This window comes from Cnephaeus nilssonii, assembly GCF_951640355.1.
Source record: "Cnephaeus nilssonii genome assembly, chromosome: 9".
NCBI classification, from domain to species: Eukaryota; Metazoa; Chordata; class Mammalia; order Chiroptera; family Vespertilionidae; genus Cnephaeus; species Cnephaeus nilssonii.
The window spans coordinates 73,170,124-73,242,212 of NC_137080.1; the positions used below are offsets into that span (position 1 = coordinate 73,170,124).

Below are 72,089 nucleotides of genomic sequence, written 5' to 3' on the forward strand. Positions count from 1 at the left end.
TAAATGTCTGATTGGGGAATGGAATAATTCAACTGTGGCATGTACTCTAGCAACATAACACTATGGTATTTTTACCACCATTGAAAATGTTTGGCACAATTTTCTAAGAGCAGATTTCTCAAAAATGAAACATATTTATAATATTATCAGAACCATGTCAAGCTACCAAGCAAACCATGCCTGAAATAAGAAACCTACTTAAATATTAATAATTTTCTCTGGGTAGCTGGACTATGAGTTTATAAGAAAATCCTTTGAAACCCATTAACAGATTTATCAGACATGCCTGTGGTTTCCACAAAGCCAGGTTTATTTAGATTGGTGTAACAAAGGAGAACAAACCATAAGGCAAAGCTTGGGAGTCTCTCAATCCTAGGAAATTTAGAAGAGATTGGGTTGGATGATTTTAAGGCCAGACTATGAAGTAGGGTACTATTTAGAATGGGAAGCAGCAGACTTGTTTGCTGACTGGTTCAGGATTCAAAATGGAGACAACTATGGGCAAATGTTCTTTGTGTGACTGAGGAAATGTTTTTTGTGTTTTACTTGGGATGCAGATCCATCATTTTGCTTTATAAGTTAAGATCTTGAAGGGAGCCCATCAGTGGGTTTGATAACCACTCTAATTTACTTCTCTTAGATCAACATAATTTACTTCTTTAAGCAACATCATAATAGATTTCCAGATCTCTATATCAGTGGCATTATGTTGATATTCTTCCTTCAACTCATTATGCAACAAAAAAATAATAATAGCTTCAATTTTAGTTTTGTTTTTATTAGTTTTCTATTAATTTTTTTTGCTGTTCTTGTTGGATGATTATTTATAGAACCATCTGTCTGAACATTGACTGCACAGCAGCATTTAAGATTCTGGAGACCTGGTTTTGCAAATTAAATGCATTAATAAGGCTCAAACCCTCATTAAGAATCATTATCCAGTATTCATAAATCTCAAAAAAAAGGGGGAGGGTATGGCTAGTATAAGCCTGTAACTTATTTAAGAATAATTTGACTTGGGTAAAAGAGTTCATGTATACATAGCACCAAATCTTATACTTTAGTAAGAGCACAAACAATTCCAAAGCAATTCTATCATTAAGAACCATATTTGGTTTAGATTAAATGCTCTGGTTTTAAAACCTGGCAACTGAAATGATCTCTGTAACAATTTCTGATGAAGTAATAAGTAGATTTATAGGTATTTATTCCAAAACAGAATATTCTTCTGGGACGAAGGTGGCTTTTATGGACTCTGTTGTCATTGGCATTTCCTGGGAGTTATGGGATCAGAATGAAGATCCTTTGGTTCTAGCTATATATATATAAAAGGCTAAGCACCTGTCTGACTGTTTGACCTGTAGCTATGACACGCAATAACCACCAGGGGGCAGACGCTCAAAGCAGAAGCTGCCGAGCTGCGGTGACTTGGCCGTGGCGGGTGATGCACCCGGAACCAGAGAGGAGGGAGCCTGATTCCAGGGTGTGTTACCTGAGAACTGCCCTCTTGCGACCTGGGACCCCTCGGGGGATGTTGGAGAGCCAGTTTCAGCCCGATCCCTGCAGGCCAGGCCGAGGGACCCCACCTGCCGGAGGGACCCCACTCACTCCTCAGACGCCCTTCGAACCACGGCGCCGCCTCAGGTGTGTTCGGCCGGGGAGGGACCATGAGAGATTGATTCCAGGGTGTGTCCGGCCCATCTCACCCAGTCCCACCCCGCCAGCCACCTTCTAATTAACCCTTTGCACTCGCTTGCTTTTTTCTCAATTCCTTTATTCTACTCGGGATTTAATTTTTTAAATACCCCAGATTTTACAAAGCGCGGCAGTAGAATAAAAAACTGGAGTTTATTTTCATACAAACTTATTTATTTGGATTTTTTTATATTTCAAATTATTGATACATTCAATACAATTCAACATACGAGCTGCTACCGATGCTAACCGTGTCGAGTCACACTCGACATCCGAGTGCAAAAGGTTAATTTACTTTCGATGTGCACAAATCTGTGCACCAGGACACTAGTAAGAATATAAAAGACTAACACAGAGGTCTATAATGCAATTTCTTTGTTCCTCTCAGGTCTGGAATTCTGTACAAGTGTTGTGCATAAGGAAAATAAACATGTTGAAGCACAGGACAAAAGAGGATGGCTTATTTCTGTGGTTGGTTCGTAAGTATAAGCCATTTTTCTCATTACAGCAAGCTGTCTTACTTCTTTATTTAGAATATGGATATTCTCCCTTCAAGCAATAATGTATTTGCCCTTATTAGAAAACTAAAAACAGTAGTGATTGGTGCTTTTGCACATTTTGAGTAATTTGCAAAATTTCCTACCCCCTTTCTAGAAATATTTGGAAGGTCATTATTCACTGTATTTGCATTATAGTAATACTATTCCTCCATGTAAGGCTACTGAACAAGAATTCGTATCGTTTGATTTATAGTGGGCTACAAAGGGTTTTCAAAACACCATGGACAACCAAAAGTATTAGAACTGGTTTGTATTTATTAAAGAATTCGTCTGTTGCGTAGTGTTAAGGGTGGGTATAATTGTAACAATACTGCTGCCAGGTCATACGTCTTCAGATTTATTTAATCTCTTTTATGCTAATCTATGTGTTAGAATTGTAGGAAGCGGTTATAGGGTTAAGCCTCGGACTGACCTGTGGCAGGATCACAAACAAGTTCGTTTGGAGGGCAGACCCCTCCCAGCATAATTAAGCCTGATCCTGTAACTGCTCCCTAGATCTTTCCTGGGTAGCTAGTGGGCTGTGGGAGGGGCAGCAAGTGCTGCCAAAACAAGTGAAACTTACAAGAACATTGTTAATTGCCTTGTTTGTCCCTGATTATAAATAAAGCCTCAGCTTTGCAGTCTGGATCTGTTCTGTGGCCTCAGCCAGGCACAGAAAGATCCACCCAGCCCCAGCTTTCAAATCTATCTCTCCTCTCTTTATTTCTAATATTTCTCAATCCCTGGCCGCCTCCACTTAGAAGTTCATCTCTCTTTCCGCGCGGGACACGGAAAAGAGAGATCCCCGCCATGTTTGGCCCCCGCTGCATCAGACCCCCGCATTTTGGCGACCAACGTGGGGCATGAAAGAGGCAACAAGAGGTAAGAGGCAAGGGATCGCTCCCAAGAATTGCGCGCGCCACAGATTTAAGAAATGTAAGGTATTGGGGAGTGTATTGTATTGAACTGAATTGAAATAGCCGGGTGTAAAGCGTGGGTAATCCTTCTAAATGCTTTAAAAAACTATGCTCATAGCTCAAAGATGCTGTTAAGCATAGTCAGATTCTTGATTTCTTTCTTAAGTTTTGTTGATGAAACCTGGGAAAAGGTTAGAAAGCAGTTGTGTGACCAATACTCAGCAAAAGTCCAGAAAAAATTCCTATTTTAATTGGTGATGGCCTTGATTCAGCACAGGAGAGCTTAAGAATGTCTATGTGGGGTGCAGTGGAAGGGTGCAAGTCTCTAAGAATACCATCTGCGCCTCCTCTGCCTCCACGTGTAAACTACTTGTAACCAGGTAGAAAAGGATAAAAGGAACTTCTCAGCAACTGCCAATAATTCTTTTATCTTAAAAATCTTTTTCTTTCCTTAAAAAATAAAAATATATAAAAATTGAAAAAGTAAATAAAATAAAAATAGTAAATGCCAGACCATCACTGAATCTTTCCCCCAGAGCAAGCAGGATGTGGGGGAAGGGAGACAAGTGGCAATCCAATATGGATGTCACTCCCCAAGAAAGCCACTTCTTCGCCTCATCTTCGCCATCTTTATCTTTTTTTTTTTTTTTCCAGCTAATGACTTAAAGCTTTTACAAATTCATAAATGCATCCGGGATTTCTGTGCACATGTAAAGGGAAAAGGCCAGTTTAAAAACGAGTGCGCATAGTTTTGAGCTGAACTTGACTCTTTGCTGTGTACAGAATAAAAACCCGAGACTGTTTTGGCCTTAAAAATGGCGAAGATGAACCGGAGAAAGAAATACAGGCTAGTTTCCCAAGACATGTAAAGTAACTCTTGAAATTTCCCGCCAGAGGCAAATAAATAGCAGGAAGGAAATAGTCAAGTTTACATATGAATGGCTGAAAGTTTGCTTCTTGACTTCCCCAGTAGGAAAATTGTGACCATTTTGAAATTTAGAGGCTGGGCCAGGCCTATTGGCTGGAAATTTAAAAGAACTTGGAAGTTTACTAAATCAAATGATAAATTTAAATGATCTAAATGTATTGAATTGTTATAATACTGAAATGTTGATCTGAGTATTTATTGCATGAAGTCTAGAGGATAGAAGTTAATCTATTAATTAAATATGCCTTATATTTTATTTGAAATGTATCCTTAAAAATGTAAAAGTATTATTGATTTGAGAAATGCTAAGTATTTAATTTTGCTACCTAAAATTTAAAGCTCTGAAAGTTCAAGGTCTCTTTTCTTGCCATAAAGAGGTTTTAAAGCTACACCCTTTTTAAATTTGCATTTAAATGGCTAAACCTTTTGCTAGCCGACCTTCCTAGAAAAGGTCAAGTGGCTAGGTCAAAAGATTTTTCCTGCAAAAGTGGCTCCTTTAACCTACAAGTTAGCTTCTCAGTTTCCCCGGGCAGGAAAAACATGGTTTAAAGTTAATTATTAGATTTTAAAATTTATTATTAAGAATATAAAAGTGTTGTTAATCTAAGAACTGCTAATATTTGACTTGCAAGCTCTGAAAGTTTAAGGTTCAAATTGAATTGGGAGAAATTATATAAATGTGGTAATAATACCTAAAATATAAAAACGTGTTTTTGAGAAAATAAAATGTGTTTTCTCTTAAATAATTAGGAATTCAAAATATGTTACTTCTTGGTCTGATTTTAAAAAAAGGATTAATTCTATGATCCAGTTTAAATGTAATTGATATTCTTTGAGATAATTTAAGTATATAATCTTTAAATCATATATATAAATATATATATTTGATCCTTCCAAGTGTATTTCAAGGTTTTGAGAGTAGCTTTTGGACATTTCACGGGCCCCGAAATGTTTCAAAAGTCTGTTCTCTCTTAAAACAAATATATTTTTTTAATTAAACCGATTGATACCTGGAATCACATGGAAAGTTTTATCAAATAAAAATTAATTAACATATTTTACTTATTACATATATATTTAATGTTATGAAAGTTTTCACCTGTAAGAAGGGCAAAAACAATGTATTTCTTAAATATAGCCAAAATTTTCAACAGCAGTAGAATTTCAAGAAAGACAAAAGCCTCAAGCAGCCTGCATTTTTGAATCGGCTGGAGGTGGGACACTGTTTATGCTTTTAGATCAGACCAGTAATGTATCAAACCTATAAGTTTACTGAATAAGTTTCTTTGCCTTTTTTTTTTAATTAAAGATACCTACTTAAGTTACTTTATAAATTAGTTTTTTAAAATATAATCAAGGTCTCATATAAATTAAATTACATGAGAAGCCAATGTTTTTATAAGTAATTTAAATAAGTCCTCTATGAAAGTTAGTTAAGACTTCCCATGATCCCTCTGTATATGCAAATAAGCCTAAGAGGATACTTTGAAAATATAATTATAAATTTAATAAAAAGGAGAAATTGGAAAATTTTGAAATCTCTTTCACTGGTATTACATTGTAAACTGAGGATTGTTATTAAAATATTAAATCTAATCCATACTAGTGGTCACCATAACCTTAAGAGAAATTGTTTCATGTGGCAAAGATTTTTAAATGAAACTCTCTATAGCCTGAAAAATTATTTTGGAAGGAAATAAAGAGAGGTTTCCTTCAAATATCATAAGGATTGTAATTGATAACCAATGCATTAGGCCTCCAAAGGTGGAGATAAGAAAAGATTAAATGACTTTCAGAAATTATTAGGGGACATTAACTGGTTAAAACCTTGTCTATACAAAAAGAAATTGACAGCCAGTTTGAAATTGAATTGCCATGGCCTAGAGCAAAGAATATCCTTACATGATATTATTCTACAATTTCATTATAATTTGTGATATTTTACAACAGCATATTGTACAATTATCCCAAACAAACTTACAAACTAATTCTTTAAATGTTTGGCAGCAATTTAAAAGGACATGAAAGTATTTAATCCCTTCCACGGTGTGGAAGGCCCCCTGGGAAGGCACTTGAGCATTCTATATTGGTCCCTCTTGCCCTTTTTGCCAAGAGGGACCCTCTTCTCACAATCCAATTGCCCACAGCTGTTGCCTGAGTTTTCTGTTCATGCTGAGGTTGAAGCTTAATGGTGACTGGTACCATGGATCTATCTCTCCCACAATGGCGTGAGCTGGGCCCTCCCTGGAGAAGAAACCTGGGTTCCCCAAGATATGTGATCAGTGCCGGGGCCCCGCCAGCTGGCGAGGGGATCCCAAGGCAGGTGCTGGGCATGGAGGCCATAGGGGCATAGGCTACCAAGGAGACAGAACTGAACCTCACATCACCCTGCTTGGCCCCGGAGGATGGCTGGTTAGTCAAAGACGGGTAAGATTCCTCAGGGGAGGAACAACCTAAGACAGGCACAGTCGCAGAGGGGCCATCAGGAGAGAATTTGGGGGTCAACAGAGGTGGGGCACAGATCCTCACCCCCCCCAACATTGAACGCTCGCCCCTTCTGAGGAAGGTCTCCTGCCCCATGGCTGCTTCGCGCTTCCCATGCCAGCTCAGATCGGGACCCAGGTAACAGACAGAGACTTGGCCCAGATCAGATCTGGACCCAGATAACAGAAAGAGACTTGGCCCAGCTTAGATTGGGACCCAGGCAACAGAGAGTTGGCCCATGGCAGCTGCCCTATATCTAAATCCAGCCTAACACCAGGAACGCTCAGGGCTTTCTCAAGGATGCAAATAATCCTTTCCATTAACATTTACAGGGTATTGTTGTTAGAGTATTAAATTTGACAGTAAAATAGTCAAGTTTTCAGATTAATTTATATTGGCTAAATGAAATAAGTGAATATTCAAGAAAATCTAATTATACAAAAGACTGTTCCTAAAGTATTAACCAAAATTTCTATTGGTAGTTCATTTCATGGTAAAATTGTTTAACACCCAATGAATCCAAAGCAGTCATATTTTTGTTGCAAAAATTAAAAATAAAAGGTCATCAAGACTGCATTATTTTTTTTTACAAAAGCCTCATAATAACTAATCAAAAAAGGATAGTAGAATAATATCCTGTAAGTAAATTACATCAAGCCTTAATTGCTTTAAAATTTTACTTTAAAAATTATTTTTCATTTATAATGCTGATAAGGCACCCATGAAAAATCTTATGGTGTAAAAATAAGCCAAAGGAAAATCATTTGGACAAAAATCAAAAGGATCCCAAGTCTAATTTATAGAAAAGATTTCTTTATTAACCTTTGGTCGAGAATATGTTTATATTTCCAGAAAACTCCAAAGCCCATATGGATTCCTGCAACAACGGATCCCAGAGAGGACCGTTTCCAGCCACAGAATAAGTAGTGGCCCCCGAGAACAGAGGAGAAATAGTCCAGAAATAAAAATAGTGAAGATGCCTTGCCATGCTAGCAGTCAGCACCTGTGCATTACTGCAGGTTGCCCAGGACCAAGAGCAAGGAAGGTCGGTGTGCATGCGCTTCCAGACCATGTGTGCACACCCTTCTGCATAGAAGTCAAAATGTTTGATGTTTTGTGTTCTACCAGGACCCCTGACTTGAGGGTCTTGCTTTATTTCTAACACAGGGAATAGTATTAACTACCACATTAAAAGAAATGTTATACCTCAGGCATTAACCATTTTTACAGATGGATCCAGTTCTAGAAAGGCTGGATTTACTGCAGCAGGAGAGCAAAGGTCCTTCAAACCCCTTAAATTTCAGTAGAAATACAAGCTCCTATTTATGCCTTAATAGATCTTGCTATGGAGCCCATTCAACCTATAGTAATAGTGCTTATGTGGTAAGTATGGCCAAAATTATTGATACAGCTACTATAGGGCACACAATTCAGAGGAACTTTTCATTTAATTTTCAGCCTTTAAAATGTTATTAAAGAAAGACAATTTCCATGTTTTATTGGAAGCAATGTCCTCAGTCTGTTATCAACCTTTCTGTGCCAACTTTAGGGGTAAATCCCCAAGGACTTAAACCTAATCAAATCTCACAAAATGGATGTCACTCAATAGTGGAAAGAGCCAATCGTACTCTTAAAATCATTTATTAAAACAAAAAGGGAGACAGGTGTTATGTGTTACCTCAAAAGAGGCTCAGTCATGCTTTTTATACTTTAAAAATTTTGAATTATAATGCAAAGAATCATACAGCAGGTGAAGGGCATCGGGCCTCCTGTGCAATAGCTTCCACCGGGTCAGCTAGGTTGAAGGAGGCATAAACCAGACAAGAGTTTTATCAGATTCAGTGATGGTGTGGGGAGGAGGTTGTGTTTTGTATCTTTTCAGAGGGAGCAATGCAGCCAATTTGGTGCCAGAGCTTTAAGTCCGTCACCACAATGGACCCAGAGAAGCTCCTGTGTCCCTTCACTCAAAAGGACTGAGAGCTGCCCTGACGACAGCAAAGCGGAAGAAGAAGAAAAATGAAAGCTAAGCTACACAGGGGACTGAGGTGCCAACATGGAGTCATCTGAAGAAAACGACTGAAGCACAGCAGATTGTGGAAAAGCAAGAAGTTGAAGCTACTTCTTCAATCATGTTTCTGGCCATGCTAGCATTGGTTAGCTACTAGTCTTCTGCAAACTCTTTCATAGCCAAGTCTGAGGACTCTTGAGTAAATCAGCAAAGGAAACTTTCATTTAGTAGGAAAATGTTACTGTAGTTTGATTTCTTTATTGTTGTGTTGCATTGGCATTGTTTTATTAATAGCCAAGTCTGGATTTTGCATTGGCATTATTTTGTTATTGGGTTTTGCATTGGCATTGCTTTGTTAATGTTTTAAAATTTTACTTTAAAAATTATTTTTCATTTATAAGCCTCGGACTGACCTGTGGCAGGATCACAAACAAGTTCGTTTGGAGGGCAGACCCCTCCCAGCATAATTAAGCCTGATCCTGTAACTGATCTCTAGATCTTTCCTGGGTAGCTGGGAGGGGCAGCAAGTGCTGCCAAAACAAGTGAAACTTACAAGAACATTGTTAATTGCCTTGTTTGTCCCTGATTATAAATAAAGCCTCAGCTTTGCAGCCTAGATCTGTTCTGTGGCCTCAGCCAGGCACAGAAAGATCCACCCAGCCCCAGCTTTCAAATCTATCTCTCCTCTCTTTATTTCTAATATTTCTCAATCCCTGGCCACCTCCACTTAGAACGGGTTCGTTCATCTCTCTTTCCGCGCGGGACAAGGAAAAGGGAGATCCCCGCCATGTTTGGCCCCTGCTGCATCAGGCCCCCGCATAGAATAGTTGTAAATATCTGTTTACTAAAGAGTGACTGTTGCCGAAACCGGTTTGGCTCAGTGGAAAGAGCGTCGGCCTGTGGACTGAAAGGTCCTGGGTTCGATTCCAGTCAAGGGCATGTACCTTGGTTGCGGGCACATCCCCAGCAGGGGGTGTGCAGGAGGCGGCTGATCGATGTTTCTCTCCCATCGATGTTTGTAACTCTCTATCCCTCTCCCTTCCTCTCTGTAAAAAAATCAATAAAATATATATTTTTTTAAAAACGAGTGACTGTGGAGAAACTTAAGGCAGGTATAACTAATATTTGTTTCTTCCCACAAGCTGGAGAGTGAAAAATCCTAACCAGAAGACATATGCTCTGTATGATTTCACTTACAGAAAATTGCAGTAACATGTTTTATCATATTCCCTATTTATCTTATCTATACAGAGACATATGTATACATATATTTTTTTCTGACTCACTGGAGAGTAATGTGCATGTATCATGCCTCCTTATCCCTTAATATTTAGTGTGTATTTCCCAAGAATCAGGATTTTCTTTGACATAACCATAATACTTGTTTACTCTGCTTAATCTGCTATAACAATTTACCATAGACTTGGTGGCTTAAACAATTTATTTCTGAAGTTCTGGAGGCTGAGATGTCCAAGATGGAGGTGCAGCAGAATGGATACTTGATGAGGGCAGTTTTCTGAGTTTCAAACAGTCTTCTTGTATCTTCACATGGTGGACAGCAGAAAAGCAAGCTCTCTTGTGTCTTTTTTTTATAAAAACATTAATCCCATCATTAGGGCTCCATCCTCATGACCTAAATTACCTCCCAAAGCCCCCGCTCCAAACACAATCCCATTGGGGGTTGGGGTTTCAACATATAAATTAGGGAAGGAGGTTGACATACACACATGCAGTCCATAACAGTACTATTATCAAAATCTGGAAGTTTAACATTGATTTAATACTATTTTCTAGTCTACAGTCCTTATCGCATTTTATCAATTGTCCAGTCCAGGATCACATTAATGCACTGAGTTTATGTCTCCCTATTCTTTAATTTGAAGCAGTTTTTAAGCCTTTGTCTTTCATGACATTGATGCTTTTGAAGTACCAAGGCCAATTATTTTATATAATATTCATAATTTTGGTTTGTCAGAGTTTTTTCTCATTATATTCAAATTATGCATTATCAGACAAAATACTGACATTGAGTGTTTGAGATGATCATATCTAGAAGCACATGAAGGCTATCTGCCCTTCATTGAGGATATTCATTTTTTAGGATTTATTTTTCAATTATAGTTTATATTCAACATTATTTAGTATTCGCTTCAGGTGTACAGTATGGTATTTAGATAATCATATACTTTATAAAGTGTTCCCCCTGATATTTACAGTACCTACCTGGCACCATACATAGTCATTACAATATTATTGACTATATCCCCTATACTGTAATTTACATCCCCATGATTATTTTGTAACTACCAATCTGTAGTTCTCAATCCCTTCACCTTTTTCACCCAGTCCCAACACCCCTCCCCTCTGGCAACCATCACTGAGGATATTAATTGTAGTCATCTGATCAAGGTGTCATCCAGTATCATCACTATGTAGTTTTTTCCCTTAAAACTAATAAGCAATCTGTGGGAATATACTTTCACCACCATGCAAAAACATCATGCTCCTAATGAAACTTATTTCCTTATATAAAGTATATTCTAATGATTTTTTGTTGTTGTTGTTGTTAATCCTCACCTGAGGATATGTTCCCCATTGCTTTTCAGAGAGAGTGGAAGGGAGAAAGAGAGAGAGAGAGAGAGAGAGAGAGAGAGAGAGAGAGAGAGAGAGAGAGAGACATTGATATGAGAGACACACATTTGTTAGGGGAAGAAATAGAATATTGGAGACTAGCTATAATTATAAAAAATATTAATCATACTTAGTTAACCATGATTGTTCTGTTCTGATTAAAGAAACAACATTCTTTTTTAAAATGTATTTTTATTGATTTCAGAAAGGAATGGAGAGGGAGGAGATAGAAACATCAATGATGAGAAAAAGTCATCCATCGCTGCCCCACACTGGGGATCAAGCCGGCAACCTGACCAAGAATCAAACTGTGACCTCCCAGTTCCTAGATCTACACTCAACCACTGAGCCATGCCGGCTGGGCTAAAGGAAGCACATTCTAACCTGGCTGAGAGTTGTACGCCTCCCCCGACTCCTCGTACCTGGCTTGGACCTAGGAGTTAACCTTGGACTGTGGTCCATTCCCATCCCAGACCTGCCTATTATCATGAAAAGATTAACAACCTAGTTGCCCAAGCAATGGAGTCCTTCCCCAGGCGCACTGCGCGTACCCTGTAAACATTATACCCATTCTTATTCCTTTGCCTACTTCCACATATAATCTTTGTCCTATCCAATATAAGCAGTGGTTTATGGGGGATGCAGAACAGGTTTTCATGGATGACCTGCTGCTCTCCCATACGGCTGGCATTATATGCTCTAATATGATCCAACCACTGCTTAATTGGCTCAAGTAGTGGCAGCCCAGACCCATTGGTTGTCTGGTTACAATATCAGGGGTCCCAATAGCTTTTCTTGTGGGTCTACTTTATCTACCAGGAGACTTATAATACTTGTCTTAGATGTAGTTTAGCCATGCTATATATGTATGTTCTCATTGTTTTTGTTTTCTTTTGGGATAATTTTACACACACATGCAGTTGTAAAAAATAGTACAGAGGCCCTAGCTAGTTTGGCTCAGTGGATAGAGAATCGGCCTGCGGACTGAAAGGTCCCAGGTTTGATTCTGGTCAAGGGCACATGCCTGGGTTGCGGGCTCGATCCCCAGTGTGGGGCATGCAGGAGGCAGCCGATCAATGATTCTCTCTCATCATTGATGTTTCTATCTCTCTCTCTTCTCCCTTCCTCTCTGAAATCAATAAAAATATATTTTAAAAAATAGTACAGAGTACTTCTGTTATAATAGCAAGAGGACCTGCTCCTAAGTGAAACTGGTTAAAATTGCATTAAAAAAAACATTTAAAACATATAGAAGTGGTACTAAGGACAAACAGCAAATAAAATATCTACTCAAGAAAAATCAGAAAAGTCTGCAACAAAGGCAAGAGTATTTGAACCAAGACAACTTCCTATCACCCCGCTCCCAGCTCAAATCTTCGACCCTCTATTTGGAAACAAAATTAAATATACAAAGCTGGATATACAAATCTCTGGATGCAAGAACACAAAAGACTGCCCTATTTAAAATAAAATGTAAGTAAAGGCTTTTGAACTCAGCTGAACACAAGCTGATATATTAACTCAGTCAGAACTTACAATATAATTTTTTAGTCCTCAGAGTATGAACCAAACATATAACTATTTTTCCAACCTTAATTTTGTAGATTCCTTCTCTGTTTCTCAAAGCACCCAGATCATAAACACATGTGTCACTCCTAACTATAGTTACATAAAACACCACCAAGATCATAGTGTCCCATTCATTTGTCAATATAAAAGAAATTATTTTTCATCAAGACCTATAAAATCCTCTCTTTAAATTTTTTCAGTACAAAAACAGACATGTGGCTCTTCACTTTCCAAAGCTACACCATTTACTCCTCGCCACAGAGGAGGCCAAGTCAGCACACAAACCCTCATGGTACTGTAGGAATGGGGAAGAATGTCAAGGAAATGGCCTTGTAAAAAGAATTTCTAAATAATCCCTATGAGAACAACAAACAACATTAACAACACAATGTTTAGGGGGAAAAATTTTTATTTAAAGAACAAGTGATTTACGACATTACTCTGAACATAGAGTGACTAAAACACACACACACACACACACACACACACACACACACATTATACAGGCATTCATTTTTAAAAAGTATGTGCCTTTAACAACAAACCTCAACTCATCACAAAAATTAGAATGGTTTGGAGTAGAAATGATTTTAGCTACCTAAATTATCTCTTTAAACATAGACTTTGTAATGATTTAAGTTTTTGGTGAAAATCATACCAAAATGTATCATAACATCCCCATACGTTTCCGAAAGCAATTACAAAGCCCTGGTCCTGGCGTGTGTGGAAGGCAACATTTATATTTATGATAGCTTGAAAATTGAGCAGGATTCTTTAAAGGACCAATCAGAAGCCAGCAGAACACATACCTACCACTAGACAAGGAAGCTTCAGCGTAACCCACTTTGGGCCCCTTTCCTGCTGCCCCTTTCAGCAACCAACTTGGACCACCACATTTTTGGTTTCACTATGCTGTAACATCATGACCTCAAAGATTAGTGACACATTCAAGCTATCTGCCTCCATGTTATGAAGCTCAGGTTTGAGTTCTTACAACCCTTCTTGTTTTCAACATCCTTCCTCATCATTAGCTGTTCCTTCTCCTTCACCTGTATGTCATCTCTTAGAAGATACTCTTTTGTTCTTGTTATTGTTGTTAATCCTTACCTGAGGGTATTTTCCATTGATTTTCAGAAAGAGTGGAAGGGAGGGGGAGAGAAACATCGATGTGAGAGAGACATGGATTAGTTCCCTTCCGCAGGTGCCAGGACCAGGGCCAGGGATCGAGCCTGCAATGAATGATGTATGTGCCCTTGACCAGAACCATACCTGGAACCCTTTAGTCCATAGGCCCATGCTCAATCCACTGAGCCAAACCGGTTAGGGCTAGAAGATACTCTAGACCCATTTCAATACACAGTCTTAAGAGACCAGAACTTTGCTCAGCCTAAGTATAAAATGGCCCTACATGAAGGCAGAAGAGTGATTAAGGGTACAACATGTCCTTTGGCCAACAGTCTTTGGGATGGCCACTGTGGTTGCTCAATTCCCTAACCCTCTGCTCCACACTGTCTAGTACCCATCAGACATGCACACTTATTTGTTGGATGATGAATGAACAGGTGAGGTATAGTCACATAACTGCTTACCACGCAGTCTTTGACTCTACGAAACCCCGAAATGTTGCTACTTACACTCACAAACTGAATGTCATCTTCATTTTCATCCGTTGTGGACTCAGGTGCCCCAGGTCCTGCTGGAGGGACAGATTCTATTATCTACAAAAATAAGCCAACACACGTCTGACAGCGAAAACCTGCTAAGGACCCCTCCAATTCCCCCACCAGCTCAAGAAGGAGGGATGCAGGCTCCCTGCTGAGGAGCAAGCCATTGCACTGAGGAGCGGCAACAAAGCTCACTCGGGGCTGGTGCAGGAGCCAAGGGCGTCCGGGGCGGCCGAGCACCAGGCTTCAGCCAACAAAACACAGAACCCTTCGCGGTCCCCTACCCGCCTTCGGCCCTGGGTCTCCCATTTCTCAAAGAGGTGCAAAACCCAGCTCCTGCCCGCTATCCTCCGGAGCCTCCTATAGTCCTGCCCTTCCTCTCTCTCCCCGCCCGCCCCGCACCGCGCAGCACGCTGGGAATTGTAGTTCTCATCGCACCCGAGACCGCTCCACGTGTATTTGAAGACGGGAAAAGGACGCTGAGCCTTTGGCGCTTGTGTTTATTCTACTAAAAGAGATAATAGGAGGCCTTTCTCTTTCAATCTCTCTTATTTTTACAGTCAAATATTGGTCTAGATAATAGATCAGTGGTGTTCAAATGCTTTTTCTTGCTTTACTCAAACATTACTTTCTTAAAATAGTGGCCGACCTTTTTCTCTTCGTTATTCACAAACGACTGTGAACAGAGAAAATGGATGAAAACAAATGTTAACTGAGAACATTCTTTTAAAAGTTTTTCTGCTAGCCCTATCAGCCCAAGATCACTTGTAGTCTGACACATCTATAGCCCTCCCCCACTCCCCCCGCCCCCAAATCACCATAATGATTTTGACCCAGGCCTACAATGAGGGAGGTCACACAACAGAGGAAGTGTGAGGCATGTCACCATTCAAAGGAATAGTTTTATTAGAAGACTTTAATGAAGACTAAAGCTAAGAGAAATTTAAGTGAAACAGTGTTTGGTAGGTTCAAAGCCAATTAAGACTGTGTGAGTTTAAATCAGGTCTGGACCACAATGTGGACCTATGATCCTATTAACTTGGGAAGTACAAAGTGAACATAGATTCTAAATATTGTGCCCAGATACTAATCTGTAGCCCTGAACTGGGTTTGGAATTTGAGGCTGCTTCTGTGTGCCAAAATGACTAGCCAAGGGAGAGATAGTACTGTTACTGATACATTTTTTGAACAACAAAGAGTCTGATATTTTATGTTTTCAGAGAACAAAGTTTCTTATCGAGTATGAAAGCAGTAGTCGCCAAAGTCACTTTGACTCTACAAGTGCAGAATTTCTTTGGGAGAAACATCTCTTAATTTTTCAGCTGACTTCATCCATATCTAATATGTGAGCCCAGCAGATATTTACCTTTTCAGAGGCCTGTTTTTGCTGGTCTAAATGAAAACATGACATGTGATTACTTATGTTTGTAGCTAGTACTATCTGAATCTGTTATATTTTTGTACATTTCCACAAAGCACACTAAAACTACAGTTGCACTTATATCAACTAAATTGGGGACTTTTCCTTATTGCTTGGAAAACAAGCAGTAAATATGTGGCTAGAGCCCAAATACACTCACTCCATTCAATTCAGTAATCACTGCAAGGACAGTCGTTTTCATTTTAGATGTCCTAATATGTGTATTAGTGATACCACATTGTAATTTTAATTTGCATTAGCCTAATTACTAATGTTGACCTCTTTTTATGTGTTTATTTACCATCCATAATATCTTCATTGGTTGTGTCTGTTAATATCTTATGCCCATTATTTTAAGTGGGTTATTTATTTTCTTATTATTGAATTTTGAGATTTATTTATTCTGGATACAAGTCGTTAACATGATGTGTGATTTGTGAATATTTTCTCCTGGGCTATGGCTTGTCTTTTCATTTCTTAAAATGGTTTTTCAAAGAGAAGTTCTTACATTTGATGAAGTCTAATTTATCAGTTTTTACTTTATTGGATCATACTTTTGGTGGTACATCTAAGAAGTCTTTGCCTAAGCAAAGACTTTGTTTTCTACTAGAAATTTTAGAGTTAGGTTTTAATTTTAGATCCATTTTTAAATTCATTTTTGTATATAGTATGAGGTATGGATTGAAGTTCATCCTTTTTCATACGGATATAGAATTGTTCCAGCATCAGTTGTTGAAAAGACCATCTTCTCTCCCCTTTATAACCTTTACATCTTTCTCAAATACCAGTTGTCCATATATGTATGGGCCTATTTCTGAAATTCCTATTATGTTCAATTGATGAATTTATCTATCTTCACACCACTACCACACTGTCTTGATTGCTGTAGCTATGCAATAAGTCTCAAAATCAGGTAGTGTTAGAATAGTACACCTGAAGCCTGAATAATTCTGTTAACCTGTGTCACCCCAATAAATTCAATTAAAAGTAAAAATAAAATTTGTACCTTTGGACCAACATCTTTCCATTTCCCTCACCCACAGCCCCTGTTAAGAAGCATTCTACTCTCTGTTGCTACAAGTTCAATTTTTTTAGATTCCACACCTGAGATCATGCAGTATTTGTTTTTCTGTGTCTGGCTTATTTCACTTAGCATAATGTCCCCCAGGTTCATCCACGTTGCTGTAAATGGCAGGATTTCATTCTTTTTTTTAAGGTATAATAATATTCCAACACATTGTCTTGATCCAGTCATCTGTCGACAAACACTTAGGTTGTTTCCGTGTCTTGGTTATTGTGAATAATGATGCAGTGAACATAGGAATATAAATGTTTTTTAAGAAAGCGATTCATTTCCTTCACATATATACCCAGAAGTGGGATTGCTGTATCATGTGGTAGTTCTATTTTTAATTTTTTGAGGAACTTCCCATACTGTTTTCTATAATGGCTGTACCAATTTACATTCCCATGTGCAGTGCAGAGGGTTCCCTTTTCTCCACATCCTGGTCAACACTGGTCATCTTTTGAATTTTTGATAATAGTCATCAGGTGTGAGGTGATAGCTCATTGTGGTTTTGATTTGCAGATCCCTGATGATTAATGATGTTGAGCAACTTTTCATATAACTGTTGGCCATTTGTATGTCTTTAGCAAAATGTCTACTCAGGTGTTTTGCTTATTTTTTAAAAATATGTCTTTATTGACGAGAGAGAGAGAGAGAGAGAGAGAGAGAGAGAGAGAGAGAGAGAGAGAGAGAGAAAGACATTGATGTGAGAGAGAAACACCAATCGGTTGCCTCTGTAGGTGCCCAGCCAGGGATCTAACCTGCAACCTCGGTATGTGCCTTGACCGGGAATTAAACATGCCACCTTTTGGTGTACAGGACGATGCTCCAACCAGTTAAGCCACCCAGCCAGGCCTGTATTTTTGCATCTTAGTCCCATTTTTACTTTTTATTAATCTGGAACTCTTTATGAAATATGGTTTGAAGTAGAAATATAACTTAATTTTCATTCACTAATTGTCTGTGCCATTTATTGAATAAACCTCCCTTTCCCTACATTTTGAAGGTTCTACTTTAATCATATCCTAAATTCTTATATATGTGAATACATATTATGTACCTTACACATATATGAATATCAATTGCTTTCTGGTCACTCTATTCAGTTTCATTAGTTTTCTTAATTTTAACTAATTTAAAACCAATATATGAAGCTGAATTAAAAACCATGCATATCTTCTATTATCCACAAAAATATCAACATATCTCAGATTCCTTTAAAGAAGGACCATTGACATTTCAGTTGAATAATATAGTTGTGTTTTGCAAAGGAAATTTTATTTACACTTAGTAGGCAAAACTTATGTTAAAAAGTATTTTTTAAGGAAATAACATAGATAAGGACATTGTGTAAATATCCTACACAGAATGAATATTTACTATGGATATTATCTGTTTAATCTGCATAGCAGGCTCTTTATTTTTTATTTTATTTTTAAATATATATATTTTTAAATTTCAGAGATGAAGGAAGAGAGAGAGAGAGAGAGAGAGAGAGAGAGAGAGAAACATCAGTGATGAGAGAGAATCACTGACCAGCTGCCTCCTGCACATCCCACACTGGGGATCGAGCCTGCAACCTAGCCATGTGCCCTGACCAGGAATCAAACTGTGACCTCCTGATTCATAGGTTAACACTTAACCACTGAGCCACATGGGCCAGGCATCGGGGCTCTTTAGAGGACAAACCCGCTGGAGCCACACAGCCCAGCTGTCATGGTAGTGCCTCAATGTGTGCGTAAAGAAGCCATCAGCCTAGAAAGGGATTCCCCTCCCGCCTGGATTTTATACATTAATAAGAAACAAGCAAATACTTTTTATGTTTTAAATGGGATTTATTTATTTTTAAGTAAAAGTAGCAAACGTTAACATAAGTTATTTCCTTAGGAATATTCATTTTGTACAACTACATCGTTATCGAGCAGCGTTTATGGAATGGTCCCTGGGTCTTCAGTACTGAACTGTCTATTATATGCACCGTTCTTCACAAGTTTATGCATAACTTGTGCACTGAAGAAGCACGGCGTAGCGATGCGGAGCTGTCACCTGACAACCTGACATCACAGGAGAAGCCTCTTGAGGAAGAATGTTTTATCTTTCAATCATTTACAAAATGGTATTTTTCTTTTTGTGTGGTTATCAACCTGTATGATTTTGTTTACTTTTCCTCCTGATGTTATGAAAACAAACCAGTTAAAACTAAGCAATGTACTACTATAGCCAAATACATAGGATATTGTATGTTACATAGGCTGTTTTAGATGACATTGGTGTTTTTTATTGCATATCTGTATTTATAGTTCCGGGCAATAAAAAGTTAGAGGCATGTAAACAAACATAAAAGATTTTTCTGAAAGTTGATGCATTGTTTAACAATTACAAATTTTTGGGTTTATTTCCTTTTTAGGAGTACAACGAAACAGTTTCATATTAAAATAAAAGATCTTGCTGCTCTCGTTTTTAAAAATTTCTATTCTATATATTTTAAGTAACAGAATTATCTTGTAATTTTATTGCTCAAACACCATGACTCGGTTCGATAGGCTTATCAGATTTTAGGCTGACTTTGCTGCTCTCCTATTTGTGAACACGGATTATTTCCCTGTACTTTTCCACACATGTGCTCATGCTAAAGATCCCGAAAACTAACATGGAGAGTGACTGGTAATAATAATGTACAGCGATTGATGAGGGCAATGACAAATTTTAAGGGTTGACGTTTTTTGTTATGATAAGAGCTCTGACTATCCTGTTAAGTTAGCTGTACAGAGAAGCATTTTCGGACAGAAAAATGCAAGAAACCATAATGCATGCTTATTTAACTGCTAGAAATTCTCTAGTTTGATGCATCGTGGATATTTAGGGTGGAATCTACATGCAGCTTCTTCAGCAAGCTCGTTGCTCCATCAGAGAGTCCATCGATGTTACAGATGTCTCACATCCTGTCCCTGATTGGCTGTCACTCTTTGCTCACCAGGGAGGTTGCAGATTGTCCAACAAAATCCAGCGTTATATTTAAAACTGGAGGTGCTTTATTTCAGATACCTATAGTACCTATAAAGGGCACATTTCAAAAAACAGAGCAAATCTATTTTAGAATTCTGACAGTATTTTAACAGTGGTATGAGTTTTTTTAAATTTTTGTGTCTATTACAAATTTTGACTTAAATTTTTGATAAATATATATTTTTAAATCTTTATTGTTGAATATAAATAATCTTATTGTTGATAGTATTGCAGATATCTCCATTAAGTTATTTTTTAAAATATATTTTTAATGATTTCAGAGAAGAAGGGAGAGGGAGAGAGAGACAGAAACATCAATGATGAGAGAGAATCACTGATCGGCTGCCTCCTGCTTGCCCCCTACCGGGGATTGAGTCCGAAACCCGGGCATGTGCCCTGATAGGGGGAACTGAACCATAACCTCCTGATTCATAGGTCGATGCTCAAACACTGAGCCATGTTGGCTGGGCTAAAGTAAAAATTTTTAATTAGAACTATTACTATTGAGGTGACTTAGAAATTCTTTTATGATCTAATCAGAGGAATTCCAGCATAGATAACAGTTGAAATATTTAACATATATTTTAATTTCAAATGGCTTTTAAGAAACTTTTTATTAGGTAAAATTCCAAACACACAAAATAAAATGAACCATCCCCACATATCCATCAAACATCTTTAAAAAAAGTATCAACAATTCTGTTTGTCATTCTTCACTAACATTTATTATTTTATAATTGCTAAAATATCACTTAGTTGTAAAAAAAACAACTGTTTAGTAACATTTATTGATTATTTAAATATCAGGCAGTTTCCCAAATCTGCTTTATCTCTTTCAAAACTCAAGAAAACCAAATGAGCTAGGTCAGAGGTAGAATTACTATGAAGCTAATAATGCTTACTTGCACGGGTATCTTCCCAAAAAGGGGCCCTAGTTATAGCCTCACGTTTATATGTTTTTGATAAATTTGCCAAAATTAGATATTTCAACCATAATTAGTTAAGACCACGGTCTCCCTTCATTCCAACTGTCCCTCATTCATATTTTGTCCTGTAAATGAAACCATGGAGTGTCAGTGGGCATTTCTGAGATTTTGTTAAGGATTGACTGGAGAATATATTTTTGCTTTGCAGTTTCTTCCATGTATAGTTATGTATCTTTTTCTTCCCATGTATCTTTTGGGAAGATACCCGTTATGGCTGATCATTCCTGTTTGCATTGTCTTCTTGGAATGCTCTGAATGTGATCAATTCAAAGAATATTCAAGAGCACTCCATAGAAAACTAGAAGTGCCCTGAAATTTTATAGCTCAGATATCAAAGAAACTTGAAACATTGATTGGCTGCCTCCACTGGGGATTGAGCCCACAACCTGGGCATGTGCCCTGACTGGGAATCGAACCACCGATCTCTTGGTGCGTGGGACGATGCTCAACCAACTGAGCTACACCAGCCAGATGAGATATTTAATTTGTAACCACTATGTAGTTTTCATGATTTATTTATTTGAAATTAATATATGCAGTTATAACTGATTGTGCATTCATAATTTTTGTGTCCAGAGTCTCTAAGATTCCACAAATTCTGGATCCATCCTTGAGGTAGGTAAGTTCAGAGACATCTAGTGGCTTTCCAAGGGCTGTACATTTATTAAGAGGTGGAGCAGGCTTCAATCCCAGACTTTCTGGCCCAAACACACTTAATTTAATTTCTTGGCTAGGCTGTGGCACAGTTGTTTGGTCAAATACCAGTCTAGATTTTACTGTGAAGGTATTTTTTAAAGATGAGATTAACATTTAAATCAGTAAATTTTCAGTAAAGCAGAATACCCTTCATAATGTGCATGGGTCTCACCAAATTAGTTGAAGGCTTTAAGAAAAAAAACCTAAGGTCCTCTAAGGAAGGAGCAATTCTGTCTCCAGACTACCTTTGGACTCAATACCACAACATCAACTCTAATCTGGGTTTCCAGACTGCCCTGCAGATTCCAGACTTCCCAGTTCCCATAACTGTGCATGCCAATTCCTTAAAATAAATGTATCTTTATCAACAACCTATTGGGTTCTGTTTCTCTGGGGATGCTCTGAATCTGGTCAGTTCGAAGAATTGCATGACGAATGCCTAAGAAATGCAAAGAACTACCTTTAGCAAAGTATGGAGAGTCTGCTGCAAGAGTGCAGTGGCTGGTGCAAAAGCAGCGTGTCCACTGGAAGCACATCTGCTCCTGCACTGCCTGGGAGCTGCTAGAGACCTGGCAGCTGTACCAGGAACAGCTGGGGCTTGTGGCCACCTACTTCACAGGGATTCTGAGAGCCAAGGGCATCTGTGGCCACTGGAACGCCAGGCCCCGTTTGGGCCTCGGGAGCTCATTTATGTGCCAACCAAGAGCTGCTTCCCTGCCTGGAAGAGGGCCACGGGGACAGGGGCTGGAGGGTTTCTGCCCCCACGTGGTGCTCTACACCCAGTATGCTGCCAATGCAGAGGGGTCTTGGACCACCTTGCAGGAGCAACTAAGGAAAAGCAAGCATTTCTGAAGTCCGTGTGGCTTCAGGAAGGCCGCCCTGGGTTTGGAAGCCTTCAGCTCCGGGACCTGCTCCTTCTGGCTCTCGGAGGCTCCAGCAGTATGAGAATCTTGCTGTTGCTTTGGCAGAAAACCAAGTACCAACAGCCCTGAGCACCAACATCACACACATGCTGCTGGGCCAAAAAGCGAGACCACCCAGCGAGTGCACACCATTGGGCAGAACAGAGGAATGACAAGCTCTCCTCCGGCGTGTCCAGGCTCTGCTCAGCGGACGCCAGGCAAAGGGCCTTACCTCACCTTGCTGGTTCCTAAGCCAGGACTGACTGTGGGTGGTGCCTCCCCAGGGAGAGCCGCTCCCGAATGTTCTTCCTCTTCTCTGACTTGCTCCTCATGGCCAAGCCTCGACCCACATTGCATCTGCTGCAGGGTGGCACCTTCACCTGCCAGGCCCTCTACCCATGGCCCAGTGCCCACTCCAGAGGCCCTTTGGCCGCTCATGAGGGCCTTGTGGTGGGCTGCTCAGCCAGTCCTCTCCCAGTGAGAGAGCTGCTGCTTCTATCCACACACCAGGAGGAGCCATTGCGCTGCTACCACAGTCTGACTTTGGCCGTCAGCAGCCAGAAGAACGAGAAGAATCTTACAAATTCCAGAACCCAGGATACTTCAGGGATAGGTCAGGGTCAGGAGGACAAAGCAACCTTCTTCAGTACTAAATAAAACACAGAACCCTTCATGGTTTGAGAAGGGCCACTTTGTGCTTGCCTGGGACTGAGCCACACCGGTTATCCGGCCAGCTCTTAGGGGTCAGGAAACCAGGTCTGACCCAATTGAACCTCCACTGAACCGGTCCCTCCAGCGCAGATGAGAGCCTTTGGGACTGATAAGCTCCATGCTGTGTCTATGGCCAGTCGTTTATCAAGGTTGCAGCTTTGCAAACATGGCCATTTTTATGTTGTATGTGGTTTCTATGATTTATTTGCCCCCTGGATTTTAGTAAAGTGTTGTGTATGTTTTTAAAAGTCTCTCCCCACCCCTACCCCCACCCCCCAAAAAAAAGAAATACAAGAAATTTTATGCTAGTGTTGGCTCTCTAATAGCTACTAATTGTATGACCTTGTCAATTCACTTAACCTTTTTAGGCTTTAGTTTCATTATCTCTAAAATAAGGAAAATATTTTAGACCAGGATTTTTCAACCTTGGCACAGTTGGTATTTTGGGCTGGGTAATTCTTTGATGTCCATTGTAGGTTGTTTAGCAGCATCCCTGGCTTCTGTCCACTAGATGTCAGTAGTATCACCCAGTGAGTCAACCAAAAATATCTCCAGACATTTTCAAATATCCCCAAGTTGAGGGACAGGGGACAAAATCCCTTCAATCCCATTTCAGCACTGCTGTGTTAGGTCATCTTTAACTTATAATATACTAGAGGCCCGGTGCACAAAAATTTGTGCACTGCGGGGGATGGGGTGGGGAGTCCCTCAGCCCGGCCTGTCCCCTCTCACAGTCCAGGAGCCCTCAGGGGATGTCCTACTGATGGCTTAGGCCCGCTCCCTAGCCGCAGTCTAGCCTCCCTCTGTGGGAGGCGACCGGGCTGATCAGGGGAAGGCGCCGCCCCCATCACCCTGTTGCTGCTGCCACTGCTGGCTGCAGCAGCTTCGAGGCCTGAGCCCCAGGCCTCGCAGTCGCCAGGGCTCACAGCTGCCTGAGCCCCAGGCCTCGCAGCTGCTGTGGCTTCGTCTGGATGGACGTCCAGAAAACATCTGCCCTAATTAGCATATTACCCTTTTATTAGTATAGATGATATGTAATATTATGGTACAGTTATATATACTTAGGCAGCTTTGGAAGTTTCTGGAGAAGGCTGTTTGACTACTTAGAGGAATGTTATAGAGCTGGTGGTATGCTAATATTCTTTTATTCTTATAAATAACATTTTCTTCAGCTCCTACAAGAGAGAGGGGACACATGGAGAAAGGCCAGAAAGATTGGCAACATCAAGCTCTTGGCACAGTGTGAGCTTCAGGAAACTCGAGGGCAGTGAAAAATAATATAAATGGAGCCACTCTTAAATGGAGTAGGAACTGCCATCCCAGAGGAACTTCATGTCCTATTTCTCAGCCCCTTGGAATGTTAAAACTGGGCAAAATAACCCAAAGCGTCATTGTATCCCAGACAATTGTTTGCAAAGATAATAAGAAAGCAGGTATTATGACAACCAGACTGAAAATTGAAAACATTTTTTAGAATTAGCATCACTGTGTTAGCTTCTTTGCACAATAGAAATCCTTCCTTCTATTAATGTAATCGTTCCCCCTTCCCTTTCTCATAAACACCCCTTGCCTTCCCTCCTAAGTGGAACACTATTTGGCTTTCTGCCCAAATCAGTGCTTTCCTAAGAGCTATTCTTTTGGATCTCAAAAAATGCTTGTTGCCTCTCACTTTGGCCTAACAGCTGTCACAGGAATGTGAGAGAATAGATGATAAAGGGGGACGGATATAATTTAGTATTAATCCTCAAAGAACTAAGTCTTAGCTGGGAAATGGCTGTCCTTTCAAATCCAAGCCACCAATGGCAACCTTGAGCTCAGTACTGGGTGGAGGGCACAGTCAGCCACAGGGCACATCGGTGGGGGTTTGCTAGGCTTCTTGAACGAATAGGAGTTCATATAAGTCTATAGGACTTTGAAGAATACTCCCTGTTAGTAGTAATGCAAGGAAATTATTTTTCCAAAGAATACTTTTGAGGGACAGGGGCTGAGCAGGGGACATGTGGTTTACCTAATTAAGTGTAGTCAGCTTTGGGGTTCCTGTTAGTTAAATGACCACTAGATGGTGCTATACCTGACTAATGCATCAGGTATGGCTAAAGATACTGCCCATCCCCCACACAGTTTCTCAGTCCTTTTTGAAATAATTTTGATTTGACTATACTTCAAATGAAAGATACCTGCCCATTAAAAAAAACTTTTCCCATTCAGAACATAATTACTTCTGACACCTTGTTAATCTCTATTTCTGCTTCAAAATATATCCATTTCCATTCCAAGCAACTTGACAACCAAGCAAGGCGAAGGCTCAGAAGGCACAAGAATATATTGAGTTCATAGCAAGAGATTTGTTCCTTTTTAAAATGTTAATTGAGGCCATACCCAGGTGATCTGATAACACTACTCCTGGCAAGCACAAGCAAAACTGATATAAAAAACCTTTTGACTAAATTTCTTCAACACTCTGCTGACTGATCTTGTCAGAGATGAGTTTTGTACTTACCCTTGGCAGTCTGAGATATTAAAAAGGCAGAAGTTAGAATATTAAAATGCTTTGGAGAGCCCTGAAATGCGATAATGTGCTACAAAAGATAGCTCTATGACTCGTGTGTGTGGTTGCATGGTATTTAGAAAGGGAACTTGGCCATTATATACATTAATAAGGTAGCCCATGTCTAAATGAGAAGTTCTGAGGGCTCATTTAAATACTATCTACTAACTGAGAAAATACGAAATTCATAGCCTATTTAAATTTTTAATCACTAGGGATAAAATGTCTTTATGTTTTATAAATCTTCAAGTCAGTCTTCCAGTATATATGAGCCAAGGGAAAGAATCCTTCTGCAGTTGTTATAAGTAGTTTTGTTTGTTTGTCTTTAAGGAAGAGAGACTATTGTTGGCCCTCATCAGTAGCCTTACTTGGATAGCAAAATAGTAAAGGACCCTCAAGGAGGATGGGGTGGTAGTCATCAATGGCTGGAGAGTGGGTCGGTTGAATTACTGCAATCCACACAGTTCCACATCCCATTTAAAACACAGAAGAAAAAGACAAATAAAATAGTGTCAGAAGTGATAGAGTTAGACGGAGAACAGGCAAAGCAGAAGTTAAATGGACAAAAAGCCTGCCCTCCTGTGTTTACCCTATGGCTCTATTTATCAATTAAAACATTAATAACATTGCCCTAGCTGGTTTGGCTCAGTGGAGAGAGCATTGGCCTGAAGAATGAAGGGTCCCAGGTTCGATTCCGGTCAAGGGCACATGCCCAGGTTTGGGCTCCATCCCCAGTCGGAGGCGTGCAGGAGGCAGCAGATCAATGTTTCTTTCTCATCATTGATGTTTCTATCTCTCTCTCCCTCTCCCTTCCTCTCTGAAATCAATTTAAATATATTTAAAAAAACACAAATAACATAATAATGCATATTTTCCATCAAAAAAATGGAGAGGAAGTGCGCACCAGTGAAACAGCCAGGACTTGGGGTTGTGAAAGCAAATACAAAATTCCATTTCAGGTTAGCCTAGGGCTGGGCCTGACTCTAAAGTGCATCTCCATAAAACTCACTGTAAACAAATAATTCTTTTCCTTAGTATAAGACAAACATCTTGGTACAAACCCTCACCCAACAAGCTAACTATCACAACTGATTTAAAGACAATGAGAAGCAGAATGGGTGGTGGTGAAGGAAACCCCTGAATACTTCCAGCCAGGAGTTTGTACACAGGTCCAATCACTGGGTTAGAGCTGTGAATTCAGTCCCATTGACATACCACAGATTTCCCCCAAAGATATGTATCACATGTGTTCTAGAGAAACACTTCCTAAATTGTCATGTGTTCCTCCTTGGGCTCCTTCCTACTCCTACCCACAACTTAACATGTGTTCTCTGAAGGAAAAAAAAGTTCCTCAGTAAAACACATTTGGAAAACACTACACACTGTATGCTCTTCTTGGAGATTTCTGGGCGCACTTGGGCATCTTAAAAGGTATCAAAATATCTGGGAGTTTTTATTTTATTTTATTTTATTTATTTTAATATATTATTTTGATTTTTCACAGAGATGAAGGGATAGGAATAGAGAGCTAGAAACATCGATGAGAGAGAAACACCAATCAGCTGCCTCCTGCACACCCCTCACTGGGAACGCGCCCGCAACCAAGGTACATGCCCCTGACCGGAATCGAACCTGGGACCCTCCAGTCCGCAGGCCGACGCTCTATCCACTGAGCCAAACCGGTCAGGGCATCTGGGAGTTTTTAGAAAGGGAAAATCTGTGTAACTGAAGTCATCATTTCCCAAATTTAAATTCCCTTCCCTGTCGCCACCTTCACCCCCAGGAATACCAACATTTCACAGGCCACTGGTATTCTTGAGTAGAGTGTTCAGAAAATGCTTTTTCAGGGATAAAAGTATTACATCTTCTTGCCACATGAGAAGGATGGTGAAGGTTGAAAATACTTACCACAAGGACCTACTTAATATCCTGAGAGTTCATATTTTTGCTCAAATTTGGCTTCTTGGTACAGTTGTTCAGCTTTTGCCCTATCATTCTTCTGATTGAGACATCATCAGTGTTGGGAAATAACTGTTTTGTGACTCCTGTAAAAAACAACAGCAACACACAAAAACACTTTAGGAGGACTTTGCATCTTAGGATATGAACTGAGATAAAACATGAAGCACATTACAATTTTGTCTTCATTTTGCAAAAGTAGCCCAAACATCCATGAGATCTTTAAACAGATGAATAGATAAGTAGGCTTTGCAAAGAAAGCAAGAGATAACGAAAGTTATTTGTCTTTCTATGGTACCACTCAACTTTAACCTTACTGCTTGCTCTGAAATCTCTCCTTGCTCCAAAATGCTAGGAATTTAATTGTATCTATCCCAATATCAGTTGGAACAGTCGAGTCTGACCCTTTTCCAAATAAGAAATTACATACTATTAAAATATAGAGCTGGGATTCAGTGATTCCCTACATTTGTTAGATATTTTCAAAAAATTATTTGACAATCTAGATTATTATATTTAAAGAGAATCATTCACTTGAAAACCATAAGTAAAGTCAAATTAGCCTCTGTCTTCCTAGAATAAAAGATAAGGCTAGAACTAAGATAAAGAGAAAATAAGATATAAACTGTTAATGAAATTTTTATTGAAAGGATTTTGAAAATTTACTTTTCTAAAGCTATGAATTTATGAATTTTCTGAATACAAACTTTTCAGTGATATTCAATTTTAGTTTTAGTTTAATATCTACTTTTAAAGTTAAGTTTTTCTATAAAATGTCCCATATTTACCAGGGTTTAGACTGTCCTCAGATTTTTCTTTCACAGAAAAATAAATTTGAAGAAAAATATCATAAAAGAATAACTTAACCTAGAAAGCTAAAATAATTTTAAAATCATGACAGTATAATGCAATCATTTTATCACCTATGATTTCTTGAACTTCGTTCTGGTTCATAGCTGGCTTTACAGCTTTCTCCCTTGAAGTAGAGGATTTTGCACCGGTCAGGCTGTGTGTGGCCATGTATTCATTTGTGTAAAGTACTTGCATTAAATCATTAATAAATTTCTGAGGTTTGCTCTTGTTACAACGAGCAATCTGCCATTTTTCAATCTTGAACTGAAAAAAAAAAAGAATGAAATTGGAAGAGGAAAAAGGAAGTAAAATCTGGAGCAATATATTACTAATTAAGGCATACCAGAAAACAAAATCAATGTTCTTTAAGGAGATGCATTTTACTTTTAGTATATAGTTTACATTTCAGGGGTTAGAGTTAAATGCTGTCTTGGAGAAAATTCCCAATATTTGTGAGTATATACAGAGTATATACATATTCTTGTTATGGAATCTGGATTTGGTGCTTTAAGAATTAGTCCCCTCCTCAATGCTTAACTAAGTGTGGGTGGCAGAATAATGGCCCTGGAAACTGTGAATGGGAAAACAACTTTGTAGGTGTGATTAAAATTAAGTATCTTGAGATGGGAAGACTAGCCTGGGTTATCCAGGTGGGCCCTGACCTAATTACAGGAGCCCTTCAATGCAGAAGAGGGGGGCAGAAGAAAGGGTCAGAAAACAGGACACGATGGAGGAGAGATTCGAAGAGTGAGAGGGACTTTGCTTGCCGTGGCAGGCTTTGAGGATGGTGGAAGTGGCTGCAAAACGAGGAAGGTGGTTGCCTCTAGGAGCAGGAATGGCCTTCTGTTTATGGTCAGCAAGAAAACTGGAACTCAGTTCTACAACCACAGAAGCTGAATTCTACAACCCAAAGGAGCAGCAAACAGATCCTTCCATAGAGCCTCCAGAAAGGAGTCCCCTGCCAATAGCTTGATGTTACCACCCTTCTGACCTACAGAACTCTCAGATAATTAATTTGTGTTCTTAGAAGTTACTAATTCTGTGGTAACCTGTTATACAGCAAAAGGAAACTAATACACTAAGATTCAAATATTCTGAATGATAGATTTTTAGTATTTAATATTGCTCTTGAAGGCCTATTTTCCAACAATAATACCCGATTCAAACAAAACTCCTGTCTTTTTAGCTTCTGTATTTTTATTAAGAGAAATTGAGGAAGTAGCAAAAGAACTGTGTCCAGACAGCATGCAGAGGATGAAATTTACCTCTTCCCAATGATATAATTTCATAGCCCTTAATGCACAGTTATCCCTCTGTTATTGGATTAAGAATTATCTAGTTCTAAAACATCATCACTGCCTACAATTTGTCTTTAGTTTCAGAAATAAACTGGATATTTGTTTCACAAATATTTGATTTACTGTTTTCTGAAATAGGAATGTTATGGTTGTGATCTAAAGTTACTTGAAAGTATCTGATAAAACAATGGTCACTTTGTGCTCTTTTTTTTTAAAAAAATTATCTTTATTGTTGAAAGTATTACAGATGTCCCCTTTTTCCCCCATTGACCCCCTCACCCCTGTTCTCTCTCCCCACAAGGCCTTCACTGCACTATTGTGTGTCTATGGATTATGCACATCTTACCTAATAATAGACAAACATGTAAATTGACCGTACCTCTGCTACACCACCAACCAATCAGGAGTGATATGCAAATTAATCCAACAAAGATGGCAGTTAATTTGCATACACCACCCCCGGTCTCTCAGGGCCTCTGGGCAGTGTGGGAAGGCAGGGCTGGAGCGGAAAGAGGTGGCTCCGGGGCCTGAGCGGAAAGGGGCTGGGCTGGAGTGGAAAGGCGGTGCTGGCAGCCAGGGAAAGGAAAGCCCATTCTAGCACGAATCTTCAGCATCGGGCTTCTAGTATGCATATAAGTTCTTTGGTTAATCTCTTCCTGCCCCCTCCCCCTTTCCCTCTGAGATTCATCAGTCTGATCCATGCTTTTATGTCTCTGGATCTATTTTGTTCATCAGTTTATTTTATTCATTAGATTCCACATATGAGACCATGTGATACTTGTCTTTCTCTGAATGGCTTATTTTGCTTATCATAATACTCTCCAGATCCCTTCATGCTGTCTCAAAGGGTAAGAGATCTTTCTTTTAGACAGCTGCATAGTATTCCATTGTGTAGATGTACCACAGCTTTTTTGTAGTCGAAGGAACCGCTGAGCTAAAGCCAGCCCGGACCACAGCTTTTTTTATCCACTCATTTATTGGTGGGCACTTGGGCTGTTTCCAGATCTTAGCTATTGTAAACAGCACTGCTGTGAACATGGGGGTGCATATATTCTTTCTGATTGGTTTTTTGGGATTCTTAGGATATATTTCTAGAGGTGCTCTTATTTTAATTTTTGTATTTAACTGTATCCCAGAGAAAGATAGGGTGGGTATTCCAACTGACCTGCTTCTCATCAGTGTGATGCTCTTCTTCAGCTCTCAAGGAAACTGGTGAACTGGAATTAGAATTAGAATTAGAATTACTGCACATGGAGGCAAATGAATCTGGTGAGGAGTTGTTTGTTGCTCTCCAGAGGGTGGATGCAGATGTAAACATGGTTCCTCGACCCTTAAGCACGGCCTCCGCCATACCAACCAATTCTTCAAACTGGGTAACTGCTTGTGGTAACACTAAAATGGCAAGAAAAAGTAACACTTTACAAATTTTTTTAGTAACAGGACATATATACATTTCTTATTGTGTATATATACATATGTAGAACAAATTGTTAACATTTGCTACCTTTGGAAAACAAACATGGTAAGAAAAGTGGTTGGGACATATTTACTTTTTATTATTAAATAATTTAATAATTGCTCAGTAATAAAAAATTAATTTATAAATATTTGGTGACAGTATTTAAATGTTTATGCATTACATTGTAACTAAAATGAATGTTTTTACACGTTGATTCTTTTTTCTAATTGCTAATAGCATTATTTGAAAGTATTTAATGTATTTGGAGACATTACTGATTCTATTACCAATCACCTTCCAGATACTCACATTAAGCCAGCTTAAGTGACAAGATAAAATAAACCATTTCTCACAGATTAAAATAAATTTTCCATGACCTCTGTGTGTGGTTTGCCATGGAGTCAAATTCCATCAAAGTAATAAAAATTCATTGCCACAATTCAAATCTATGTTTTCATATATCAAAGATAAATTCTGGTAATTAACTGAATGTCCTTTGTTCTTTTTTCAGTAGAAACTTACACATTCAAACGTTTCATGTCTCCATGTTAAATGGTCTTCTCTGTTGTTATATTTAGTTTGTTTCCTAAGGACAAATAACATTTTGTTGGAGTTGGAAGCCACCTTGAACCCTATCTAATTCAACTCCTCACTTTATGGTTAAGGACCAAAAGATAGAGAAAAAATTTTTTTGTACATTTCTTAAACATATTATTGAGCTATAATCTTTAGAATAATATAAGATTTGAGAGCTGAAAATCAGGCATATTGATGACATGTCCAAATTAATACATCTGGTACTATATTAATAGGAAAATCTACTAAAGAAGAAAACCTTATTTTATATCATTTCAATTAATACTTACTAATCACCTCTCCTTTGCCAGACACTTTTCAATCAGAAATTACTTATTGAGCATTTAATAATATTAAACTAGCTTTTGATCTAGCTTTTACTCTGTGCCAGGCCTTATTCTGGGAAGTTTGCTCATGTTCATTCATTTAATCTTCATTGCAACTCTATGAGACAGGTATCATCATTATCCCTAATTTACAGATGAGGACAAGTAGGCAGTGAGAGGTTACATAACCCATCCAGGGTCAACCCAAGTAGTGAGAAGAAGAACCAAGATTCAAATTCAGACTCTGCCAATTTCATGCTATAAACTAGAGTTGATCCTTGAACATGAGTTTGAACTGCACAGCTCCATTTATATGTGATTCCTCCCCCCCCCCCCCAGTAATATATTGGAAGTCCTGGCCAGGCAGCTCAGTTGGTTAGAGCGTCGTCCAGATATGCCAAAGTTGCGGGTTCGATCTCTGGTCATGAAACACAAGAATAAGTATTTCTCCCCCCCACCCCTCTCTCATCAACCAAAAAAATATATATATATGAAAATTTTTAGAGATTTGTGACAATTTGAAAAAAACTCACAGATGAACTCCATAGCCTATAAAATGAAGAGAAAATTAGGTATTCATGAATGCATATAATATAACACACAAAATATGTGTTAATCAACTGTTTATGTTATCAGTAAGGCTTCTAGTCAACAGTAGGCTCTTAGAAGTTAAGTTTTTGCAACAACATGGATGGACCTTGAGAATATTAAGCTAAGTAAAATAAGTCAGTCAGAAAAAGCTAAGAACCATTGATTTCACTCATATGTTGGATATAAAATTGAAACTGGTGAACACAAACAGCAGTGTGGTGGTTGCCAGAGGGAAGGGGGTGGGGAGTGAAGGGGTCCTAATATATGGTGGCAGGAGAAGATTTGACTTTGGGGGGTGGGTACAGCGTGCAATATACAGATCTTGTAACATAGAAACACACACCTGAAACCTATATGATCATATTAACCAATGTCACCCCAATAAATTTATTAAAAAAAAAGGGGGGGGGGAAAGAAGTTAAGTTTTTGGAGAGTCAAAGTTATACATGGATTTTCAATTGCATGAGTGGGGTCAGCACCTCTAATGCCTGCATTGTTCAAGAGTCAACTGTACTATATGAAGCAGACACTCAACATTTTCCAACCACTACGTTAGGTGCTAGGGATGAAACTGAAAGCACAACCAGATGTGATTCTAGTTTTTTGCAACTGAGAGAGGTGGAGGACATTATTTACATAACTATTCTGTGTAGTAAGAATTTGGCCTGCTCAAAGGAAGGCCTATTCTGCAGCTCCCCCTCCCTCATTCCCATCCTTCCCTATCAGTTCCTGGGAGGCAATCTCTAAATGCTTCAAAATTTCTCAATAGAAATGTCTTTGTTATTCATGGTGAGCCCCTCAGACCACAATTTATAGTTTATGCTAAGGGGTTTCTCAGGGTAGGAATGACCATACTCAATAGTCTTAGGGTAGAAGCTGGCCATGGCCAGAAACCAGAACGATTTAGAGACTGAGTTCAATCACATAGGTGATCAATCAACCACTCAGTGATGCCTATGTAATAAACCCTCAATAAAAACTTTGGACACCAAAGCTCAGGTGAGCTTCCTAGATGGACAGTGCTTCATGCAAATTATAACACATCAATGCTAGGAGGGTAATGCATCCTGAGGACAACAGAAGCTTCACATCTGGTAAGTGCCCGGACTCTGCCCTGTGTGTCTTTTCTAACTTTGGCTGGTTCTAATTTGTAGTCTTTCACTGTAGTAAATGAAACCATTAATATAACAGGTGTCAGTGAGTTGTGAGTTTCTCTAGCAAACTATTGAATCTGAGGGTGTTTCTGGAAAACCCCCGAGTTTGCAGTTGGTATCAAAAGTCTTAGGCAGACTTGGCAGTCTAGAGGATAGTGCCCTTAAACTTGCAGTTTGGCTAACTCAAGGTACACGCAAAGAAATTAAAAAAAAATGACAGTTGTTAAATGTGTAAAAAAGTAATATAAATTGAGCCACTCTTAAATGGAGTTGGAGTACCACAGGAATTGCCTTTGCACATCTCACTCCCCAAACTTTTGGAATATTAAAACTGGTCAAAATAACCTTTGGACTGGACCCAAAGCAGCATTATCTCAAACAACTGTTTGAAAAGATAAGAGAGCAGATATTATGACTAGCAGAGTGAAAATTAAGAACACCCTTCGAATTAGCATCACTATGGTAGCTTATCTGCATCTATGGAAACTCCTTCCTTCTACTGATATAATTATTCCTCTTCCCTTTCCCATAAATACCCTTTCCTTTCAACTCCTAATTAAAATACTATTTGGGGTTCTGCCTGGATTATTGCTTCCCGAATAATCTACTCTTTTGGATCTAAAAAGAATGCCGTTGCCTCTGCCTTTGGCCTTTTATTTTTAGGCTAACAAGTGCCACAAAGGAGAAGCATAATGTGCTTGGCCCAGCCTGGAAAAGGAAGGGGCATGGAAAAAGCTTCGATGGGGAGGTCACGATTGGTCTAAGAGCTGAAGGCTGAGCAGTAATTAAATAGTTAGAAGGAATGAGGAGGTCATCAGAGGCATAGGAACCACACATTTTGATTTGAGGAACTGCAAGAAGGCCAAAGATAGAATGTCAAGAGAAAAAGGGAATTTGTCATAAATTAAGGTTTCAAGAATATTTATTGTGTTTTTTAATAATGAAATTTGTACCTGCTCATTGGAATATATCTTTGTCATTTCTGTGTATCTCTCTATATATTCATGTATTTTCTTTTACACAATTAGGACCATACTGTATACACAGCATTGTAGTGTGTTTCTGTTTTTCCAATTAAGTCTGTAAATTAAATACGTTTCCTAGATTATTGAATCTTCTTGAAAATATAAATTTTGAGGTCTATTTTTTTTTTTTTTTTTTTTTAGAAAATAAAGCAAGAATTTATTGACCACAGCAAAAATATACTCAGGACAATGAAACAAGGAAGGGCATAGAAGAAGCAACAGGAGCGCCTAGGCTGGGCTGCTTTGGCTCACTGGGAAGTCAGAGAGAAGGGAGAAGAGGAGGCCTGGGATACAGGGTCAGGGGGTTAGCCCGGGACCAGCTGCTGCTGCCCATTGCTTCCCTGGTTGCAAGTCTCATGGGGTCCCTTAGAGGTAAGGGGATGGGTGCTTATAGGGGAAGGAGAAGGGAAAGGGAATGGCATGGGCATGCTCCCTGGAGGGAGAACAGAGGTCTGATTTACATAGAGTCAAAGGCAAGATCTTACATTAAGTCTGGGCAGAGACTAAGTAGATAAAGCGAGATGAGTTTGACAAAAGGATACACCTGGTTAATGCATACCCATCACAATATAGAACATTTCCATCTTCTCAGAAAGTTGCCTCATGACCCTTCTAAGTCAATCCCTGCACTTGCCTCAGAGGCAACCAAGCATCTAACATCTTTTGCCATGGGTAAGTTTTACCTGTTCTAGAATTTCATATAATTCTCTTCTTTTTGTCTTTTTTTCTCTCTCTGCATAATGTTTTGAAATTCATTCATGATGTTCAGTTATTGTTTTGTTGTTGCTGACTAATATTCAATTACATGGATACTCCACAATTAATGTATCCATTCATTTGTTGATGGGTTATTTTCCACTTGAAAATACAACTTTTATTTTTAAAAGATTTTTTAAATGAGATTTTTAGAGAGATTGGAAGGGAGAGGGAGAGAGAAACATTGATGCAAGAGCAAAGCATCTATTGGTTGCTTCCTGTACACCCCAGACGGGGGACTGAACCGGCAACTCAGGTTGGGAATTGAACCGGCTACCCTACAGTGCACCGGATGACGCCCAACCAACTGAGCCACACTAGCCAGAGCTAAAATACAACTTTAATGGTCCGCTAAGATTCCAACATATTGATGTTCTATAATTTATTTAAATGCTCCTTTTCTTTCTTTTTGGAATTTAGGTTGCTTCCAATTTTTCTTTATTATAAAGAAAACTCTGACAAACGGCTTAGCACATACATCTTCATATGCATCTATGATCATGCCAATGCTATAAATTCCTGAAAGCATAATAATAGGATCAAAGGTATAAATGATTGTAAGACTCAATTAATATTGCTGAATTGCTCTCCGGGAAGATTCTTCCAACTTAAACTCCCACTAGCTATGCAAGAAGTTGCCATTTTACTGCACCATCAATAACAGCATTAATCACTAACAATATTCTTCACTATTTTGATAGGCTAAAATCTTAGTACAACAATTACTTGATTATTGTAAAGTTAAATATATATATTTGCTTATAATTATTTGAACTTCTATGAATTATCTATTAGATCATAGAATATTAGTACTTTTTATTTTATAAGAGCTTAAATGATTGTTGTAAAGTGCTTATAAGAGTGGCTAATACATTTTAGGCACAATATATTAGCTATTATTATTAACTGCCTTGAACATTTTAACCTTTTATTTCTCATATGTGGTATTTTTCTTAGAGTGTTTATCTTATAATTTAAAAAAATTTTGAAGCACACACATTTTTAGTTTTTATTTTGGTTAAAGTAGCAGTCTTTGCTTTAGTATGTTATTTATTTTTAAAATCATTGATTACTTATATCAGTTAAATATTTCCCCATATAGTTTGTGCAGCTTAAACATCTTTTGTAAGTAAGCTTTTCTCCCCAAAATTATCTTTAAGACTTTTAATGGAAAAATTTGAACACAAAAATAGTAAATACCCATATACTCATCCCCCAGTCTTAACTCACAGCAATCTTTTTTCATCTATATTGCCATCCAATTTTTCCGTGCCCTCTAGATTACTTGAAACAAATCACAGGCATCATCTCATAGCATCTGTAAATGTGTATTTCTAAAACATAAGACATTTTAAAAATATAACTATAACACCTATGCCACAGCCAGAAATACTCAACAATAGCTTTTTAATGTCATTTAAAAAAACCTAGTAAATGTCCAAATTTCTCTGATTGTCTCATTTTTTTTTAAAGTTAGTTTGAAGCAGGAGTGAAATAAGGCCCGTACATTACAATTGGTTGTTATCTCTTCTAAACTGTAAATTTCCTCTCCCTCGTATTTCCCCGCAATTTATTAGTTGAAGTAAGTGGGCCATTTGTCCAGCAAAGTTTCCCAAAGTCTGGGACTATGCCCCTTAAGTGGTGTTTAACATAGTCTTCTGTTCCCTGTATTAGGTTTAAGTTGGTAGTTAGGTCTAAAGGGCTTGATCAGATGTAGGTAGTGTTTTACTTCCTTCAGGTGGCACTTAATGCATGGTTACCTTTTTTTTGGTGATATTTGCAGTCACTGATGATCACTGCTTAGAGTGACTATGCCATAGGGGTTGCAATGCCAATATTCTAATTTCTTCTTCTTCATTTATTAGCTGGAATTCTACAAAGGGAAACTTCCTTTTTTTCAAATATTTGTTTACCTGGCAGTTCATTTTATATAGTAATGGCAGAACAAATGTTTGATTTGTTTGGTATTTGCTAGTTTTCAAAATAATGTTGGTTCTTTCAGATGACCATTAAGGTTTTTCTTCTTTGCATACCGTTATCAATCATGCATTTAAACCTGCATGATATGTTTATATCTATTGTGGTTATTATCCTTACTGGTGCTCAAACTGTCCCACTTGTGGCCAGTGGGAACCTCTTCTAGTTAACATGTCCACATAGTCTTTGCTAACTTCCTTGCTTCTTGGGATGCCAAGATGTTCATGCAGAGTATATCCTCTTCAAGCCTGCTGACAAGGTTCATCTTGTTCATCTCCTGTACAAGATGGAGAATTAGCCATTTCTCCAAAGAAACTAGCTCCTTTTAGTGGAAAATTGTATTACAAGACCAGGTCCAGGTGCCAGGAGTGCTTTTTGCTATTGGATTCTTATTTGTAGGCCTATTTAGTGAACAATATTAGAACATATTTATTATTCATTTTTAAAGACAAATTTCATCCTATTATTTAAACAGGTACTTCCCATTTAAATTCAGGACGTGGAGATTTCATTTAAACTGTAGTTATATTTTTTAGTGTGCCACGTGGTGTGAAGTGAGAACCTAACTCGAACCTGTCCTTTCCCTTACACACTGGGGTTTACTTGTTGAATTATTCATCTTTTACCTGATTGACTTGCAGGACTCCAGGCCCATTGCAAAATGAAAATTCAAGACTCCTTAGAGCTTCTTAAGAATTTTGATATGGTAATGACAGAGTCTCTAACCACTATGTGGAGCCTTTCTAAGAGCAGGGCCCTGTGTAACGGCATAGGTGACAGACCCATGACTTGTGAAGTCCTTACATAGCATTTGCTATTGCCAGGCTGTGTTCTGAATGCTTTACATGTCACCTAGGTAATTACTTTTATTACTTTTAATTTTGAGAAGAGGATACTGAGGTGTGGAGTGGCTGAACAACTTGCACAAGTTTATATAGCTAGGAAGTGGCAGAGCCAGGGTTTAAATCCAGGTGTTTTGGCCCCTTTAAATCCATACTTTTTACCTCTGTGCTATAGTGCTTCTTAGGATAGTTTCTGTATCATATATAAGAGGTTCTATTTGTGATATATGCATTCTGTTCCATTAATCTGCTGACAATTGCACTGGAAAGTTGCTTTTAATTATTGGAACTTTGTATTATTTAATATTGACAAGTTATGTCCTCATATTCTTTTTTTTTAAGATTCACTATTTTTTTCCAATTACATATTTTTTTATTGATTTCAGAGAGGAAGGGAGAGGGAGAGAGAGATAGAAACATAAATGATGAGAAAGAATCATTGATCGGCTGCCTCCTGCACGCCCCACACTGGGGATCAAGGCCGTAACGGGGCATGTGTTCTGACTGGGAATTGAACTGTGACCTCCTGGTTCATAGGTTGACACTCAACCACTGAGCCATGCTGGCTGGGCAATCCTCATATTCTTTTTGAGAATGTTCTTAATTGATTTTGCCTATTACTTTTTCAGGTTAACTTTAGGGTAATTATTATCAAATTACCAAACCCAAACCAAACAATCATTGGTGTTTTGGTTGGGATTCCATTCGAACTATTATTTTGAGATGAACTGGCATCTTCTCTTCTCATCTTTGAATGTGACATATCTCTCCATTTATTTTGGTTTATATTATTACTCCATTGAGTTTTAAATTTTTCTTCATAGATCCCACACATTTTTTATTAAAATAATTCATAGAGATTGTATAACTGTTTGTAATTAATATGAGTAGATTTTTTTCCCTGAAGGAACATAACTGACAATTTTTGATCTACATATAAGGAAATTACTGATTTTTAAAAAAATGGTAGCTACTGGATTTGGGGCACCTATTATGTACTAGGCATTTATTATTTTCTAAATAAAATAAGGCTTATAATGAAAAAATAGTAGTCCTCTGCCCTATCATTAATACCCTGATTACCATTCCTAGAGGCCACCACCTCCCCTATTCAACTGTTATTGTATGTTTTTTTCTGGTAGCTATCTTCATAATCTTAATAATATACATATACAGCTATTTATTGATTTTTTCAGATTAATATAATTATTTATTGACATTCAGCTATGTAATATAACACACACACACGCACACACACGCACACACACAATACTCACATGAAAACATATGCACAATCTTCACCTTTTCCATCATCCCAGTATAGTGGTTGCACAATTGCTAGTTTAATATTTATTGTGCTTACATTATTTTACTGATATAAATATTATTCACAATTCCTTTCCTTTAAAACATGATTTTTCCCCCCAGAGTTAACAATAATCTCATTTTTTAAAATTTTGCTTTTTTTTTTTTTAACTGCCTCTCTCACGTATCTCTAAACCTACCAGAGCTGTAAAATCTCCTTTCAGTATGTTTTGATACATTATGTCACCTATCAATTTCAATTTTTTCTTGGAGATATCTCTCCAGGAGCCTTCCATACCTCTCCACAATCTGGACTAGCTCCTGCTAGGCTACTTGTCATCCCCAAACTTCCCTTCACTATCATTCTGTAGCTCCTCTGGTCATTCTCCTGAATTGGACCATCTGTTTTCTGGTTACCATGTCTTTCTCTATTCACTCCCATCCCATTTTTTTCTTTGTAAATATATTTTTTATTCTTGATAATATTACAGATATCTCCCATTCCACCCCCTCCCCACTCTCCTCTTCCCAGCCCCTACCCACCCCCTCAGGTCTTCATTACCCTATTGCCCATGTACATGGGCTATGCATATAAGTATATGTGTTCTTTGGTTTATCTCTTCTCTTCCCCTCCACCCCAGTCTCTTCCATGCCTCCATGCTTCGGGTCCTATTTTTTTGGTCAATTCATTTTGCTCATTAGATTCCAAAAATAAGTGAGATCATGTGATATTTGTCTTTCTCAGATTGGCGTATTTCACTTTCCACACCCATTTTGGAGGACCACATCCTCCATTAGCTTTTCTAAAAGAAAGCATGGGAAGTACATTATTGACAGGTCATAAGTTTAAAAATATTATTTCACTTTCACACTTGGTTGATAATGTCACTGGGTATAAAAGTATAGATTTAAATAAGTTTTCTTCACAATTTTGAAGGCATTGCTTAATTAGAGCTTCCAGTGTTGCTGGTGAGTCCAATGCCTTTCTGGTTCCCAATTCTTAGTATGTGACATGCTTGTTCTTTCTGAAGACTTTATAATCTTTTCTTTATTTCTGGTGTTCTGACATTTTACAGTGTTAGGCCTTGGACAAGCCTTTTTTCTTTTTGTAGTATCTTTTGATTGAGAAATGTATGTCCTTCAGTTCTAGAAATTTATAATATTGATTTTAAAAATAACTTCTCCCTCTTCTCTTTTCTCTCTTTTAGGACCTCTTGTCTTTGGAAGTTCTACCTTCTGAACTAATTCTTGATTTTCCCAAATCTTTTCTATTTTACTTTTATTGGGAGAAATAAAAACATGTCTGATACTAATCAGAATGATTCATTAGAGAAGAAAAACTTGACCATATAGGAGAGAGGGGGAGAATCTCTGTAGCTATATCCTTGATTAGGTGAAAGAGGATGGGATTTGATGCACAGATGGAGATACTGCCTTTGGCTGGACAACAGAATAGGTCATTCATGAGTGACAGGAGAGAAAGTGGAGCATACAAGTCCAGGTGTAGAGAGATGACAGTCTTCATATCCTCCAATTTCTCAATGAAGTAGGAAGTGAAGTCATCAAGCGAGACTGAGAATAAGGGAGGAGATGTGGGGAGTTGGCAGGCGAGGAGAAAATGAAATGGCAATCCGGGAGTGTGAGAAAGAGAAGAAACTGGTCATAGCAAGTGATTCTTTCACAGACTGTTGAAACGGATTTGCTACTCTTTAATTTAAATTCTCTCACCTATATTTATAACAGAAATTGGACTATAATTTTTTGGGTGGTGCTTTTAAGTCAAGTCCTTGTGGCAATAAAAGCAGAGACAATAACAATAACTACCATTATTGAGCACCTATTATGTACCACTGGTGATTTCTTCCCATTATCTCATTTAATTCTCACAACAACAGGAAAGTGATAAATTACCCCCATTGAGAAAATTGAAACTGGCGCTGAGGGTATGTAAAGTGACATGGTCAAAGTTTTATGGCTAATAAGCAGAGTTGAGATTTAAAACCAGGTCTGTAACTCCAAAATCAATACTTATAACCAGCATTTTATGCTAGCTTTCCAGGTGTTTGTCAGTTTTTGTTTCAGGCTTTTTAATTTTATAAAGCTTTTCATCTTACTCTAAGTTCTGGAACAGATTATATAAACATAAGAGTTACCTGTTTTTGTTTGTTGTTTGTTTGTTTTAAATCACAAAACCTCACCAGAGAAAGCCATCTGTTATAAAAATACAACATTTCAAGTTGAAAAAAATAAAGAGATAATGGCTTGTTATAAACATTATATTTCCATTCACATGTGGCTGTTTCTACTTAAAACTATAAAGCCTTCAGTTTAATAAATACTCCGAGGAAAGCAAATGAGCCATTACTCTGTCAACCTCGCTCACCACCATGTTCCATCTGTCTCACTATTTCTGACTCGAAAAATATTGTAGAACTGTCGCCCTAGGCTAGGCTGCCATCATGTTAGTCTGGATGACTGCAACACTTTTCAAGTTCGTCCTCATTTTCTTTCTTCTGTCACTTGTACTCATTCTGCACACGGAAGCCAGAGGGCTTTATTTCAAAATGTTCTGTGCGTTTACTGTTTACAACAGAATGCTGCCCAACATAGGATATAACTGCCATATACTCAGCTGTATAAAGTAGTGCATGGTGCTTAACTACAAATGGAAGGCACACTTTTTGAAAAATAAACACGTAAACACAACAGAAGATACTACCAAAAGGCATTATGCCAAGTGGTTTTTAATGAGCTTATGCTGATTTTTCTCCTTTATAAGTCTTCCATGAATGTGATTATTTTCTCAAACCATTCCTCCCAACTCCAAGACTAACATTTAATACATAGACTCTTTAATTCTAGTTGTTCTATAGTGGATTATAACAGGCCCCATTTTCTAGTGTTTTCCTTAGCAAAGGGGACTGAGATAAGTACATCATGAACACCTTAACATATTTGTTTTGTTTTACTAATCTTTTCTCTCCAGGGCCTACCAGTGAGTGGCATATATATTAAGTGCTCAATAAATGTCCGTTGAACATTGTTTAATGAACACAATATTAAGTATTTTGTAGGAATAATTTAAAACTTTCTAAACAATAAACTAGCAGCTTTAACAGGGTGCACCCATATTAAATTATGCAATCATAGATTTTTCTTAAAATGTGACTTTTGTTATTTTTCTCTAAGGTCTTGATGTTCTTTTTCATTCTTGACAGCTGATGTGCAACACTTTCCACTCATAATGTACCTTCCTTTGCATCTAAAGATGTCAATTTTCTCAGAGTTTACCTTGAAGCATGACCAAAGACTGTCGAAGTCGGCTGTTCTCTTTCCGGGTGTTTGTCAGTTTTTGTTTCAGGCTTTTTATTTTCGTGCACAATTCCTCCTTCGACAATTCTTCTAAAGGCTCGTCATCCTCACTGGAGCTCTCGCCGGGCAGAAAGGCATTTCCCGAGAATGGGTCTCTCTAAAACACAAGGCAGGCACAAGAAAGGAAGCTTCAAAGTGACCTTCATGGTTTATCGCACGTTCTGTACGCTGAAGGGACCTACGGGACCTACGGGTGCCTGTTCTCCCAGGCACTTCCTGTCCGAGAGGAGCTGGGCTCTCACTAATGACCTCGCCTCAGCTTTGTCTTCCACTGTCCAGGGGAACTCAGAAGAAGGGAAGAATACCAAAGTTCCATGCACGTGCCTCTTGAAAATCAGGAATCAGGATTCTGACTTTCTATCTACCTTCAGTGAGAAATACACAGTAGAAAAATAGTGTAACAGAGCAGAATCCACAAGACTACCTTTCCCATCTTTGTAACTCATCCCCATCCTCCATTTCTCCCCTCCTTCTCATTCACGGCCTCGCTGTTGCCATGAGGACCATGTTGGGGTTTACTGCATCACAGAAAGGAGAGATAAGATTCGCCTAGGAAAAAAGCGTTCGTGTTTACCTTTTAGTTTTACAATAGTCCTTAAGGTCAGTAGCAAGATGACACTCTGAACATACATGCACTCGAGTTGTAAAACCCAGGCTGCGTTGAGACAGAAAAGAATTTTCTCAAATTACCAAGCTGTCATCTATATATATCCAAACTTGGAAAAGTGGAGCATAGAGTGGAATTGATAAAGTTCCAAATCTAGAAGCTTCAAGTGTAAAGTTTTTAAAAATATATATTTTATTGATTTTTTTTTACAGAGAGGAAGGGAGGGGGATAGAGAGTTAGAAACATCGATGAGAGAGAAACATCGATCAGCTGCCTCCTGCACAGCCCCTACTGGGTATGTGCCCGCAACCAAGGTACATGCCCTTGACTGGAATCGAACCTGGGACCCTTGAGTCTGCAGGCCAACGCTCTAGCCACTGAGCCAAACCGGTTAGGGCAAGTGTAGTTTTTTTTAAAATATGCCTTTATAGTAGGAAAGATGAAGGCATGACATAAAGTTCCTGCTGCCCGGGAAGAGAAAAGAGCTTGGTGCCACGAGGAAGAGGAGCCTCGGGAATCAAAGAACCAAAGTGGCAGAGAATCAGGTTCAGTTATCTTTGATCTTCCTGCCCCTGCCCCTTGGAGGGAAGGAAGCCGGATGACAGGGGTAGGGATATAAGATAGAAGCATCCAGATCCGTAAGCGGCAATTCCAGAGCAGCAGGGCTGGCTCCTTGCCTCTCAGTCCATTTCAAGCTCCCTAAAGAGGCTCCAAGTCCAGCACAGCATCAGGGCAACAAGGCACCTCTCTGGGCCATAGACTAGGAATGACCCAAACTGGTGTCTGGACAAATAGACCGGAGACAGCACCCAGACTTCCCAGGGCGCATGCAGAACAGCTAGAGAACCCAAATGGTCCCTGTGTCCTGGTCAGGAAATAGGTAAGTGCTGGGGGAACTGGTAAAAGAGAAATAGTTTACAGTGATGGGCAACCTTTTGAGCTTGGTGTGCCAAACTTCGCCATAAAACTGAGCATAACTTGGGTAGTGTGTCACTTTGAGGAAAAAACATTATTTCACAAATGTTTCATCCTCAGGAGCAGCAAATGTTTCATCCTCGGCCTGCGGCCGCCTCAGAGGCCGCGTGTCATCAGAAATGGCTATGCGTGTCGGTGCTGACATGCGTGTCATAGGTTCGCCATCACTGGTTTAGTACGTAGAGAGGCCACAGGGTGCCTGAACCTTACAGAAGGTGGTAATGGGTGCCAGGATGGCAAACCTCAGTGGCAGGTGCCAACAGAAGCCCCAACAGACCAGGAAGGGCTGGCTGTACCTCAACAGTAACACTGTTGGATGCCTGGGAACCAGGCAGGACAATCAGAACCTGGGAGGAAGATCAGCTACCCCCCCTCCAGAAGCTGGGATGATATGGAAAACTTCTGAAGACTTGGATCACTTCCCAGGGGGAAATAAAGAAAGAGGGGGAAGGGTAAGAATCTAGGATCCATAGAGGCTTAAATCTTGAAGTGACTGAAATTAAATTAATGGCTCAAAGGGACTTTTAAAAACTAGAACATTCTGTCATTCGCTGTGAATGGACAAATTTAAGCTTTTCATTTTCTTATCAAGCAAGGATGGAGAATTAAATGTCAGATGAAATCAGATATAGAGAATAACTGATTTTTGTATGACTTCTAATGTATACATTTCATAAGTTACAAATATACAGTATGTATCTGTGTATATACTCATTATTACATGTATTTGTGTAGGTGACATACACGGAGTGGCCAGATTATTATGATCTCTGAATGCATAATAATCTGGCCACTCAGTGTATCTATAATAATAAAAGCGTAATATGCTAATTAGACCGGACAGCTGAACAACTTTCTGGACGTCCTTCTGGACGAAGCCATGGTGGCAGGGGCCGAGGCAGAGGCAGTTAGGGGTGATCAGGCAGGCAGGCAGGCGAGCAGTTAGAGGAGATCAGGCAGGCAAGCAAGTGGTTAGGGGCGATGAGGCAGGCAGGCATAGTGGTTAGGGGTGATCAGGCAGGCAGTAAGATGAGCGGTTAGGAGCCAGCAGTCCTGGATTGCGGGATCAGGCCTAAACTGGCAGTTAGACATCCCCTAAGCCGAAGGTGTCCCAGATTACGAAAGGGTGCAGGCCAGGCTGAGGGACACCCCCCCCATGCACAAATTTCGTGCACTGGGCCTCGTGTGTGTGTGTGTGTGTGTGTGTGTGTGTATGTGTGTGTGTGTGTGTGTGTATATATATATATATATATATATATATATATATATATATATTAGAGGCCCGGTGCATGAATTCGTGCATGGGTGGGGTCCAGCCAGCCTGGCCAGGGGGAGGGGACATGGGTGGTTGGCCGGCCTGCCTGCTGGTCGAACTCCTGGTCGAGGGGACAATTTGTATATTAGCCTTTTATTATATAGGATACACTGTCCCCTCGACCAGGAGTTCGACCAGCAGGCAGGCCGGCCAACCACCCATGTCCCCTCCCCCTGGCCAGGCTGGCTGGACCCCACCCATGCACGAATTCATGCACCGGGCCTCTAATATATATGTGTATATACTGAGTGGCCAGATTATTATGCGTTCAGAGATCATAATAATCTGGCCACTCAGTGTATATTATACATATGTGTAATATATATATATGGTAATGAAAATTACTATTATCATATATGGGCAAGTAGCTAATGTACTGACTCGAATGTATAAATGCTAGTGGATTTGATTAAATAGAAATGAAGGATTTTTTTTTTAACTTAAGGATATCTTTTGAGACCATAGTTCTGTGGAGAGTACAGTAAGTCCTCACTTATCATTGTCAATGAGTTCTGCAACTTGAAGTGAAATGACATATAATGAAACCAATTTTACCATAGGTTAATTGATAGATACAAGAGTTAAGTTCCTATGGCATCTCATCACTGTTATAATGAAACAATGCTGAACAAAATGACATTATTTGAGGACCTGCTGTAATTAAAAAACATTAAAATATATTGTTTGAACCACTTTTGGCAAGTTCCTACAAGAAAGAAATGAAACCAAACAAAAGCTTATAAGCCATTAGTAAGCATCAATGGAAGACAAAGTTAATAGACAAATATCAGGTCAGGAGAATATACTTGTGATATCTAAAACCACTAGAGATCAATTTCTATAATAGATAAGATATTTATGCAAATCAATTAAGATCAGAATTGAAAACCACTTGAAGAGACTAAAAAATCCAACAACAACAAAAAATAAAAACCCAATGGAAAAATGCACAGGGGCAGGGACTGCGAGCTACCTCCAGGTATCGCTCTCCCATTCTTCTACAATAGGTTTTTAGCTGGGCAAGTATCTGTCAGCTAACGATTACATTTCCCAGACTCCCATGCAGCTCAGTACAGCTATATGACTAAGTATTGCAATAAAATATGAGTAGAAGTAATGTGTACCATTGCTCCATCATGACCTTAAAAGGAATGAGCATGCCTTCTCCTGTCTGTGTTCTCCTGTGTTGGTAGAGAGAAAGCCATGATGGTGGGGGCTGTGGTAGTTACCTTAGTCCCAGAGAGAGAGGCTGTGTGGTGAGGAAGGTAGAGCCACAAGATTAGAGGGATCCTCAACATTGCGGAGCTGGCATACCAACCCTGGACTGCTCTTGCTGTTATGTGAAAAGGGAAAAATCTTCTATCTTATATAAGCCACTGTTTGAGTCTTTGTTATCACTTTTGCAACATATATGATTACTAATCCAGATTAAAAAAATATATATATATTTTATTAATTTTTTTAGAGAGACAGGGTGGGAGAGGAATAGAGAGATAGAAACATCGATGAGAGAGAAACATTAATTGGCTGCCTCCTGCACACCCCACACAGGGGATTGAGCCTGAAACCCGGGCATGTGCCCAACTGGGAATCAAACTGGTGGCCTTGTGGTTCCTGACTTGATGCTCAACCACTGAGCCACACCAGCCGATCCAGATTTTTTTTTAACATATATTTTATTTTATTTTTAATTTAATTTAATTTTATTGTTTAAGGTATTACAAATAGTAGTACATATGTCTCCTTTTTCTTTCCCCACTGACCTTCCCCCGGCCTCCCCAATCCCCCCCCCCCTCCGGCACTTGCCCTCGTCCACCTACCCCCAGTGTCTTGCGTCTGTTGGTTGTGCTTATTATATGCATGCATACAAGTCCTTCGGTTGATCTCTTACCCCCTCAATCTGCCCCTTCCTTCCCTCTGTAGTTTAACAGTCTAATCCAGATGTTGATACTTAGAAGCAGGATACCCCAAACCTGGTAGACGTCAGGCTGTGAGCAAAAAGAGCACAGGTATAACATACCAGAAAGCTATTGACTCTTGTTCGACCTTGGTGACATATTTGGTAAAACTGTGGTATGGAAGACCATGTGCTTACTGAGTCTGGAAAGAGAATGTTGGTGTGTATCAGTGGCTTCTTGTTGGTGCTGACCAGTGTGCAGAGATGAAAGGTTTTTCTTTCATCTGCATTTAGAATGCAGCCTGCAATCTCAACCGACTGATAGTCCAGAAATATTAAATTTGTAAGGTTTGAGCCCTGGCTGGTGGCTCAGTTGGTTGGAGCGTTGTTCTGTACACCGAAAGGTTGCAAGTTTGATTCCCGGTCAGGGCACATACCTAGGTTGTAGGTTCAATCCCTAGTCAGGGTCTCTCAATCAATGTTTCTTTCTCACATGGATGTTTCTATCTCTCTTCCTTCTCTCTCTCTCTCCTTCTCCTCCTTCCTCTTTTTAAAATCAATAAACATATCCTCAGGTGAGGATAAAAAAAATCTGCAAGATTTGAAAGAGCCAATTACTTCTACATCTAAGTAGCTGGAGGGTAAGACTGTGACCTCAAGGCCTTTTCAAGAACTTCTTAAGTTCTCAGCTAGGCGCTGAGATCCATCCCAATGGGAAGGATCAGATTCAAGCTTTTTGTTTCATGCAGTCTTCAGGTAACTGCTGTTAAGTTGGAGAGAAAAGAGGCTGAGCACAGATGCCATAATAAAAGAGGAGAGTTTTCAGGCTTATTTTTGACCAAATAAACTCTCTGTCTGTAGTTACTTGTAATGGATCCTGAGTAAAATAAGAAGCTTAAAAAGCTATTAAGTTTTTGAGAAAAACAAATTGCTGAAGAAATCACAATACTAGCCTGCGAGAACATGTGACTATCTTACCTCTCAAGGAACCAGGGATCCCCCAAACCTGCACCAGCAAATTGAGACAAGATATTTTCTCCCATCAACTGCCCAAAATGTGAAAGTTGGATATCAATGTAAAGTGTTAGTAAAAAAAGAACAAATATAGGAACCCCTCATGTACTGCAGACCGAAGTGAACATTTTGGAAAGCAATGTTACGGTGTCTAGTCAAATGAATTAGAAATAAACCTATAACTTATAAGCCATAAATCACTATCCTATGTATTTAGTTCAGAGAAATTCTCACACTGTTTCTTAAAAGAACATATATGAGGGTATTTATTTCGTCAGTGTTCGTAGAAGCAAAAGGCTAAGTGTTCATTAAGGAGGAAAGGATAAGTTAATATGGTGCTATGTAGTAGTTAGACACAATGGATCTGATGCATAATAGATGTTAAAAACAGTGCTGATTGAAAAATCAGAAACAGATCGAGGTATATATTACGATACCAATGTACTACTAAATGATGTACCAAATGATATATCCATAAGGTTGTACAGTGAAGCATGATTTGTAAAAAAAAAAAAAAAGATTGGTAGCAAGCCAAACCCATCATAGGGGACTGGTTAGATAAAGAATGGTACATACACGCAGTGGAATAATATGGAGCTGTAAGAAAGAATAAAATCTCTATGTACTAGTGGAAAGATCTTCAAAATAAGTAAAACAACAAAGTACAAAGCAGCATGTCTGGTAAGTTACTTTTTGTGCAAAAGAGGGGCTAAGAATATCTATATTCATATTTGTTTTATTTGAATGAAGAAACACAAAAGGGATAACAAGAAAGCAATAAATGTGGTTATCTGTAGTAGAGGGGGTAGGAGGTAGGAATAGCATGGATGGGAGACAGGGAAGGGAGGGAGACTTTCTAGTGTTTACCTCTGAAATATATGTATGTGTACATATATATATATTTTTAATGATTTCAGAGAGGAAGGGAGAGAGAGATTGAAGCATCAATGACACAGAATCATCGATCAGCTGCCTCCTGCATGCCTCCCTCTGGGGATCGTGCCCATAATCTGGGCATGTGCCCTGACTGGGAATTGAACCTTGACCTCCTGCCATTGAGTCACACGCGGCTGGCCTATATTTATATCATACATATACATACAATATATGTATATATATTGTATGTATATGTATGATATATATGTATATGTATGTATATGTATGATACATATATATCCTTTTTATTTTTTACTAGAGGCCCAGTGCATGAATTCGCGCACACGTGGGGTCCCTTGGCCTGGCCAGCAATCAGGACCAATAGGGGCTATGGGAGGTTGGCTGGCCAGTGGGGGGAGGGGCCGTGGGAGGTTGGCCAGCCCGGGAGGTTGGCTGTGGGAGCACACTGACTACCAGGGGACAGATCCTGCATTAAGTGTCTTCCCCCTGGTGGTCAGTGCATGTCACAGCGACTGGTTGACTGGTTGTTCTGTTGCTAAGGCTTATATATATATATATATATATAGATTATTCAAAAAAGCTTCATTTTTAAATTTAGCTCTCTGATTCTGTGCTTATGCCTCCACCACTTTCACAGTGATTTTCTGCTCCTCAATCAAAAAAGCATGCTTGGTCATGTCACAGATACATTTCACACACATGGAACCACCATGGGCACTGCTGACATACTTTTGCATTTTAGACAACTTCATAAGAACTTTTGGTCTTATGAACTAAACTCCTAATAATTTGCCTGGGCAAACTCCATTTGTGGATTTTGGTGCTTCCCAACTTTCATGGTATAAAGATAAATTTCCATTACCAGGGGTTCAGGACGGCCTAGTTTTGTTATAGGTTATATTATAGGATATAGCCTAAAACAGTATGTCAAATGCTGGATCATTCTGAATGTCTCTAGACATCATCCCCAAAAAGACTAAAAATATTTTAAACCATGAGAATGTATAGCATATATTTAAAAAAATAAATACACTCACACATAAAATACTATGTGTTATGGAGACATACACAAATACTTGTATTACAAAGATAAATAAAAAGACACAGAATAAACACATTGATAGATTGAAGAGAAGGGAATGAGGAATTTAGCTCAAAAAGGAATCAATGAATAAATAAAAATAGGAAAGGCACCCTGACCGAACCAGTGATAAAGATGGGCTAGAAAATGTAATTAGAAAAAGAAAACAGTACACGTTACAGAAGAGGTATTCCAATTTCTCCAGTGTTTTCTGAAAGAAAAATGTATTTTCTGACAGTTTCCTGATCTTTAATTTCTCAGAACACCACGGAAAGTTTGAACAATGGCATAATTGGCCATTCTTAAATGGAAGCAGGTAAAATGTATTTTGAGTATGTTTCAAATTCAACTTGATCAACATTAAAAAGAGAACATGCAATTTTATTCCCTGGTTGAGTAAAAAATTAAAGGGAAGAATAAATTAATAGAACAGGGAAAGTACTAATGCATTAAGAGAGGCATTAGGGAATTGTGGTGGAGCTAGATAATACAATTATATAAGGAAACAGAAAAACCAACCTGTCCTTTATCCATGTCACTGTTGGCATTCTCTGAGTCCATTGTCTCTGTCCTTTTCCTCTTTCCTTTTCTAAGAGCTTGGGTATTAGTAACTTCATCTGTTTGCAAGGTCGTCTGCATTGTATCAATTAGTTACCAGAGGTTTTCTGAAATTGTAGGAGGGAATGCCCATGTAGATGATGCTATTTCAGATGTAGCCCAAAAGTTAATGTTTTTCCTTAAAAACAAAAGGATACGTAATATATTTACAATTGTATGTTTCATAATGGCAATAGCCACTCAAATTAATTACATTTTACTAAAAGTTTCCCATCATTCTTTCTCCCACTGACCAATTTAGAACACATTTTCATTTGATTCAAAAGTCTTTCAATTTCATCATCACCATCATCATGATGTAATGTTTCTATAATGTGATATGCACTGAGTTGTCACTTATAAAATAAAATAGTTAAATTTTTTCCATATTTACAAGTTTTTTCTTATCCATCAGTTATGAGGAGTCTATAAGACAAAGTAGAAATGTTATAAATTTATGCAAACACTATTTCAGAGGACTGAAGTTACACATCTTTAGGAAAAAGACAATAGTAGAGATCTCATCAGAACCAAAATAGATCAATACGAATTACTGAGAAGGTTTTTTCCCCCCCGTGAAAACTCTACAGTTTTCCTTGGTATACACTTAAGAATTATACCATGAAGAATGGGGCATGCCCTAGCTGGTTTGGCTCAGTGGATAGAGCATCGGCTTGCGGACTGAAGGGTCCCAGGTTTGATTCTGGTCAAGGGCATATGCCTGGGTTAGGGGCTCAATCCCCAGTAGGGGGTGTGCAGGAGGCAGCAGATCAGTGATTCTCTCTCATCATTGATGTTTCTATGTCTTTCTCCCTCTCCCTTCTCTGAAATCAATTTTTAAAAATGGGGTAAAAATATCTTAAAGGCAGCAATACATTTTAGAAAAATTTTAAGGGATAATCTTTTTTCAATGTAGTTCTTAGGTCAAATAGGGTTGAGATGATCTAATTTAACTTTCACTGCAGATGATGTATAGATGATGCGGCACATTTGATCTTAACATCCTTATCACTTGCATATATTGGTTTGTTTTAATGAAAAGATATTTTATTATAAATAATAAAGCTTTATCAACAGAAAGGACTGAGCTTAAAGGGACCTCAAGAAATATATGGACATTGGAGCAGAAGGTAACATACACTCCTTACTGAATTACACTAAGTAATGATATTAGAAAATATGGTTCTTTTACCTATTTTAAGATAAATTCATTATTCTCACCCCAACCATAAAATAATATTTAAGACAGTCTTGCCAGAATTTTATATTGTGATTTGCTGGAAACTTACATGAGGTTTTCAAATACATAAATAGTACTTAACTAACATATAGGCTAGCTAGACTGTTACATCTGATTCACAAATATCAGAGATCTCACCTAATATTAAGCTTTATTAATAATTTCAAAGATACAGCAACCAAGAGGCACAGGCAGAGTAAGGAGAGGTCTAGAACATCCTACTGGCTTATAGGTCCTTCCTTCTAACACCATATAGGTACTTTGTAGTCTAGAATAATAGCTGAGGCTTCTAAATGAGGTTTGGAGGTCACCTTGCACAGTGGGGAGTGTTTAAGTTGTGACACATTTCCATTTTATTTCGCAGAGCCTAGCTTACATGACCATTCTAGGAATTTATCAATCCATAAAATCTAGGTATGTTTTCCAAAAGCAATCCTAAATCAGGGATATACAATGAAGAGCATTCCATAGATGAAAACTACACTTTTTGTAAATATCATTAGTCTATTTACCCAGAGCAAGGTCAACGAACATTTTCTGTAAAGGGTCAGATGATAAATATTTTAGGCTTTGCAGGCCTAGAGGTAAAATCAAGGATATTATGTAGGTACAGAGCTAGAAAGAACAAATTTCCCAAAGTTTTTAATTATAAAACTGAATATATACTACTAATAATTGAGTACAAGTTTTTTGTAACACAGGTCTACTAATAGGAATGGAATTTTTTAAAAAGCATATCTTGTTTAATTGGCTGGTTTGATCTTCTACCCAGATACTAAGTCTTTCTCCATATCAGCAATAAGGTTGTTTATGATTTCTGTGTTCACTGGAGTAGCACTTTTAATTTTCTTCAAAAACCTTTCCTTTGCATTTACATCTTGGCCAAGTGTTAGGTGTAAGAGGCCTAGCTTTTGGCCTATCTTCATTTTTGACATGCCTTCCTCACGAAGCTTAAGCATTTCTAGCTTTTGATTTAAAGTGAGAGACGTACACCTCTTCCTCTCACTTGAACACTGAGAGGCCATTGTAGGGTTATTAACTGGTCTAATTTCAATATTGTTGTGTCTCAGGGAACAGGCCCAATTAGAGGGAAAGAGATGGGGGATCTATCGCTGGTTGGTAGAGCAGTAAGAACATACACAACATTTATTAATTAAATCTGCAGTCTCATACAGGTACATTCGTAGTGCCCCAAACAATTATGATAGTAGCATCAAAGATCATTGATCATAAATCACCATAACAGATATAATAATAATAATGAAAAATTTGGAATATTGCAATAATTACCAAAAAAGTGACACAGACACAAGAAATGAGCAAATGCTGTTGAAAAAATGCTGATAGACTTGCTTGATGCAGGGTTGCCACAAACACTCAGTTTGTAAAAAACATAATATCTGTAAAGCGCAATAAATGAAACAAAAAAAACACACAAGGTATGCCTCTATTTAAAAAATATAGAAATTTCCGTGCAATAAATGAAACAAACAAACAAACAAAAAAACAAGGTATGCCTATATTTAAAAAAATACAGAAATTTCCTTTGCATTTGTATTGACATCTGAAAGACTCTGGTGGAGCTGTAATTTGAACTTGAAAAGTAAATCCAGTGCAAATCTGAGTCAGGGTAAACATTTCATTTCTTGTTTCAACTTTTGGCAGCAGGGGAAGTGTATAAAATAGGTTAACATTACTTATAAGTCACAATTTAGTTGTTATTAGAATGGCTTTTCCTCCTTGTAAGTTTTGCATTAAATACTTGTTTTGTCTTGTAATTTGTTAATGAATTTATTAAGAAATATTATCAAGTCTGCAGCAAAAGCCAAAATTTCCAAAGCCATTCAGGGTTCCATAAAAGTGGTCGAGAGTCATTCTCATTCACAAAAATGTCAGTGTTGACCTTGAGTTCAAACATTTGCAGTAAAACATTTCTACTGCTAAGCTAGTAAAATGTTATATAGCAGGGCAAATTAGAATATTCAATTTCTATTTATAAAAAAATGCATGGAATTAACAGTGGTCAAGTCCACAAGAATGAAGTTCACTCCTGACACAATTTAGTCAATAATATATGATATTTTTAGAAATTGCCAAGGTGACCTTTAAATTTTTTTTTGGAAATGTGAGTCATGATGGCCAAAATAAATTTGAAAAAAAAAAGAAACTTGGAAAAATCACACTTCCCAATTTCAAATCTTACTACAAAGTTATAGTAATTCAGATAGTTTGGTACTGACATAAGGATAGACACATAAATCATTGGAATAAAATGGAGAGTTCAGAAATAAACCCTTATATCTATGGTCAATTTTTTTAAAATATATTTTTTATTGATTTCAGAGAGGAAGGGAAAGGGAGAGAGAGATAGAAACATCAATGAGAGAGAATCATCGGTCAGCTGCCTCCTGCACATCCCCTACTAGGGATCAAGCCAACAAACCAGGCATGTGCCCTTGACTGGAATCGAACCTGGGACCCTTCAGTCCGAAGGCTGACGCTCTATCCTCTGAGCCAAACCAGCTAGGGCAGTCAATTGGTTTTTGACAAGGATGCTAAGGCAATTAAATGAGAAGAATCTTTGCAACAAACAGTGCTGGAAAAATGGAAAAACTTAGTCATTTGCCTTGTTTTTTAATGAATTAGTATGTTGTTCCTCATGTCCTCAATTCTTTGAGCAACTGCTTTTGCTGAAAGGCTAATAGTCTTAAGTAAGTTTATTTTTTCTGGGCACATGTCTTCAGTTATTGCAATCAAACATGATTTAATTAATTCATTATTGGTAGGTGGCATTCCTTGCTCAGCTAACAAATGAACCACTCAGAAACTTATTTTGGTTGTAGACTCATTTTCTTTCTTTTTTTTTTGAGAAGAAATTCTGCTGTGGTATTTCATTTTAAAATTTCTAACTATTCTTACTGTTGCTGTCCTATAAGCTGGAAATATTGCAATGACTGCTTATTTTGATAATGTTGACATTTATCATGTTCTTTTAGCAGAGCTATAGTGTCATTGTATAATACACACAATGCTTTGCCACCTAATCTTATAACAAAATAATCCATATTTCACTTAGCTTTAAAACACTAAGTCTGGCTTTCTCTTTGTTTTTCTTGTTTTAACATGATTGCCATGCACTGATCATAAAAAATAAAATATATGCCACATTATTGGTAATATGCACGACACTAAAACACCATCCAGTTGTTATAACTGCATCACTGTGATTTGTGGACACTGAGCAGCAGTACACAGTGATGAGACTGACCCACATGGTGGCTGTCACAACTACTCAAATCTGCCGCACAGCATGAAAACAGCCATAGGCACCATGTGAACACATAAGTGTGGGTGTGGTTCCAATATATGTATGGACACTGAAACTTGAATTTTATATAATTTTTGCATATCATGATGTGTTATTCTTATATTATTTTTCAACTATCTAAAACTGAAAAACATTATTAGCTTACAGGGACCTATTAAATATTGTTTAGTGGTTTTGGCTGGTGTGGCTCAGTTATTTGAGCATCATCCCATGCACCAAAAGGCCGCTGGTTCAATTTCCAGTCAGGGCACATGCCCGGTTGTGGTTCAATGCCCAGTTTGTTGGGGTTGAAGATAACCCCAGGGGAGGGGGAGAGGGAATGGGAAGGTATTTTTTGATGGGTATGGATTTTCAGTTTTGCAAGATGAAAAGAGTTCTGGGGGAGATGGATTGTGGTGATGATTGCATAACAATGTGAACCTATTTTATGCCTCTGAACTGTACATTTAAAAATGGTTAAGACGCTAAATTTTATGTCATGTGTTTTACCACAATGAAAAATTTGGAAAAACATTAGTTCACAAAAACAGAATGCTAAAATTCTCTCCTGCTGATGTGATTTAGTTAAAGAGAAAATCCTCAAGTTTCTTCACCAACAATTTGCTCAAGACCAAAACGAATGAACATATCAGATCTCTTTTATAATGACTGCTTTTGGGTAGATTTCAGGCCAGTGTTTGTTATAACTTCCATAAACAGATAAGTCTATGTTTATATCACTTGCCAATTTGCAAATTCAGAAGGGATGTTAATAATATGCTATTAAAGACTATGAGTTCCTGATAGTAAAAAACTAGTAATCTCCCCCTCTTTATTTTTTGCTGATAGAAAGCATTTCATTAACTCCCTAGCTAGTTATACGGGTGAGTTTAAACATAACCACATCCATGAGAACATCCAATATATGTGGTTGATGAAGAACACAAGCCAATGTCTTTGAATTGGCTCATAGTAAAAAAATCACTTTACATTTTGATCCAAAACACACATGTACACGCACACACAAATATCTAAAACAAAATTTCAAGAAATATACTCACCCTTACTACATATGATGCACTTTCTCAGTTCCTATTATAACTACTGGATTTTATTTCATTTTTTAAAGTGCTGGTCAGAGCACATTCAATTGATTTTCCCAACTCACTAATGGGTTATAGCCCATGGTTTGAAAATAATGCTCTAAGCAACATCCAAACTGTAAAAAATAATATCTAAAAAGACAGAGAAAGATGAAGTTAGTAACTAAAGAAAGCAAATGAAATTAATAAAAATATAAATTCTTAATGTATGTAGGATTACTTTTAATAAATCAATGAAAAAAAATAATGCAGAAATTCCAAAATGCAAAAGCCACCTCTGAGAAACTAAGAAACAAAAGTCACCAAGCTTAAGGAAACCAAATGAATATCAAAATGTAATTCAGGTGTCTCATCTGCCTTTGGATTTAAATATAAACTCTCTATTATGAATTAAATAAAAACTGTGAAAGGCAAGTATAGTACTACAATAAATCTTAAATACCCTTTCATAATTTTCAAGTGTCTTGGGTTGCTTTCCAGTTTTGGACCATACTGACATACAAGGTCCCCTGCAATACAGAATACGAACTGGGGATTCCCCTCTAAATGAGTTCCAAAGTGCCAGGAAAATAGTGCAAATGTCATTCTAAATATTCAGGGGCTGTTTTAAGTTTTCTGTGAAATGGACTACTAGTTTCAGCCCAGCACTAAGCATGGTGGAACATGGAGGAGGAATATCCATATTATAATTAAAAATAGTAATATGGATATTCCTCCTCCATGAGTGCCTTCACCAGGAATACATATATATTAAAGGAAGAGAAATTAAGATCTGAATGGCTCTAAACATTGGGGGCCTTCTCCTGCAGCACCCACAGCACTCTAAAACAAGTGCTTGGATGGCTTGCTCTTCCCTGTTTTTGACTTCTAGATAGAAGTTACTAGGTTTTACTAATGTCCATTAGGGAGCAATTCAACTCACTCTTTTTACTCCCTTTATGTCCAAATGACGTCAAACGCATTTTCCATTTCCAAGTTGTTCCAGCAATATCCTGATTAAAAAGATGATCAATATACTTTAGGACGGTTCAGCAATGCTGCCAAACTATGACTGCATTACTTAGATTGGATGGAAGACTACGCAGGAGCCTAAGAAATGCTAAGTATGTTTGAGGGACTATTGACCTGAATCATTTTCAACTTTCCATAATGGGAAAGGAAAGAAAACAATCATTTTTATCTGGCCAGAGTTTGTGGATATAATTTTCCTGGAGCAAATTTAATGAGTAAGCAGTGATATCATGCATTGCCATATATGTAGCCATTATCTAGAAAAGAAACTCATTTAGCTCCCTATACTGTCCTATGTGACATCCTCATCCTGACATTTTTTTTTTTAGCTAGAGGATTTTCTCTTTCTTTTAATGATCAAAATGGAAAAGCTTATTTTTTTATAATTGTAAAATTATTCATCTTCCTGACTTCTTAAGAATAAAAAATAGCTGATTTTTACTGAGTGCTTACTATGTATAAGGTGCTGTTCTAAACATTTAACCTGCACTAACTTGTTTCATTCTCATAGGTATAATTATTCATACTTTCCAGATGTGGGAACTGGGTCCCTAGTGGACCCTGACAACCACTCCCAGTTGCTCATCCACAAGCAGGCTAACGAAGGACTCTAGAGCTAGAAATTAGAAACTAATCATCAAGTCAGCTTTGCAACAGATTCTGCCAATTCCAGTACCTAGGTTTTTTGCTTTCTTTGTTTGACTAAGTCCCTAACAGGACTCCCCTTGCCTAAGTTTCTGCCTCGTCATCCCTTCCTCCAGAGACAGAAGTCTTGACCTGCTCACCAAGTTCTTCTTAAGACTGTAGTCCTGCTCAGACATGAGTGCTGGAGATCCCCTCTTTGCCCCTCCAGATCTCTTCTCCGGTCATCTCTATTCTGCTTCCTAAGCCTGGAGGTTGAGCTGCTTGGGTTCCCTTGTCCATTTTCCAGCTTGGTTCAGCTAATGGGGTGTCCAGGCAGGACATCCGAGGGAGGGAGGACAGTGAGTTAGGAGATGTAGCCTCCTGGCTCCCTCTTTCCTCTCGCTTTGAGTCTAGGGCTAGTAACACTTCCACTATGACTAGCCCAGAGGTATAGCACTATTCCTCATGGTTTCCCTATACCCATCTGTTATGGTCTCAATTTGTCCTTCCCTCCAACCCCCAATTGATATGTTGAAATCTCAACCTTCAAAGGTGATAGTATGTAGGTGATGGGTCCTTTGGGAGTTGGGAGAAACCTCAAGAATGGGATTTGTGCTCTCATAAAAGAGGTTCCAGAGAGATCCTTCCTCCCTTCTACCATTTGAAGACATGGCTAGATGTCAGCATCTGCAGCCTGGAAGAGTGCCTTCACCAGAACTCTGATCTTGGATTTCCAACCTCCAGATCTGTAATAACTTTCTGATGTTTACAGGCTACCCAGTCTCTGCTATTTTGTTACAGTATTCCCAACGGACAAAGACACCAGTCACACATTTTAGCTTCATCATCTGTCCCAGTCTCTGTTGCTCCTGACTTGACAAGAGAGCCAGGTATGTCGCAACTCTGTCCTATCTGAAATTAGACAGTGTGACTAGCTTACTTTCTTCCTGATGTATTAAGGAAGAAGACTTCCATTGGCAGAGAGAAAATAGCACAGAAATTAGAGTCTGGAAACAATGGAAGACAATCTTCACCTGCTCCAGAATGTCACCTATCCCCATCAATTGTCTATGAAAAGCCTGTAGCCATGTGTGGAACTGTCTGAAAATTTGCACAAGAAAGTATATGCAAAACTTAGAGGGACTCTGGACGAGGTTTCCTATAATTCTAGAGCCTCCAAAATCTTTTCTAAGAAATACTAATTGTTGGAGTGGGCCAAAATGGCAGCATAGGTAAATGCTGTACTTGGTGCCTCCTACAACTACATCAAAATTTACTACTAAAATACAGAACGACCATCATTCAGAACCAACTGAAATCTAGCTGAACGGAAGTCCTACAACTAAGGAATTAAAGAATATGCACACTGAGGCTGGTAGGAGGGGCAGAGATTCAAGGTGGAATCATGGAACCAGGTGGTCCCACACCCACATGTGGTGGTTTGAAATCAGGAGGAATATCTTGGCTGTGGAGGTTTTCCTGCCCTTCATTCACCAGGGCCCGATCCCAGGGGTCCAGTGCCAGGAAGAGAAGTCCCCACAACTTCTGGCTGTAAAAACCAACAGAGATTGTGGCTGAGTGACACGGAGGTTCCTCATAAAGGGCCTGCACACAGATGTACTCAGACTCACTCCCTTTGAGATCCAGCACTGGGGCAGCAGCTTGAAAGGAACCTGGGACATTTGAGGAAGAACTAACTTGTCTGGAATCAGGGCAAGAGCTGAAGGGGCAGCTTTATCCCAGACAGAAGTGCTGATAGAGGCCATTGTTTCTTTGCAGAGATCTCCCCGCCATAGAGCTGATGGGCTGGGCCATATCTGAATCTCTTTTAATCTGGTTCACACTTTTCACTCTGCCCTGGTGATTCCCTGAGACCCTGCCCCTCCCTACTTGCAGGCTCATCCAAGCCATTTCCAGTGGCTTTTCCATACAACTGGTCTCTCTTGCCTCATGCTTTTAACTTTCCTAAAAAATCTCTCAAACCAGCAGCACCTGGCCTCAGCGTGCTCCATACCTCTCAATAAGTGGGCCCAGGCCCATTGCTAGCAGCAGCCTATCCTGGTTCACAGCTTGGCCTCTCCTGGGTACATCCACGCTCAACACAAGGAGAAGCCATCTGTAGATTGCTTTGTAGCTCATGCTAGGTGGCCCCAGGGCACAGGCTGAGGCTGACTTTGCACTTCCTGGGAGGCCCCAGAGCCAGTGCACCCCGTGGTCAACTTCAACCGCACCTGATTACAGCCTTACCACCTCCACAAGTGACACACTTAAGGGGCAGACTCCGTGAGCAACAAAGCCCACTGAAATAAACGAGTCCTGTTCTATAGGGTCAGCTTCTGCATAGCAGTTCTTTAGCTGTAGTCACAGCTGATCCTTGCAACCAATTGGCCTGGGGGTCAATCCCTCCCAGTGACACCAACATTAATCAAGGTTCAACTACAATAGGACAGTGCACACAGCTCACACAGGGGCACACTTGGAGTACCCAGCTCAGGGACAGGGGAGGCTGAGCCACTGGGCTCTCAGGACACCTAATACACAAGGCAACTCTATCAAGTCTGGGAGACATAGCAGATCTACCTAATACATAGAAACAAACACAGGGAAGCAGCCAAAATGTGGAGACAAAAAAAAAAAAAAAAAAAAAAAGTCACAAATGAGAATAGGAGAAATCGCCAGAAAAAAACACATGAAATGAAATAGAAGAAAACTACCAGATACAGAGTTCAAAACAATGGTTATAAGAATGCTCAAGGATCTTAATGAGAATTTCAAGGAAGTTAGTGACAACATCAACAACATAAAAAAGGAATAGTCAGAAATGAAAGATATACTAACAAAAATAAAGAATAATTTACAGTGGATCAACAGTAGAGTAGAAGATGCCGAGATTCAAATCAAGAATTTGGAATATAAGGGACCAAAAACACCCAATCAGAAGACCAAAAAAAAAAAAGAACCCAAAACTATGAAGACAGTATAAGGAGTCTTTGAGACAACTTCAAACATACCAATATTCACATCATGGGGTTGCTGGAAGGAGAAGAGAGGGAGCAAGAAATAAAAAATCTATTTGAAAAAACAATGACAGTAAACTTCCCTTACTGGTGAAAGAAATAGACATACAAGTCCAGGAAGCACAGAGAGTCTCAAACAAGATGAACTTAGAGTCCCACACAAGACACATCATAATTAAAATGCCAAAGGTTAAAGACAAAGAGAAGGTCTTAAAAGCAGCAAGAGAAAAGCAGTGCCCATATGACTGTCAGCTGATTTCTCAACAGAAACTTTGCAGGTCAGAAGGGAATGACAAGAAATATTCAAACTGATGAAAAGCAAGGACCAACAACCAAGATTACTCTACCTAGCAATGCTATCATTTAGAATTGAAGTTCAGATAAAGAACTTTCCAGACAAGGAAAAGCTAAAGGAGTTCATCACCACCAAGCCAGCATTATATAAAATGTTAAAGGGTCTTCTTTAAGAAAAAGAAGAACAAATAAAAGATAAAAAATATGAACAATGGCAATACTGGTAAATGCATATCTATCAACAATTGAATCTAAAAATCAAGATAAATGAACAAAGAATTTAATGAACAAGATAAACTGGTGAATAAAATAGAACCAGAGGCATGAACACATGGAACAGACTGATGAATCTCAGATGGAAGTGGGGAGGGGGACCAGGAAGGGATTAACCAAAGAATTGATATGCATACATACATGCATTACCTAGGGACACAGACAATAGGGTGGTGAATGCCTGGGGTGGGGCAGGAACCAGGTGGAGGGGTCAATGGGGGGGAAAAAGGGGGACATCTGTAATATTCTCAACAATGAAGGTTTTAAAAAAAAGAAATACTAACTTTTGTGAGTATTTTCTTCTTGTAGTATACTAACTATTCCCTCACCCCCTTATATTTACATGTTTTTTTTCCCTATTTATCAGAAATACGAATGCAGAGTTAAGCTTAAAGGAGAGTAAGAATCAATTAAAAGTTCTATTTTAGGATAACTACAAGTCATACAAATCATCTTCCACTTTAGATTTTTTGATTCATGTGGAACATTTTATTCATCTTAAAAGCTGAGAGCAAGATGAGATCATCATGTTTTTTTGCTTTAAGTAATCATATTCTAAAACACTAATGTTTTAGGCCAATTTTAAAAATTCACAAAATGTAATAATTTTGATGTAAGAATCAATCCCTATGCATAATAATCAGGAGTAATTCAACCTTCAAACATTAATTTATCTTACAATTATAACATGAAAGGACAAGCTAATTTCTCTTTGAAATATGTACCCCATTATACCTTATATTAATATCATGTGTTAATGAAATAACTGGTTACCATTTACCAATGTCTCTGTTAATTTTGTACTTTTATTGTTTCAAAAGTTTAAGTCTAAACATAATTAATGTGCTGAGATGCATTAGATAATTTACTTAATAAATCATCTTAAGTGGTTTGCCCCCTCACCTACTACCAGTAAGTTTCTCTTCTTGCTCTAATATTCTTTTGCACCACGTTGAAACAACATTTTAAAAAATGGTCAGCTACATTTCACATTTTTATGATTTCTCTATCTCCTATGTATAGGTCATTAGAATAATACATAAGTATATATTTATGAGTGACAGTATTTTTCTATCAATAAATTCATAGAATAATGAAAAGGAAGGGAGTATAAGAGACTATCTTCTCTCTGTTACCTGTCTGGCAAAGCCTGGGTATAGACAGTTGTAGGACAAGTCAGAACTAGGAATTTAGTTAAGGGTGGAGAATACCAGTATTAATCAAGGAAGGAAACCCAAAGAAAATGGAATGGATTGATTTAATCCCACTGAAACCCAGAGTGTTATAAAGCAAGGAGGATACATTGAACTAACTGTGTGAAAGTCAGCCTCAAGGTTCAGGCACGTCAAAGACAGGGGACTCAATAGCAGTGGCACTTTGGGTCAATGTTGTAAGCCAGTGATCCTATAGCAGAGAAGTTGCTCAAACAGCCAGATAGAGACAGAACTTCAGGCAAATGTACATCCTATTCATAGGAAGAGGGGAAGGGTAAACTTGACCTTCTACCAAAGGATAGAAAGCTTAGTGAAATCCTATTATTTATTTATTGGTAAAGGTAAAATCTTGCTATATACTAGTAGGTAGTTCAAGATAGTCTTCCAGTCTGACTCTCTTCCAAATATATTAGAGGACTAGAGGCCCAGGGCACGAAATTCGTGCATGGGTAGGGTCCCTAGTGGCTGCTGGCTGCAGGCCGGGGCTTCCCTTCATTCCATGCTGCCCCCTAGTGGTCAGCGCACATCACAGTGAACAATCAAACTCCTGGTCTGTCGAACTCCCGAGGGGACACTTTGCATATTAGGCTTTTATATATATAGATGAGTCAGGGTCACAGAAGTGGTGACAAACACAGGCTCTAGAATCAAACTGTCTGGGTCCACAACCCTAGAACCAATACTTACTACCTATGTTAAATTTCTGTGACTGTTTCCACATCTGTGAAATGATGAGAATAGTCCCCCATTGTGAGTTGATATGTTAGGTATGTTAATAACATATTAACTTATAATAATAGTTTTAAAATTACTAACCAAAGTAAAAAGACCTAGATTCCCCTCATACAAGTTTAGATCAAACATGTGGGGGTGGGTGGGGTGTTTATAAACCGCAGTGGAGAGGGCTGGGGTCTCTGTGTAGAATGCATGAATTTTGTGCCACTAAACCCTGCACAGCCTAGAGGGTCAAAAGGGAACTTGGGGCGGGGGGAGGGGGGAGGGAATAAAACGAGGCAGAATGAGAGATCAGGATCTCCTGGAAACCTGATCTGTCCACTGGAGTGAGAAAGGCATATGATGAAATAACCAGCCCATGATGTGAGAGAATAAGATCACAGCAATAGGACATTCTCACACCAGCAATGAGAATGTGATCTCAGACCTAGTGTTCTAAGAACATGGTGGTGGGAGAGTCAAGGTTCACAGTGTTGCAATTGTGGGAAGCTGGAGACAATGGGTCTATGGAGCTGAGCACTTGGTAAATGTGAAATTATCCTGACTGATTGACGGCCCCAGCTACCAGGTCTCCGTAGGAGGCTGAATGTTGAAAAGCCTCCTAAGCTATGGCTTGGGGCAGGATTTAGGAAGAGTGGGTGCTACATTACCAGGACATCTAGCATTATTTCCAGGAGCCTGATACGAAGTCCTTCTACCTCTCTTCTAAGCTGTAAGAGCATGGAGACCCTTACAGACTCTGAACTCAAGACTAAATTTTAGAACTCGTGTTTTTGGCCCAGAATGGGCTTATCCAAAACATTTAGATATAAATTGGAATATTTAACTGGCCTAAAGGCAATTTGGGAATCAAATTAGTCCCTCTTATGACAGAAGTCTGTGGAAGTGGTTCTAGTTAGTTAACACAGTCTTCCCTTCCAGGGTCAGAACCATCACCCCATCTCACTCGTCTCTCCCCAAATCTGTTTAAAGTTGCAAGAGGACTAACTCACGAAACACCAAATCCACTTAGTCTTAGGATGGACAGCACTCACGTGCATTTGGGAGATGTCCCTGAACTTACACAGGCCAAGAGTCCGTGGTCTCCCTGCTTATCCTTGACTGACAGCGCTCAAGACACTTCTCCAGTCTTAGAGGAAGCACCTAGGTGAGGCTAATGTTGATGGATTGAGAGAATGATTTGATGTTGCAGAAGCCTTGGTATCTGTATGAATTTGTATGGTTCCATGATTCATTCTCTCTCTCTCTCTCTCTCTCTCTCTCTCTCTCTCTCTCTCTCTCTCTCTGTCTGTCTCTCTCTCTCTCTCTCTTAAAGAACCTGATGAAAACTGTGGATCCTGTCCCTCCAAAAAAAGACTCACATTTTTACAGATAATTTCAGGTTCCTAGAAACCTGGCTATGAATTCCAGGTTAAGAACTCCTATAGCAGAAATAGGACCAGCAATAACAGGCTTTAGGTTTTTGGCTTTCTTCTTTGAAATATAAACTTTACTATATTTCAATTTAGTGTTTGTTTCTTTGATTTACTCCAAAAATTATTTCAGGGCTACTAGATCCACAAGATGTTATTGCACTTGGATAAATTCAATAACCTCTGGAACTGTGTGTTATTAAAACATGTTTTACTAATCATTGGCTACTGGTCGCATTTCTCTGTTCTCCTGGTACACTCTGCTCTCTTAGCGACATTATTCTTTCAGGTTTCCAGCACAATGATGCACTAGCACAAAATATTTAATGCAAAAGTCCTACAAAAATTATTGTAAGAAATGAAGGAAATTTAGCTATTAAATGTTGCTGTTATTTTATTAAGACAATCTAGATTTAATTCATAAACATTAGTTAGTCAAGTTTTTATTGATCTCATATTCTTTTTTTTGTTAACCCTTCACCCGGGGATATTTTTCCATTGATTTTTATGGAGAGTGGAAGAGAGAGAGAAACATCGATGTGAGAGAGACACATTGGTTGCCTCCTGCATGAGCGCTGACTAGGGCCTCGGACCAGGGAAGAGCCTGCAACCAAGATGTGTGCCCTTGACCAGAATGGAACCCAGTACCCTTTGGTCTGCAGGCCGACGCTCTATCCATTGAGCCAAATCAGCTAGGGCTATACATCTCATATTCTAACATAATTACTGTGCAACTTTAACCCTCCACCTTACTTTTATTTTCTTTTTTCACTTAAGAATGTAGAAAGGTTTGTATCTTGTATGGAAATTCTAATTTTGGATCTAGAAGGCAATAAGTTCACTTTCAAACTTGCTTTGTAAATTGCCCATTCTTAGAAATGGTGGAACTGTTTTATACTATCTGAATAATAATGAACAATGCTGCTCCGTGATTTATAACTCTAAGAGCTTTATAATTTGATTTATGAACAGCTCTCAAATTTTCCATTGGCAGCTGAGACAACTATGAGTAAATTTTCTGGCCAAATGACTCAGTATTTTGCTGCATGACTAATTCCACACTCAATGTGGGAACTATATAAATGAATTCTATTCTATTCTGCGGATAATAAATGACTACTTTCCCAAAACTGTCTGCAAAGCATTATGGGGTAGATGAATTCAATTATATTGACATTTTAAACTCTCAAACTCAGACTTTTTTTGAGAAATCTGCAATGTTCACACACACACACACACACACACACACACACACACACACTGCACAGAAAAACTCCACGCAACATTTCCCCCCCGTAGCATTATCATGGATTCCACACGCCAAAGGACAACAATCCTAAGTTAGGCTCTAAAATTTCTAAAATGTTAAAAGAACAATTTGGGATGATTCCATTTGAAATATTTTCTCTAACAATGATGTCTTTAAATTATTTTTAAGGTTTTCATTATGGGAAAATGAATAAAAAGGCCCTTCCCAAGGAATATTTGCTGAAAATAATATTTGCTATTACTGCAAATAACAATTGTTTTTCCTTCAAAAATTCAAATTTTAAAAAGAAAATAGTGATCCAGCCACATGATGCCTCTCCTGATTCTGGTGGTGGAAAAAAATCACCTCCAAGGGAACATTAGATAATGTAGGTTCTTCCAAATAATGTAGTTTCTTTTCCTTTCAATACAATAACATGTATGTCATGAAATAACCATTTGGAAATAAACAGGCCATATAACACATTTCCTCAGATTCTTCTCAATTTCTTTCATATCACTTAATTCTGAGAGTAAAAAACTTGACCTAGGAACAAGTAGATTACCAGCCCCAAATCAGTATGATTTATTTCTAATAATTTATTGCTAGAGTCATTTGTACATCAACTTTCTGTTTTTGAGGAGGTAATATTTCAATGTAATGTCCTTGTGTGCTTACCAGTTGGGTAATTTACTCACTTCCATATAGGTTTGTAATAAAAGCTTACAGACAATCTGGATTATATTCCAAGGTATTCCTTATCTTTCCTTCAAAATCATTCTTCTAGTGCCAGGGTGGGGAACCTTTTTCCTGCCAAGGGCCATTTGGATGTTTATAACATCATTCTAGGGCCATACAGAATTGTCAACTAAAAAATTAGCCTGTTCTATTTGGTCAAACATTTAATTAACTCACCCCTAATACCTCGGCAGGGCCAGACCAAATGATTTCATGGGTCTTATAACACCCTCCGGCCGGACGTCCCCCACCCCTGTGTCTACCAGTAGCCAGGGCAGATGGGGAGGAGACCATGGGCAGGGATCCATCATAACTAGTCAGGGTCAATTTAAAATCTGCAGAGTCCAAAGGAGCCCGAGAGCAGAAAGAACCAGTCTGGGGGACTCAAGGTTTGTTAAAACAAATAGCTAACCCACCAATGCCCAGGGGAATGCCCTCTTCTCCTCTCCCCTTTCCTCTCAATTTCTCTTCACGTCCCAGTTTCTCTCCTGCTGCTGTTTGCATCCCCCTAGAAACTTGCTCAGGAGCTCCTGTCTGACAAAGGGATCTTTATTAGCCTTTATCCAGGCTTTAATTGCATTTCTACTCATCCCTTTTAGAGTTAAATTTCTCCAAAGATTGTGGACAGCAGCTCCCTTCTCTTCACCTACCTCCTCCTCTTCTACCCATTAGTCTGGTTTTAGCCTCTCCCACTATAATGAGTCAGTTCTCTGGAAGGTTTCCGGAGGTCTCCTAGTCACCAGTCCACAGTCCTCACCCTCCTAAACCTCCCACTTGTGCACTGTTCCAGTTAGCCACTAAATTGGAACCCTCCCCCCGCAACTTGGCCTTCATGGTCTTGCCTTCTGCTCTCTTTCTCCAGTCCACAAATGGAAGCAGCAGTCTCCAAAGTTCTGATTCCAATTCTTTCTAGTTTCTCTTCCTTAGTCATTTCATCCATTTCCATGACTTCACTATAATTTCTGTTGATGACTCCTGTCTGTCTCTGGTTCTGACCTCTCCACCCACGTGAGCTTACTGCATAATTTCACAGGGCTCTCCTTCTGACACCCTCCACCTCAATGGGTCTAAAACTGTTTGTCATCTTCCCCTTCAAAACTCTTCTTCCACCCTAGCTCAAAATGTGTCATATTTACCTGCCCCCCACCCCTTTTTCTCAGTTGGTCATTACACAGCTTAGGGTGGAAACTTTTCTTCTTCCTGATCCATAAGTTTGGTATTTGTGCCACAATTTCCTACTTCTAGGGAAGTCCTGCAGATCTATGTGCCAGCTTATTAAAGCCCCTTACTCTTACCTTTGGGAGGTGGAATGACTCTTTGCTGGGAAAAATTGGGGAAGGCCTGCCAGGTACTAATGGTCCTACCTCTTGCTTACTCATGCAGAATGCCTTGTGGACTGGAGAGTGTCAGGCTCTTCTCAGCCTCTGGTCTTCAGGTAAGGAGAACAGGTAGGGCTGTTCCTGCTCTCGTGCTGGGAAGCACTAGACATTTGACCCTTGAACAACGTGGGGGTTAAGGGAGCTGACGATTGAAAATCTGCGTATAACTTTCAAATTCCCCCCAAACTTAATTGCAAATAGCCTACTGTTGACCGGAAGACTTACCAATAACATAAACAGCTTATGAACTCATATTTTGTATGTTATATGTATTACATACTGTATTCTTATAGTAAAGTAAGTTAAAGAAATTAAAATGCTATTAACAAAATCCTAAGAAAGATAAAACACATTTTCAGTATTTATTATTTTTTTAAATTTCAGGTATAAGTGGACCCTCACAGTTCAAACCTGTGTTATTAAAGGGTCAACTATAGCTCTTCAGCTATGACTGAGGGGGTGAGGCATGCTGAGTCAGGGGAAAAAGTAAGATGCTCCATTTTGGCCTTGGGTCTAAGCCATGTTCTTCACTCTGACTTTACCTTCAATAAAGTTAATATTTTAAATTCCTTTTGGTTCCTTGTGTGTGTTCTCAATGGTTGAGAATCCAAAGGGAAGAAGAGCTGCATGATGGCTCATCTTCTACACACCTGGTATGAAACGCTCTTATTTTCCCCAACTCACTGTCTTCTCTTGGGTGATAGTGCTAATTCAATATCATAAAAAGTCAAAAAATTATATATACTTTTCCATTTTGATTTTTCATTTCTTGGGATGAAAGATTTGGTCAAAAGCCTTGTTCCTCCATCTCCACCCCCAAACTTTAAATTTTTGTGACTTCAATAACATGCCAACTATTCTTTTAAAATGAAAACCTAGCAGAAAGAAAAGGTGTGAATTCTACTAAATTAACTTCCAAAGAGGATTGATTAGTTGATTTAATATTTATTGAATTCCACAATGCACTAGGCATCACAGAAACACACAGAAAGAAGCAATTAATAACATGACATTATTGGGAGAAGGAAATGATAAATTAGCAACAAACAAATCAGAAAATAACAATAGAACCTAAATACTAAATTGTTTCAATGACTTCGTTTGCTTATTATTAGGATCCTTGAGGTAACTAATGGAAAGAACAGAAATGAATGCATCTAAAAAGAAATATCTATAATCCTACCGCACGGCAGTTAAGCATTTGCCTGCCAAAAGAGATAAATGATGTTCTTGCGTGCATGTGAAATTTATAAATGGCTGCAGCAAGACTCAGGATGATAACAATTGTGCTCAAGTAATAGCTCAGAAAACCATAATTGCTATTTAGTTGCTTTTTGTTGTAGAAGTGCAGAGTCTGGAGCAAACTGGTTAGCATGCTGTGTTTGTGGTCTTAGCCATGTTTCCAAGCTACTCAGGCCATTTCAGAGCACTCACAAATTCTAGTTGTTGAGAAGTGTAAAGTAACGATGACCTTCCTAAGTTCTTAGTTGTGTCTCCCAATGTTTGCAGACAGTTAATTCAGCTTTGTTGTTTTAAATTACTCCACTAGGCCACTGTGAGTCCATACAGTCAAGGATTCTTCCTTTCCTGCCGTGCCACACATTGCAGGCTCTTGGATTCCCTTCAATAACCCTTACACAATGGACAGGAATGCAGTCTCTCACTGCAGCGGGCTGCAGTATCCAGAAACCTTGAAGAAAAGTGCGCATGATGCAGTGCTACCTGTCAGCCGGAGTCCCAGGCGTCTCTGAAGCCTCTCCGGACTTGTGCAGCCTACACTCTGACATTCAACATTCCCACCTTACACAGCCTCTGCAAGCAAGGTCCTGCAACCCCCACCTGAGATGCAGTAGATCGACAACTTGAATGTTCATTTTGTTTTTGGAAACAAGTTGTAAGTAAAAAGAAAACTTCATCCATTGTTTCCCATGTTTATGAATCTAGCATTTAAGAAATGCATTAGGCAATGCCTTTTTGAGTTTCCTTTAATGCTTACACATGGTAATATGTTAAAATGGAAAAGAGCATCAATGGTTAAGCTTTTATGCAGAGATGTACAATTGATTTTGTATCATTAGGAAACAACAGCGATATTGAGATCTCTCAGGCAAATAACAAAACCTAAGCATTTTCATGCATTCTTGGCTTTTCAGAATTTTACAAATTACTTTTTTTTACGACACAATTCCTTCAGTCTCTTAAATATTCCGAAGAGCCCACCTTAGCAGTTATTAGAAACACCATAAATGCACTAATGTGTTACCTTGCCATTACAATCACCGTTTCCTTATGCAAGTAAATAAAACAAACAAAACCCAGCTCCACACAGCACTGCCTTGGGAGCAGCAAAAGGCGCGCGGGATACCGCCCCAGGCCGGCGGGCCCAGGCAGCGATATGCCGCAGACTGCGGCCGGCCGCAGCGGTGGCTTTCTGGCCAGGCGGCGGCGGCCAGTCCACAGGAAGGCGCAGTGCAGCACACCCGCCATACCTTCTGCGTTGGCCCTGCATCAGCGACCCCTGAAAAACCTCTCCCGGCCACCAACTACAATATACTTTTTGTGGGTTACGAAGAAATGGGAGGGGCAGGAGGGAGAGAAGAGGCAATGTGTGCATTTTGTGTGACAGATCATCATTTCTTCACATTCCCTAAAAAAATTTCTCCTCCAAATATTTACCAGCCAACCCCAACTTCCTTCATCTGCCAGTTCCCTAAATCTGAAATTGACCCTCCCTTGCAAAAGCATTAAATGAGGCAGATTTGACGGTAAACGCAAGGATACCGAGAGGCTCTAAAGTGCCCATTTCTCGGTTGCGGGAATTGCACCAAGTTTGGGTGGTGGAACAGTT

General features: G+C 38.8%; 1 protein-coding gene and 1 pseudogene across 3 annotated transcripts; one reads left to right on the plus strand and one right to left on the minus strand.

Moving 5' to 3' along the window:
- Positions 1-19,951: 19,951 nt before the first annotated feature.
- On the minus strand, positions 19,952-51,762 carry BEND6 (BEN domain containing 6). Of its 2 annotated transcripts, XM_079780654.1 has the most exons (6): positions 51,568-51,762; positions 43,182-43,359; positions 31,045-31,271; positions 28,653-28,845; positions 27,679-27,815; positions 19,952-19,975 (listed from the first exon to the last, which is right to left on the minus strand). In XM_079780654.1, exons 1-5 carry the CDS (start codon positions 51,685-51,687, stop codon positions 27,688-27,690), a joined length of 846 nt encoding a protein of 281 aa, XP_079636780.1. In that variant the 5' UTR covers positions 51,688-51,762; the 3' UTR covers positions 19,952-19,975; positions 27,679-27,687. The 2 variants fall into 2 exon arrangements, with proteins under 2 accessions (XP_079636780.1, XP_079636781.1); XM_079780655.1 differs by lacking the exons at positions 19,952-19,975; positions 27,679-27,815; positions 28,653-28,845 and adding an exon at positions 31,861-31,924 and having other exon boundaries at positions 31,136-31,271.
- Positions 22,045-23,168, plus strand: LOC307105720 (rho guanine nucleotide exchange factor 39-like; annotated as a pseudogene). The gene has a single exon. The product of its transcript is annotated as a rho guanine nucleotide exchange factor 39-like (transcript).
- Positions 51,763-72,089: the final 20,327 nt, after the last annotated feature.

Excerpts from the sequence above, each read along its gene's own strand:
- BEND6 (XM_079780654.1), bottom strand. The coding sequence starts at position 51,687 with ATGCAGACGACCTTGCAAACAGATGAAGTTACTAATACCCAAGCTCTT. Across the intron at positions 43,360-51,567 it reads GTGACATGGATAAAGGACAG|AGAGACCCATTCTCGGGAAA; the intron begins GTTGGTTTTTCT and ends CTTGTGTTTTAG. Across the intron at positions 27,816-28,652 it reads CGAAGTTCAAGAAATCATAG|GAGTCACAAAACAGTTATTT; the intron begins GTGATAAAATGA and ends TGTTTTTTACAG.